The sequence below is a fragment of the Embiotoca jacksoni genome, unplaced genomic scaffold, assembly GCF_022577435.1.
Source record: "Embiotoca jacksoni isolate LCO1_2020_lvr unplaced genomic scaffold, fEmbJac1.0.p SCAF_2, whole genome shotgun sequence".
Classification (NCBI taxonomy): domain Eukaryota; kingdom Metazoa; phylum Chordata; class Actinopteri; family Embiotocidae; genus Embiotoca; species Embiotoca jacksoni.
The window spans coordinates 8,096,583-8,168,072 of record NW_027185340.1 but is presented as its reverse complement, the minus strand read 5'-3'; the positions used below and the strand labels follow the sequence as shown (position 1 = coordinate 8,168,072).

General features: G+C 42.8%; 3 protein-coding genes and 3 non-coding genes across 6 annotated transcripts; 3 read left to right on the top strand and 3 right to left on the bottom strand.

Moving 5' to 3' along the window:
• Positions 1 to 732: 732 nt before the first annotated feature.
• Positions 733 to 7,680, bottom strand: nifk (nucleolar protein interacting with the FHA domain of MKI67). Its single transcript, XM_069154356.1, has 6 exons — positions 7,446 to 7,680; positions 6,100 to 6,228; positions 5,655 to 5,763; positions 2,908 to 3,119; positions 2,737 to 2,799; positions 733 to 2,117 (listed from the first exon to the last, which is right to left on the bottom strand). The coding sequence occupies exons 1-6, from the start codon at positions 7,566 to 7,568 to the stop codon at positions 1,851 to 1,853; spliced, it is 903 nt and encodes a 300-aa protein (XP_069010457.1). The 5' UTR covers positions 7,569 to 7,680; the 3' UTR covers positions 733 to 1,850.
• Positions 2,554 to 2,685, bottom strand: LOC138201766 (small nucleolar RNA ACA64). Its single transcript, XR_011178564.1, has one exon. It is a non-coding gene; the product is annotated as a small nucleolar RNA ACA64 (small nucleolar RNA).
• Positions 5,861 to 5,992, bottom strand: LOC138201765 (small nucleolar RNA ACA64). Its single transcript, XR_011178563.1, has one exon. It is a non-coding gene; the product is annotated as a small nucleolar RNA ACA64 (small nucleolar RNA).
• A 494-nt stretch (positions 7,681 to 8,174) lies between the features above and the next one.
• On the top strand, positions 8,175 to 8,293 carry LOC138201770 (5S ribosomal RNA). Its single transcript, XR_011178568.1, has one exon. It is a non-coding gene; the product is annotated as a 5S ribosomal RNA (ribosomal RNA).
• A 33,526-nt stretch (positions 8,294 to 41,819) lies between these two features.
• Positions 41,820 to 43,879, top strand: olig2 (oligodendrocyte lineage transcription factor 2). The gene is made up of 2 exons (XM_069154355.1): positions 41,820 to 41,910; positions 42,298 to 43,879. The coding sequence occupies exon 2, from the start codon at positions 42,320 to 42,322 to the stop codon at positions 43,139 to 43,141; it is 822 nt and encodes a 273-aa protein (XP_069010456.1). The 5' UTR covers positions 41,820 to 41,910; positions 42,298 to 42,319; the 3' UTR covers positions 43,142 to 43,879.
• Positions 43,880 to 61,727: 17,848 nt separating this feature from the next.
• On the top strand, positions 61,728 to 63,310 carry olig1 (oligodendrocyte transcription factor 1). Its single transcript, XM_069154354.1, has one exon. The coding sequence runs from the start codon at positions 62,043 to 62,045 to the stop codon at positions 62,817 to 62,819; it is 777 nt and encodes a 258-aa protein (XP_069010455.1). The 5' UTR covers positions 61,728 to 62,042; the 3' UTR covers positions 62,820 to 63,310.
• Positions 63,311 to 71,490: the final 8,180 nt, after the last annotated feature.

The window sequence follows — 71,490 nt, the reverse complement described above, 5'->3', positions numbered from 1 at the left end:
AAATATTTCTGCAATTACGGATGAGAGGTTCTAGGGACCCCAAACACCAGTGAAGAAGGAAAGCAAATAATAATAATAATAATAATACATTATTTGAATAGCACCTTTTTTTTTTTTTTTTTTACAAGAAATGCAGGTCAAAGTTCAAATGAAGATTTTGACACAATGGACAACATAAGCAACATGTTTGTCTTTCTCTAATGTCTTACTAAAAGTTAATGTGTAGTTGAGGTCACATTTCTGATATCTATAACGATATCTCACGTGGTTTAATTTAAAAAAAAAAAAAATTGAAATGATTAAATATGTCAACAAAAAAGTCCAGAAAAATTAAAACAGATTAATGTATCAGGACTTTATTTTGTTCTTCTTATGTGTCTCAGTAATCATGTGACGACCCCTCACATTTCTCTACTGCCTGTGTGTATGAAGTAGTTTAAACAGACTCCCTCTGCAGCAGCTACATTAACATGCTGCTGACACACTGACGCTTCACTATTAATAATCTAATGATGTCATAAAGGAAAATATATCAAAAAAATGTACTTCTACTACATTCTGCTGCTAATACGTCTGTACTTGAGTTCATTTTCAGTTGTGATTAAGTATTTTTTTTTTTTACTTTACCGTATTGGAAGTTTAACTTCAGTAAAGGATGTGAATACTTTCTTCGTCACAGGGTCAAATTATATTTTATGCAAATTAACTAGAGTCGAGTCATATTTTCCTTAATTAATGTTGAGACTCTTTATTTTGAATTCTTATTGGTTTTTTTTTATAGCTTTCAGCACTCTACATACAGACCTGGGTAGAAAAAGCATGATTTAACAAGACTCCGCCTCCATCATCTATGGAGTTATCCTGAACTGGGTCACCGAGTGGGTGGGGGTCCCCATGACCCTGGGGAGGAAGACCAAGTACAGAAAGGTCCAAACCCAGAACCTGTGTTCCAGACGACATACAATGACAAATAAGTGCTCTTCCATGTTAGGACTCAGTAGTGTAGTTTCAAATCTGCACTGACAGGACACGACCTCATCATGTGAACACACCACCCACCAAAATATCTGCAGCTTTAAATTACTTTATTAATATTTATTATTTATATTAAAAGCAGTTTTTTTTTGTAATTTTTTTTTTTTTTTTTTTTATAGCTTCTGTTTAACACACACACACACACACACACACAATAAACACACGGATTCTTTTGTCCAGCAGCAGCAGTTGAAAAAACAAACAACAACCAACGTTTGTGTGGTGTTCAGGAACAGCTGCTGCTTCCTCAGAGGCCTTAATTTGAAAATTCTTCCCGCCCTCTTCCTGCTACGGAGCCAAGATGGCGACCGTTTAGGGTGGAAAGTGTCCAGTGTTTCACACTTTTTTTTAATTTCTTTTTTTGGGGGGGAGAGGGGGGTCTTTTGAGTGCACTTGACAGGTTGGCAGGTTGACTTTTTGAGTGATCCACTTTCTTAATCTTCCTAATAAAACACATGCAGTGTATTAAAAAATAACTGATCCAGAATACACTGTCACATTTATTTTTTTTTTTTGTTAAGATCATACTTTACATAGTATAAATTTAACCAACAACAGTCTCCTCTAGCAACACTGAGAAGGGAGAAAGACGTCCAGGTCCACCTGTACCTGCCCATCACTGAGGCCCGCCGTGATGATTTCAGCCTCCATCCGTGTCGCCACCGACATTATCATTATTATTATTATTATTACTACACGAGAGCTTCTTTCTAAGTCGCACAGTTTTATTTTCCTGGACGCGGTTCAACGACCCCGATGTGTGTATCTTCTGCTCTGACGGCCCAAAGTCCACAACACAAACACTCGGGAGAGTTTCACTGCTGCTCCTCCGCGTCCTCGTCGGAGGCTTCCTCGCTCTCCTCCTCGTCCTTCTCCTCCTCGTCCTTCTCCTCCTCGTCCTTCTCCTCCTCGTCTTCCTCCTCCTCGTTCTCACTCTCCTCCTCCTCGTCATCATCCTCTTCGTCTTTCTCTACGGCCGGCATCTTCACGACGATCTCGTCATCTGCGTCGTCGTCGTCGTCGACGACGACCATGGACTTCCTCCTCTCCAGGAGAGACGGGGTGCAGACTGGAGTGGCGTCCTGGAGAGGAGGAAGAAGAAGAAGAAGAAGAAGAATGAGGAGGAGGAGGAGAAGGAGAAGAAGAACGAGGAGGAGGAGGAGGAGGAGAAGGAGAAGAAGAAGAAAAAGAAGGAGGAGGAGGAGAAGGAGAAGAAGAAGAAGAAGGAGGAGGAGGAGGAGAAGGAGAAGAAGAAGGAGGAGGAGAAGGAGAAGAAGAAGGAGGAGGAGAAGGAGAAGAAGAAGAAGAAGAAGAAGAAGAAGAAGAAGAAGAAGGAGGAGGAGGAGAAGGAGAAGAAGAAGAAGGAGGAGAAGAAGAAGAAGAAGAAGAAGAAGGAGAAGAAGGAGGAGGAGGAGAAGAAGAATGAGGAGGAGGAGGAGAAGAAGAAGAAGAAGAGCTTGTTAGCGCTTGTTCCTGGTATTTTGTTTTGTTTGTAAAAAAGTTTGCAGTTTTCTCTTTGAATGTGGGTACATGGGTTTTATCACGCGGCCACCGGGAGACACGCGCGATAAGCTTTAATGCACCGCGCTGCTGTCGGCACGGTTATCTGAGCGCAGACCACGGAGACGCATGCGCTCATTTTCAGTCTGTGCCAGAGCTAAAACATAAAAAAACAACAACAACAACGTGTGTCGGCCTTACGTCGCTGCACGTCGACGCGTTCACGCCATCGGAGGACTTTTTCTTCGGAGGCACCTGGGAAGCCTGGAAAAAACAAAAAGAGACCGTAACCGTTACTCAATGAACCTCCACGCGTCTTTAGTTTCCTCTTTACTTCTTTAAGCTCCTGGATTTGACGCCACAAACACGTACAAATCCGGGGAAGTCGTAGTCGATGCCGTGGGCCGCCAGCCTCTTGCGCAGCTTGGCCTCTTTGCGCAGCAGCTTCTCGGTCATCTTGGCGAGCTGCTCCTCCGTGTGCTTCTTGTTGTAGCGCTCCACGGCGGGAAAGGACGGCTTCTTGAACTCCCGCTGGGAGCCGACGAACAGCTTCTCGTGAACCTTCTCGGGGGGAACCAGGTGACCTGGGGCGCACACACACACACACACAAAAAAAAAAATCCCATTTATTTCAAGTTATAAATTGCGTGTTTATTGTGAGAATTTCTGTAAAGAGATCGCAAACAAAACCAGCTAATAATAATTCTATAAATCAAGATAAGCCACATTTTTATTGTATTATTAATATCTCTTTCATACTCATGGCAACCTCTTCTGTCTCTTAACTCTCCTCCTTTGGTTCTGATTGGCTGAGGAGTGTCACATGCCATACACAGTGGGGCAAAAAAGTATTTAGTCAGCCACCAATTGTTCCAAGTTCTCCCACTTAAAAAGATGAGAGACGCCTGTAATTTTCATCATAGGTACACTTCAACTATGAGAGACAGAATGGGGGGAAAGAATCCAGGAAATCATATTGTAGGATTTTTAATGAATTAATTGGTAAATTCCTTGGTAAAATAAGTATTTGGTCACCTACAAACAAGCAAGATTTCTGGCTCTCACAGACCTGTAACTTCTTCTTTAAGAGGCTCCTCTGTTCTCCACTCGTTACCTGTATTAATGGCACCTGTTTGAACTTATCAGTATAAAAGACACTTGTCCACAACCTCAAACATTCACACTCCAAACTCCACTATGGCCAAGACCAAAGAGCTGTCAAAGGACACCAGAAACAAAATTGTAGACCTGCACCAGGCTGGGAAGACTGAATCTGCGATAGGTAAGCAGCTTGGTGTGAAGAAATCAACTGTGGGAGCAATTATTAGAAAATGGAAGACATACAAGACCACTGATAACGGGGGGACCTCGTGAATGACCTGCAGAGAGCTGGGACCAAAGTAACAAAGGCATCAGTAACACACTACGCCGCCAGGGTCTCAAATCCTGCAGTGCCAGACGTGTCCCCCTGCTTAAGCCAGTACATGTCCAGGCCCGTCTGAAGTTTACTAGAGAGCATTTGGATGATCCAGAAGAGGATTGGGAGAATGTCATATGGTCAGATGAAACCAAAATAGAACTTTTTGGTAAAAACTCAACTCGTCGTGTTTGGAGGAGAAAGAATGCCGAGTTGCATCCAAAGAACACCATACCTACTGTGAAGCATGGGGGTGGAAACATCATGCTTTGGGGCTGTTTTTCTGCAAGGGGACCAGGACGACTGATCCGTGTAAAGGAAAGAATGAATGGGGCCATGTATCGTGAGATTTTGAGTGAAAACCTCCTTCCATCAGCAAGGGCATTGAAGATGAAACGTGGCTGGGTCTTTCAGCGTGACAATGATCCCAAACACACCGCCCGGGCAACGAAGGAGTGGCTTCGTAAGAAGCATTTCAAGGTCCTGGAGTGGCCTAGCCAGTCTCCAGATCTCAACCCCATAGAAAATCTGTGGAGGGAGTTGAAAGTCCGTGTTGCCCAGCGACAGCCCCAAAACATCACTGCTCTAGAGGAGATCTGCATGGAGGAATGGGCCAAAATACCAGCAACAGTGTGTGAAAAGCTTGTGAAGACTTCCAGAAAACGTTTGACCTCTGTCATTGCCAACAAAGGGTATATAACAAAGTATTGAGATGAACTTTTGTTATTGACCAAATGCTTATTTTCCACCATAATTTGCAAATATATTCTTTAAAAATCAGACAATGTGATTTTCAGGATTTTTTTTTTCTCATTTTGTCTCATAGTTTAGGTATACCTATGATGAAAATTACAGGCCTCTCTCATCTTTTTAAGTGGGAGAACTTGCACAATTGGTGGCTGACGAAATACTTTTTTGCCCCACTGTATAAAGCCGAAAGGGGAGGAGCCTCACGTTTAGTCCTCGGCTTTCAATAGCATTTCTGTTTCTCTTAGTTAAAGGCACACTACGTAAGATTTGTAGTTTAAAACATCCCCAAATCAATAGAAATGAACACCGTGTGAAAGCAATGAAAATTTCTTCATCAATGTTCACATTTTTTCAAAACAAAAAAAAAAAACTAAAAGTGAACTATCCGTCAGACAACGCGTCAGCAGTTTCAACGCGTCAACGACGTCGATTATCGTCCTGTAATAACGACGACCGACTGACGGGACAGAAAGTCTGACATTCGCACAGCCTGTGGAAAACTTTGGACTCTCTATCACCTCCGAACGTATAAAGTGGGACCTCAAATGTTTCATATTGGACCTTTAAGAGTCCTGCTTTTAGGTTTTAGTTTAATCGACTGACTTTAGTTTCGTAGAAGTCTGAATCCGACGGCCTGTTTGCACTGTTCAGGTCTTCTCCCTCTTTAGTTTTGGTTTAGTCTGGTCTCCCATCTCTTTTATTTGTTGGTGTTTTAGGAGTATATTTTCTGCAATTACAAGTTTTTTTTTTTTTTTTTTGTGGAATCGTATATACGTTACGTGTCAGATTAAGGGACAGCGGCCTCGATTGTCAGCGTCGTAGTCGTCTGCCCACCGATCTCCTCCTCAGCACGCGCGGCGAGGAGCTCCCACACGCCGACTTCATCACCGTTCACCACCGATGAAACCATTTCTGTCGGCAACGAACAGACCTGCAGGTGAACGGTACTCACATTTGATGAGCCTCTCTCCCATGAGGTAATTGTTCATCGTCTCTGCGACGATCGTGGCGACGTCGTCGCATTCAAACTCGACGAACGCGTAGCCTTTGCTTCCACCGGTCTGTTGAGAGAATAAAAGGCAGAAATGAAGCGAATCTCGCGCGCGAATCAGTTTCCACCTCTCGGCTCGTCTTCGTTTTGGTTTTTCCTGCACACGTTCGTGTCGGCGCATGGGTTTCATCAGTCTGCTGAGCAGGTAGAGCAGGTGATAAGCTTAATGCACCAGGGTGCTTTAGGCTCAGATATCTGACCTCAGACCAGTGTCGGGTTTGAGATCATTTTCAGTCTGAGCCAAAAGACGAATTATCACACAGCAAATTACAGAAAAATCAGTCTTTGGCTCGCATTTTATTCTCGTTGAAACAAGACTGACGTTCCAGTCACGTTTCCTCGTTACCTTCTTGCTCCTAGACAGACGCAGCCGCTGCACCTTCCCGAACTGTCCGAAGTAAGTCTTGAGCTGAGGCTCGAAGAGTCCCAGAGGCAGGTGGCCGACGTAAACCACTCCGGGAGTCAGACGGGTCACCTGAGGAAGAAAAATAACAAGTCAGAGGACGGCGATTACATGACGGGACCGTGAGTGAGTCTGTAAATCAGGACACCTTAGGAGGGCATTTACTCTTAGAATCTGGGGTTACAGTGAGTAACCAAGAGTTTCGATTCGATAAAAAGGGGCCTTCTGTTGCAGTAAAAAGAAAAATCCTTCTTATTACGTCGGCATATCATTACATCTGTGTTTAATTCCAAAATAACTGGTTTTTTTTTAATCAGAAATAATGACTAGGCATGGTTATATATGCATTATATTATTATTATGTGTTCCACATTTTAGGACTGATCTGGGAAAATCTGCTTTTAACTTAAATGCACCTGAACTCCTGGACCAAAATACAGAATCTCCTTCAAATCAATCGACTTACCCCGTTCACGCATTTCAAGCTTGATTTGAAATCTCCAAACCTGCAACTTGTAATTATTTTATGTAACTGTAGTTTTACTCCGTTATATCTACTCAAACTACGTAATTTATATTTAAATGCCTCTCACTTCTTGTTGATTTTAAATCATCTTACAGGTTAATCTTCCATCATCTGACAGTTAAATGGTTTAACTAGGTCAACTGTGGTCACAATCTCATCTGTCAGCTCGTCTCATTTGCTGTAATCACTGCCGTTGTTTATATTTGTTCTTTGCTCTGTAAATGACTGCATGTCGTTGTAAGTGAGGAATCACCCTCAATGATTTCTCAGAGCATAAATAAATGTTGACTGAATATAAGACTGTATTAATTCCAGAGGGTCCATTTTGTCGTCACAGCGGCACAGAAACAGAAGAGAGAAAAAAAAATAAGAAAAAATTACAAATACGTGTAACAATAAAATAAGATTCATAAAATAAAAAAGTAAGACCAATGACTAAATGACACAAAGAATAAATAAAAAAAAATGTGCAAATTTCCTTTTTACTTACTATTCATTAGATTGATTTTTTTTTTTTTTTAAGTTATGGAAACTATATTTACTCCCCTTATAGTGAAGGTACCTGTACTATAGTTTGGCTTCACAGACGGGCCTACAGGTTGGACTGATGACCATCAGCTCCTTTATGGCCTCCCTATCAAAACATTTGCGGCCATTTAACATTTAATACTCGACATCGCTTATTTATTTTGTACATTTTCAAACAATTAGCCGTTGAACGTGGGAGTAAATAGACGGATAATCGCGTCGTGTCGCGACAAACCTTGCTGGGTTTTTTCTTCTTCGCCTCCTGGACCTTCTTCTTAAACTCGGTCTCCTGAGCGGGGTTCAACGCCAGCAGCTCTTTCGCCGGCTTCGACGCACTTCCGGCTTTACTCTCAGTCATTTCTATAGATTAATGTACCGCGACATAAATCAGAAAATATATAAAAACGAGGGCCCCCGTCGACCAAGCTCTCAACCACACCGTTTACTGCGCACGTTGAATCTCCGTCCGGTTTGCCCACGTGGTGACAAACCAACGAGGCCCGGGAGGGGGGGAAGTGGTTATCGACAGTGACGTATTTTCCACAGCGCCACCTACAGGCGAGGAGGGGGAGGTGAAAGTAAGCAACGAGAGGACAGCTGTACGTTTTCCGTCTTTTCAAGGCTTAAAAAGACAGTTTTGAGTGTGTGTGAAAACTCAAACTGGATTTAATACAAACATGCACGTTTTCTTTCCCACATTTTGATGCGATTTTGATAAAATAATGAATATAGTACGAATAAAAAAAAAAAAATAAATAAAAAAAAAAAAAGTTTTTATATATATATAAAGTTGTTGTTTTTTTAGCAAAAGTAAAATGTGGGACATCGTCTCAGTATGTGGGACTAGGCATAGATAATAATATATAATAATAAATATACAGTATCTCGAGGTACAGAAAAAAAAAAAAAAAACATTGTTGGTGTTTTAGCGTCTTTAAAAATGTCATTACAGCCCTAGTCTTTCGCTTACGGCCATACCACTCTGAACACGCCCGATCTCGTCTGATCTCGGAAGCTAAGCAGGGTCGGGCCTGGTTAGTACTTGGATGGGAGACCGCCTGGGAATACCAGGTGCTGTAAGCATTTTATTTCGTCAGCAGGGGGCGCTGCTGAATCTTTCCAAGAGGAAGAGCTTTGACAAAACACGGCTGCCAACAAGTACGGTAGGAAGATTGTATTTATTTATTTATTTATTTTTTTTTAATAATTGTGTCCTATCAGGACCCTACCGCCAAGTCACACATAATTCATAAAACAAAACAGGGCCGAATGAATAGAAGCTATAGAAGTTTGAACACACTGGAGTGGAGGGATTTTTATTTCTTTTATTTTTATCTGAATCTTTTATTTTTTTACAAACAAATCTGATGGCAAATGACTAGCTGGAAATCATAATGGGAACACAGCATGAAGTCTGACCTCATGCTTCAGATTTTCTTCCTGCCGAGCTTCTGCTCCAGTCCGGTAGGTGGCGGTAATGCACCTTGAAGTTTCTCTGTAGAAAAAGAAGATTCAAACAGGAGAAGTATAAATGCCTCGATGCTCCTACTGGTAGGCTAAGGATGCTGACTGGGATCAAAAATAGTAGACAATTATGGACATAAGCTGGGTGTTTTCAAACGATGCGACAGCAGATCGTGTGTTATGAATACATATATATATTTTTTTTTTAACTTAATACTTTTACTGGATAGGATCTACTGGAACTTTGCTGACTCCTCCACACGGTAATGATCGTATGGTGAAATGGTTTATATCAATCAACTCTGAAGAATCTTAGCTTCGTTTAACCGAACACATTTTAAAATCCCGGCCAGCATAATGTTGAATGGTGATTCAAGTTTTTCATTTAAATGTTGAAAAAGTGCTATTCTTGACTAAAAAAAGAATGCATTCGAGTACAAACTCCCTGCAACAAACCCTTCCTTCATGAAGATCATACTACTCAGTTGTTTTTTTTTGTTGAATTTCTTTTTGTGGTTTACAAAGCGCTTTACAAGTTTTACTTCCCATTCGCCTCATTTCAGCCAACAAAGGTGTCACCTCGCAATCAGAAGCAGCTTCAGTGTTGAGACCCTGCCATGTGGACATGTAACCATCACGGGGATTTTATTTTTGAGGGCTTTCGTACAGCCTCATTAGATTGTAAACATTTTCAGGTTGTGCATCTTTTTTCTTTTTTTTTTTTCCAGCTCTTTGTTGTTATTTATTAATCAAGTTTTGCAACGGCCTCACTTTTCCGATCCAGAAGCTACGTTCCACTTTCATATCCAGTTCTTGGGTCGGATTCAAGCATGTTCTTGCTCGACTCTTATCGCCATGTCTTGCGTAGTTCATTGTGGCGTCTCCTCTCCCGCCGGATAAAGCTCAACATTTTCCTCATCCCATAACTTGCCAAGTTTCCGACCTTGTGATGTGGGATGATTTGAGCGATCTCGGGGTGAATTCACATCAATATGTTTTTTTAAAACGTTGGTGGGAGGCTCGTTCTGACCCGAACACGCTATCCGCTCTGTTCCCATGAGCCGTGCCCGTTGGAGGCCCCCCGCCCCGCCCCGCTGTCCTCAAGCCCTCTCCAGCAGACCAGCGGCTCTAAGACAAACAAGACCTATGGGTCCAGTCAATTTGTCTGGACAAATGCAGGGATTTGGGGCCACCGAGAGCTATGTGGGGACGAGTGCTAATTGTTTGTGTGCCAAGTAACTCCCCTCAATGCCCTGGTCTCTCTCGAGTCACTCTATTCACCCCGGCCTTTGTCTACGTTTGTCTTGAACCTGAACCGTCGAACCAGGGAAGTGGAATTCAAGTTATTTCATTACCCTCATTTGCAAATAAATTCTGTCTTTCCGCAGATCTGTCCGTCGTCCAGGTGTCAAAATGTACATATATATTATATACATATATATATATATATTTTTCTTCTGAATGTACGGTTTCTTCACCGTATCTCACCTCTGTGAAAGAAGGGGTCACGGTAGGAGGATGGATGGGGAGCGGGAGGGTGGGGGCGCCCCCACCTCCACCCCTCGGTCAACAATAAGCTGAGGTCGCACAAGTGGCTGAGACAATCTGAGAAAATGGCTGGAGCCAGGCGTCACCTCGGGGTCGACCCTGTCCCCCTGTCCGCCTGCCCCCTCCTCCCACCCCTCCCATCCCCCCCCGGCCCTCTGCCGGTCCAGTCCGTCCCCCTCTGTGCTCCCCCGGCATGCTGATCAGGGGATTAGGGCCCCCGAGGCAGCGTCGAGTCAAGAGCACGCCGGAGAAAGGGAAAGGCATGCAGGGAGCATGAGGTTTTCACACGCACCCACACCCACACAAGAAGGCGAGCAGACATGTATGATGAGGACCACACGCTTTGGCTGCACCACCGGCAGCTGGTCAGTAGAGGGAACCACAGGGCTGCAATGCATGCAATGTTTGAACAGAGAATTACAAAAAATCAATAGCTACGTTTTTTTTTTTTTTTTTTTTTACAATATCAATTTAAGTAAATAAAAGAAGAGACTTAGATATAATATCTTGGCACTTCTCATTTGACCTCATTCTCTCTTTAAGGGAAAATCACTTTCACATTTTGTGAATGTTGCTTATTAATTTCCTGAACCTGAAAGATCAGATAATGATATTGTCTGTATTTAATGCAATATATTGAACGAAGTAATTTATGCTTATTATTTAATCTAATTAGTCTTTTTAACCATGTTTACATAAGAAGTTACTAATTTTTAGTCGAGGTATGCAAATCAGGCCAAAGCTGACCCGAAACATGCTGCAGGACGGGGTCGAGTGGTAAATATGAGGAATTTACTGCAACATTTTCTGTTGGATAAAACAAAATAGATCCAAACCCAAAGGCCTGTCTTTGTTCTGAGTGAAAACAAAGTCTTGTCAAACGCAAGAAGCTTTAATGTGAATTAATTTCCATTGAAATAAGTGATGTTGTTAATGTTGATTTTGTTTTGTTGGTTTGATATAGATGTTTTGGCTTTAAAGTTCATACAGCGCAGTTGTTGCTGGGGGAGATTTTCAAACTCCAAACTGCAGTCAGTCAGCAAGTCTTCTCTCCAGAACAGCATCCTTTGTTGCACTTCTAAATGGACCGTCATGCGTTTTATTCCATCACCCATCCCTGACTTTTGCATCTTTCTTTTCCTGGTACGATTGAACAAAGACAGGCATTGACCACTGTATTTCTGTTGCAGAATATTTTCTTTTTGTCTCTTGGTGTCTGATGGCGCAAAACAACCTCCAAAAAATGTGGGGGATCTGCAACAACGTTTTGTTCTTGAAGGGGAATTGCTGTATTTGTACAGTTTTACAAGGCAAACCTCGCAGGTTTAAGGCGGGTAAAGGTGATGACTAAATTGTAGGAGTGTCCTCATGAAGGTGCATTTTTTTTTTTAGGAGTAGAAAACACCCCTTAAAAGTTACAAGCAAAGACGCAAGACAGTGGTGGGAAAACTACTCAAATGCTGCACTTTTAGTACAATTTCCAGATGGTGCAGCGCGGTCAGATACTTTATAACGGCATTAGAATAACATGTAATTAGCCTGCACACACTGCTGTGTTTCGGTCCGACCATTTTGTTCCCGGCTTTTCTACTTGAAGTGAAAACTGTTGGCACGGTGCACTGAATGGCTGGATTCCAAAATGTTTTTCCTCCCTGTACATTCACCCACCATTTGGACCCCATTATGACATTAACACTATTTGTCTGAGTGGCAGAAACACAGATCGGGAGGTGTATACAGCAGAAGGAAGAGCTCTGTTTTGTTTTTTAGCCCAAAATGAACTGGTTCACATCTGTGCAGCAGGTATAAAGTATAAAAGCATCCTGTAATTTTGTTTTCCTCTCAACACATTCACGCCAACAAGTTAGGACTTCTTCACTGACATAACATCAACCCGAACCCAAACTTAGATCTCGTTTTACATGCATATTGCTGCCACACCAGAAAAAGTGTATATTTGTGTGTGTATAGTGAAGTTATAGCCAAATATTTTGACGACATACAAATACAATAATGTTTATTTCTATTTATCGTTATAACATGCAAAATTATTATTATTATGATGACATAAAATGCTTTTTATTATAACTTGATGTTTGCCGTTATAACATGAAACGCTTCACATGACAATGTAACTTATGAGGTGAAAGCCGTGATTGAATCAAGAGTGCCCTCATTTTCGAAAAAAAAAAAAAGTTCTTTGTAAAAATATTTTTGAATATGAGGCTGAAACTTTAATTCATCCATGCGAATACGAGAGCTCACGTGAAGCACATAGTTGGGTACACGCAAAATGTCCTCAATTTATTAGCACTTATGAAAAATCTAGCTTTTGAAAATCGTTTTCATTGGCAGAAAATGTCCTCCCTTGGTCCTCAGAGTGATACTAGTACGGCTCTTCCCCCCCCCCCCCCCTCCACACACACACACACACACACACACACAAACAACACATGCACACGCACACATGTTAAATTTCTACACATTTTTAACAGGGTCATTAGAAACGGTCCCTCCCACAAATTGCAGCCATTGAAGCCTCTTGTGTTGCGTGTGTTGGGTTCGGCCCACTGATCAAAAGGCAGGTGGTCAGCAGGGCTCAAACTGCTCTGCGGTAATGTGAAGCAAAGAAAATGTGGCCTCTTCCTGAAGAAATCCATCCCCCCCCCCCCCCCCCCCCCACACACACACACACACACACACACAAACCGTGACCCTACCTTTTGACCACCCTCACCCTCTGAAACACACACACACACACACACACACATTCACTGGACACCTTGTTAGAATCAGGAAGGGGCTGCTAGCTCTTCTAGTGCTTGGTCATGGTGGGGTGTGTGTGTGTGGGGGGGGGGCTTCTGTTGTGCGAGTTAAAAGGGAAACAGCAGGACAATAACACGTGAAACAGAGTCTGCACACCCCATGGCGCTGGGAGGCCAAGTCCACGGCCGCAGTAATCAGAATAAAAAACAAGGAGACTTTTCTGTAGATCTAGGTGTGATACACGTGTCCACTGAATTTCGTGCATGTAAGTGAAACTCGGTGCCGGGGCTGCAGTTTAGGGGGCGCTAGTGAGCCACTCACGAAACCACTGCAATACGTCAATTTTCGCCACGACTGGCGCGTGTTCCAAGATTCATGAGTTTTTGAGTGTGGTAAAGCCGCCAAAAAGGCGCTTAAACTTAAATGACGAGAAAAATAATAATAGGGTAGAGTAATTGCTTGAATTTCAAGAGGGCTTTCGCACCATTCGGGGCTCGGGCCCTAATTAACAAAACAACTAAACTCATTCATTAGAAAATAAGGCTCAAAAAGATGTGTTTTTAGGGGGGGGGGGCCGTGTCGGTTTGATTGACAGGCCTGTGGTGCTGTCAGGTTATAGCTATCGGTGGGCGGGACGTAGTGTTTGTCAGGTTTCCAATCAGATCAGTCAGATCTCCCCCCAGCTCTTCCAAATATGGTCACTTCCTGCTCCAAACCACGCCGAACTAGCGAGACGGCGCCGGCCGATATCCGATCTCGAGGCTTTATAACGATACAAGATAATAGATTTCACGTTGTGGATTTTATAAGTGGGATAGATATGTCAGCGGGGGTCCCGGACCTTTGTTAATGAGATCAGCTGCAGTCGGGAAGGAACAGTTCTTGTGAAGTGAGGTTTTAGTCCAGATAAATATCAGACTCTTGCCGGAGGGAACGATTGAAGAAGTCTATATTCGGGTCACTGAATATCTGACGCTACAAAAACGATTTAACCTGCGGCGGTACCTCATTTTAACAGTTTTAAACCTCACTCTCGCCTCCAAATTATGTTGCAAATTTTACAGCATACCCACCCAAACGGGAGAAAATAAGAGAGAGCATTTAGATGAAGTCGAATGTGGACAGAACCACACTGACACATCATTTTTTCCATTTAAGGTGGACCTGGAGGTCCAGTTGTTTGCTCAGCACTGTGTGTGTGTGTGTGTGTGGGGGGGGGCGCGCTTGCTTGTACGGTTGCTTTTAGGAGTTGCAGGTTGGGCACGCACTGCACAATATGGGCTTTAATTCAGACCAACAGCCTCTCTGTCAAAAAAAAAAAAAGAAGGCGTCGGAGCAATTAGCCCCGACGGAGACGAAGAGAAAGAAGGAACGAAGGAAAGGGAATTGTGAATTTGACACATTAAATGGTGGACGTCATTAGCATGGGAGGTGTGGGGGGGGGGGGAGGGTGTATTCACTGGATCCTTGAATGCATATTGCTTCGCTACCACGGCCAAATACCCCCACCTCTTCTTCTTCTTCTCCTCAGTCTGTCCATCATCCCCATGGCCACCTTTCACTTGTAATCACCCTGTTTGGCCTCCCCCCCCCCTTTTTTTTCTTTTTCCCCCCCATTCAGTTTCTTACAGCTTTTCTGTCCCCCTTCGTGGGTTTTTTTTTTTTTTTTTTTTTTTTTTTATGCCGTCACGCTGCCAGGAATAGACTCCCTGGAATTCCTAAATCAAAACAAATTAAGCGGGATAATTAGACGCAGGAACAAATGAAATGTCAGAGACAAGTCGGTCGGGTTCGACAACCGGCAACAGCGTGAGCTTATCTTTCCGGCGTCGCCATGTACATTTCGTACCGCTTTTAAAAAAAAAAAAGAAAGGGCGGATCAAACACCGCGTACTTCGCTTCGGCGGCTTCCTGCAGCGTTTCCGGGGACGCATTAAAAACTCATTTTGACTTGAATCAGTCTTTCGTTGCTTCTGTTGGAAGCTGACTTTCACTCAGCTTGTTGTCTCTGCTATATGAGCCTGGAAAAGAGCAAAGTAGCCGGGGCCCAGTGTGGTGCCTTTTTCCTCCATTGTGCGGAGATCACCTCATGCCAGCTTTCCCCTGTCACATTAGCGCTCATCAAACGCAGTGAGCAACACACAACTCGCGCAGAAGGGGAAGTTCGTCCCCCTTTTTTTTTCTCAGGATGTTTTTTTTTGTATTTTGTGGCACAGTTTTGCAGGTCATCCTGTCCGATTCAAGAATGATTTCGAAGAAGGCTGAATTAACAAACATTTTAATGTTCAAGTCTGCATCGGAATGAATGACTTTTTACAGACTCAGCCATTTTGTTCAGTTTTATATTTGATATCTTATGATGGTGCATCTGACACCGAGAGCATCAACCTTATTTCTCAAATGCTGTTTAGATGCTGGACGTCCTTGTTTAAATGAAATTTAAAAAGAAATTGATAGCCAAAGTTATACCTAATGAATGTCCGAACTAAATTTCATGGCAATCCATCCGATATCTGTCGATACCTGAAACCGCAAATATGAACCATCACGGCGACGCTGGAGTTAAAGGCGAAAAGTTAGACGCTCACCAAAGTCATTGGATTCTTCTTCTCAAAACCAACAATGTCCAATGAAATCCTCACACAACTCAACTTCTTTGGGTAATGCTATTTGAAAATGTATAGTACGGTACATAACTCTTATTGTCCTGATTTATAAAGTGTATAAATGTAAATATTGTGTCGTTATAATACTTGTGCAGCACACAAGTGTTTTTTCACAGCACATAAGTCTCTGTGGCTTTATAATAAGTGAGATTTTTTTGTTTTGTTTATTAATTGTAATGCAAACAGTGCATTTTTGAATAGATATTCTCATAATAGTCGAATATAGATAAAAAAAAAAAATTTGTTTTACTCAAATAACTGCCCACCACAACAGAAAAAAAAACCCTGTCATATTTCAGCTCTTTGTCTCAAAAACATTGCCTGACCTTTAAACTCAGTCTGGCTCCATGTTGGTCTCAAATATATCGTTTAGATTTTGTGTTGAATTCTTTTTTTTCAAATTTTACTCAAACAGGGGGAAACAGCGCATTAGTTGGGGACTATTTTGAGCTGCGGATTGATACGACAGCACGACGGTGTGTGTGATTGGGAGTCTACATAAACTTCAGACTGTGTGTTCGTAGTAACGAAGAAACGCGTCACCGAATGCAACGGTTTGTCTCAACAGTGGGGCTCGATGGCACGGACAAATACGATATATCAGGATTTTGATATGCAGTTTGTTCTTTATTATGAGGATCCATTTATTGTTGAAAATAAGATAAATACATATTGTCAGCATTTAAAGTGGCCAAATCCTTTTCCAGTTCTTTTTTTTTTTTTTGACTCTCTTGTCCTCTGGAAATCCAGTGTGGCCCCCCGGTCTCCTTTTTCCCTACTTGGCCTCCCTCTCGCTCTCCCCTCCTTCCCTCCTCCTCCTCCTCCTCCTCTCCTGTTAGGGCTGTGCAGCCCGAGCTGTCAGAGCAGCAACAATCCCAGTCCATTAGTATGGTAATGAGGCTGCGGGCCGACAGGTGGCCTGGTAGACAGCTCAATTAAAGCGCTCATTAAAGAGGAAAGTTAACGAAGCTGCAGCCCGGTGCCAGTACGGCTTTAACACACAATGTGATGTCACAAGCAACAAATTGCTGGTGAGTAGGGAAGTGTGTCAGTCTGCCCGTGTACACAGTGTGTGTGTGTGTGTGTGTGTGTGTGAGAGTGCACGTTTCCTGGTCTGAGTCCCTGTGTGCACTTGTATGAATGCGGTTGAGTAAATCCTGACATGAGTGTGTAATGCACAGAGATTGAAATAACAGGTCAGATGAAGTTAGATGGACGTTGCTAATAAGGCAACGCGGCTCCGCGTTCAGATGAGATGAGAGACGGGGAGGAGATGGGACGGAGGAAAGAAGCAAGTCACTCAAACTTGGCCTTTTTACCGTCCCATCAGGCCGCCAGCAGCCAAGTTCTCCGCATCATTAACTGGACCGGAACATAGCGCTGCTCTAATTACCATCTAAAAATACCACCAAAAAAAAAAAGACACAAGTAAATACATTTTATTGAAAAAGAATCCTCCACATACCCCGATCGTCGATGTAAAACGTGCTAACATGCTTTTCGCTGTACTTTTAGACTCATCCTGCAAATCCACATTATAGTCCAGATAGGGAGGAGGTCTGGGTGGAGGAATGGATCAAGAAAACACCGGACTTCAACACGGCAAACTAGCGTTTCTGCCTGTTCAATAACCTCAAACATTATTATTAATATTGCTCATTATTAAAAAAAAAAAAAAAGGATTGTAAACTTAAAGGAGTAATTATTGAAAGCCAAACCATAATCTTTCTCCAGGCCTATCTGCATTATAAACACAGTATATCAGTATTCCATTTTTCATTTCATTAACGTTATTTTGAAAGCTAAGCACTTTTTATTCTGTTGGAATAAAAGAGACTATAAAGCAACCAGAAATCAATACTTAAAAAAATAAAGGTAAATGTTAATGAAAATAATTCATCATATTGTTAAATTATTTGACAGTGACATTTAATTTAATTTAAAAAGCCTATATGTCGGAATTGCAGTCTTAGACTTTAGATGTATTTATTTATTGTTTATTTATACAACTCCAGTTACAGTAAACATTTGAAATATGTGCGTAACATTGAATACAAACATCATACCGACACAAATCGAATCTGAAGATGCGTTAAGAAGTTCTGTAACGACATAAAAATGCCGCTGTAAGCAAACGAAAAGCTTGAACTTCTTGTTGCGTTCTCTGTTTAGGAATAAATTACATTGTTACAGCATGTGATTAAGCTATTTTTCTCAGTTTTCATTTGGATTTGTTTCGTCTGGTGGGGATGGCAGCGGGGGGCATTCGGCGCATCGCGTTTTAATAGTCGCTCATTGTTTATTATGTATGAGAATAAAGATGTAACACGACATGGTAATCAGTTTGTAACCCGGACCAATTTAGTCTGTAATCCGGGGGGCGTGCTCTCTCAAGTGTGAAAATGGGGCCGTGTGTGTCTTGCTTCTCGCTCCCTCTTTCTCCCCTCTCGCGTTTTTCGATCTCCGTGTCTATGACACGGAGGATCATGGGAGTTAATGGGGTAGGACTCCGGTCAACAAACGGGGTTATGTATGGGCACAAACAAGAACACAGGGAGAAAACAGACCCGCCAGATTCGCTCAAAGCTGTCTGAAAGATGTCTGCCCTTATGAATATGCTAATCCCAGTTTAGCATGAACAACAACAAAAAAAATGCTCATTAATTAATCAGCAACAATGGCCTCCTTTTAATGACACCCTAGCTGCCGTTGGAGACCGAGACTGGTGAATGTGTGCTAGGCGGTCTGATATAAAACAATTTTAATCCCAACCGTTTATGAATTATTTTATACTCGGTGTTATAAACACGGGCGGATGCAGTTTTCATGAGGAAAAACAAAACGTTTAGTAGCGCGATAGAATGTGAAAATCGAACGTAAACACCAACAGACGTATTCAAAAGACCGGAGAGTTCAGTGGGACGGAGATGAGGCCTGGAGACGGACACACAATCAGAGGTGTGTTTTGTCTGAATAAGCTGTTTCGCTGCGTTGGTTATTAACCTACATTTAACAGATCTCCTCGGCTCAGAGATGATGGGATCCAAACTCAACGCATACAATTTCACAACAAAACCCTCGAAACCGTTAACGGTTACACAGCTTACATACAGACGACATACGTTAGAAGTCGACGTGTTATTGATTGAACAGTTACAGCCAATCGCATCCACTCCTTTCATCCTCTTCACAAGCAGATACCCAAGTTTATATTCAACGAAATCTGAAACCAACGGTAATCTTTGACGACGTGTCTATCACAGCAAAAAAAAAAAAAAAAAAAAAAAAAAAAAGATAAAATGTAATATTTGGAGGTGAGAACTTTGGCAAAATGTTTTGCAACCAAACAATAATGTTCAAGACGAACAAATTAATTAATTAATGCAAATTGCTGCAAAGCAGAGGAGCATGGGCCCTGTGTTGTCCGTTAACCCGGCAATAGACTACAGCTACCCACAGCAACAAAATAAATGCCACCCATGAAACCTGACGAGAATATTGTTCATTTTTGCTGACTAAAATGAATAAAAAAAGACTGAAAGTTTTATCAAAATTTAAGACTGAAAGTTTCATCAAAATTTAAGACTGAAACTTAATCAACATCAGATGCCAAAATTAACATAAGTGGAAGGAACATTTGCAAATGTGCTCAGTCTGTTGAAATACAGCTGCTCAGACTACATAGGGTGAGTAAAATGTGTCCTCCTGTCAAAAAAAATACAAATTGCTTGCTAAAATAAGATTAAACTTTAGAATTAAGCTACACAAAACTATATGATCATTGATGGAACTACTAAAGAAACTTAATGCAACTTTAGAAATTCAAAATAAAGGCTTGTTTGAGTTCACTAAAATTAGTTCAGTTAAAACCTTCAAATGAGTCCTCAATTCTCCACCAGTTAAGATTGCTTAGAGCAAAGTTTAGACAGTGAGACTTACTCATGCTGAACATAGAAACAACATAAAGATCGTTAAACAAAAGTGACAAGACAGAATAAAGAAATAACTTTTTTTTCTACTTGATTAGATGTTTTAGGTGTTCAATATGAGGTCGGTTCTTCTTCAATAGCTTCTAGCCTCTTACAGAAGAAATTGGAGCCACTAATGACAATATTTAATAGCTTGTTTTGGTCCCTTTAATAATCAAAAGGTTGGCAAGGGTGTTCACTTTGCACGGAAAGCCTTTAATAAAGAAATTGAATCACGTCGACGTTCTCTTCACACCAGATATTTCTCAGAATTCATCGTGTTTGCACCGAGTTAAAGAAAAAAAAAATTAGGAATAAATCAAGGGGCATTTTGGGGACTATTTGATCACAGCCTTTCTTTTCCTCTGGTCCTGTCTGGCCCTGCCAACTTCATACCACCTTCTCTGGTCTTTAAATCTGCCCTGCGACCCTTCAGCAGCGTTGGATCTCTGAGGTCCAAGCAGTCAGCAGTCAGCAGGCAGAAGCCTGCTGCTCTATTATGTTGCTAATTGGTGGCATGAGTGAGATGGCTACAATATCAAAAGGCAGGAAGCAAAAGCTGGAGGGACTGGAGGGCGTGGGGGGGTGAGGAGATGGAGAGAACCGGAGGAAGGAAAGGGAAACTGAGAGACAGTGGAGAGAAAGGCAGAGATTTGTCCTCATTAGAGGAGGGCGTGTCCATTTTCAATGTTCGAGGCAAATTAAGTTGACAGGAGGAAGACAAGTTTTGTGCATGTGTGTGTGTGTGTGTGTGTGTGTGTGTGTGTGTGTGTACGGACGTGTCCGTCCCAGGGGGTTCTGGCAAGACGTTGTTGAGTACGAGGTGGACAATGGCGTTACCAGGTGTGGTTGCACGAGGCTTCCCGGTAAGTTGCTTTTTATAACGTCGACTCTGATGGTGGGAAACCGACTCCGAATATTCAAGTGTGGGAATTTAAAAGTAAAGCTGAGATGGAAGTTAAAGCAGAAATAGAAACCAAATAAAAACGAGGGAGAAGAATTTGACAAAGGAAGAGAGGTGCAAGTTTGTCACGTCAGTGTGCTGAACCTCAAGACTTCGTTTTTCCCGGTTCGATTGGCATCAGTCATATCTGTTCCTTTTGTCATGAGGAGCCTGTGAAAACACCTGTATCACACATATTTCACACATATATGACGAGCGGTTTGAGCTTTAGATTTCACACGCTTGTACCTGGAGCCTTTCTTCAACATCCCTAATGTTATCAGAAAAAACATCCGGGAATTACACAAGTCAGCCACAGTCACCGTGTTGTGTTTCTGCACAGAGGCTTCAGCCGTGGCCGAAGGTGTTCTCATGAACGTGATATATCTCAAGAACGCCCTGTGGGAATTTCGCAAACTTTGGCACAAATATTTAATTAGTCCCGAAGACAAGGTGATTCGATTTTGGGAGTCGACGGTCGAGGTCGCCGAGATCTCACATCCATTTGATTCTTTTGAACTCCATACCTCAGAAAAAGGCATTGAGAAAACTTTTCTTGGACTCAAGGATTTAAGAGTTAAGCGCTACGTACTATTAGAAGAGCCTGGGCAAAACTGACTGCAGCTCGACTGGTCGGTGGAGGCGCACAACCACGAGGCTGTTCTCTTGGAAGCTTCCGAACTTCATGCGTGTCAAAATCATTTTGCTGCTGTTGTCGGTGAGAACATTTTCTAAAGAGAAAAGAAAACTGCTTTCGAACTTCAGCATTTTGTTCCTGCTGAGGATGAAGAAAGGAAGGTCCGAAACCTCTTTTAACCCTTAATGGCAAAACAGATCCAAACTCATTGCCTCAACAATTTTACATATATTTTAATAGAATATATATAAAAAATATATATATATATTTCGAATGAGCAGTAGCAGTCAATTTTCTTAATACTGGCCGTGATCTATATTCTGATAAGACACTCCGTTAAACTGTATGAAAACATACAGATAATTATGACCTGACTCCGAGGCTCTCTTTGGCTTCATGGAGCTTTATGATGAGTTTCAGCTTATTGTTACGCCGTCTGGCCGGCAACTTTACTCTTACTGCTCTCATGGTACCATTTGTTTTACTGAAAAAGCTGCAAAAACCCTCCACTCTAAACTACCCGCCCAGCACAGAACAGCAGGCAGACACAGCCAGAGACTTTTTCATTATTTCTCGATTATATGTTTTCGTAATATTAAACACAATCTAAAAAAAATAAGTGGTATAAAAAGTAGAATATTTGAAATAGGGTCCTTGTATAAAGTAGCAAGACCCGGAAATACTCAAAAGTACAAGTTGCTCAGAGTTGTAATTGAGGACAGGGCTTGGGTAAATGTATTACGATCGGCAGATGTTAAATGAAGTGAATCGTGGAAAAACGATGGACATATTTAGGCAGTGCAGTTAAAGTATTGGTTGCAGTTTGTGCTCAGATATCCATCGTGTCAACCAAACAAAAAAAAAAGGCAAAACCTTTGAGCCAGCTTCCACAAATTGCTCAAACAAAATCCAACTTCGATTGCTAAAAAGAAAATCTGTTTCAACCCATGAAATCGTCACATTTTTACCAGCATGTTCACTTTAAAGTTTGAGCTCATAGTTTAATAACAATCAAAACAAGTGACGCATCATGTGATTTCCATTCTTTGTGTTGTTGGAAACACGAAGCGAACGCCACCGTGTCCAACGTCCCCTCGAGCCTCGCTCTCCTTCGCCCCCGAGGGCATCTTCCGCAGGCTCATGCGTCCTGATCGCCCGCCTCCTCCCTCCTCCTTCCTCCCCCGTCACTTCCACTGACCCCCTCTGTTGTGGAGGGAGAGAGCAACATTACATCTTAATCTCACCCGCTTGATGGAGAATGCAGGTCCCTGAAAGGCAGCATTTTCTGCTTACATGAACACATTGGGGGTGGATCAACCATATGCCGATTGACATGGCTGCGGCTGAATGGCCGACGTGGATTGTAACAGTGGCCCTCGGACAAAAAGCCCCCCGTGGGCTCCCACACCTCCACCAGAACTGAACAGACGTTCAGGCTGCTGCTGACACAAGGCCAGACCCCCCGTCCCCCTGTCCCCCCCCGTTCCCCCCACCCCACCAACACCAACACCGACACACACACACACACACACACACACACACACACACACACACACACACACACACACACACAGACACTTAATCCTGTCTCTGGCGTTTATGCTGATGATATGAAGTTGCGAAATAATAAGTGACCCGTCATAATATGCGGTTCAGTCGAGCTCACAGTTCATATTGTTGTAGTGAACTGCATTGATTTATTGATTTCGCTCACGCAACTGTGGAGCAGATTTTTTTGTCCTGCATTGACAACAACTTTTACATACTTTAAAAACCAACTACTCCCATGATTACCGTAAAATCATTTTAAGTCTAAGTTTACTTTTGATGATGTCATGAATGTCGGCACACTTTCTTTCCTTTTTTTTTTTTTTTTTTAAGTAATATTATCGAAACAATTGCCATCATCTGACACAACGCACTTTTTAGGGGAAATACAGAATTATTGTGGCATGAAATTATTTAATTTTAAGACTTATTTTAAATTTCGTGCATAAATAATGTGTTTCTACCAAAGCACAAAATAAGAAATAATATTAAGTACCTTCCAATTAATGTATTTTTTTATATTTTGTATTATACATATTATAGTCTTTACATGTTCCCAAATGTACATAGACTGGTTTTACACATCCAGAAATCTTTTCAACCAAATTTTTTTTGGGCTGTCTTTTGTAAATAGCATTCAACCATTGGGAATGAGAGCCCGTTTTCTGCTGCTGTCAGACACTCTTCATTGCATCCATGAAAAATTGGGCAAAGAATTTCCAGTTTAAAAAAAAAAAAAAAGTTAAATCTATTTTTGGGTTGTTTTTCCTCTGGATCATAAACTTCTCGTGTATCACTTACAAAGTACTTTACAAGGAAAGAAAAAGCAAATACAAAACTACAAAATAAAATCTGAAAACGGTGAAGAAACCTTCAAGAAAAAAAAAAAAGTTGAGATTTGCAATGCAGCTTGTTTATAGAACGATAACTTGGGGAAATAGCATCTAGAAAAACAGACGAGCACACGTGCAATTTAAATTGTAATCGGATGGCGTTGCGCTCCCATCTCTGTCACCAACTAACAAAACCAGTCGTGGTCTTTTCTGCACCGGTGATCCCACATGAGAGCGCGAGACGACGAGCTTTAGTGAGAATGTGCCCCTGATTGGAGAGGCAAGCTGTCCCCGCCACTCCACCGACTGTACCGCTGGAGAGGCCAGTGCGTTCACCATATGGGACAGGGATGGTCAATAGGATTACGTCCTGCACCTCTCCTTCTCCCCTCTTCTCTTCACCGCACATAATCAGCCCAGGGGATGAAGTCCTGGCCCGCCGAGCTCTCGGCTGAAGTATCCCAGAGCCCCCCCTCCCCCCTCCCCATACATGGGGAAGGGAGAGTGGGGCAGTGGGGGTCTCGTTGGGCAGAGAGAAAGAGTATAGGGGGGCAGGGGGTGTGTGGGTAGGGGTGGGAGGGTATGAGGGGGGCACCAGATGGATTAACATATTCAACGGAGGCAGAGATCAAGCCTTTATAGAGTGAGGACAGAGGGAGGCTTTCTCTCACACATACAGAGTCTGAGAGAAAACAGAAATGAGTGTAAGCTGGATTTGTTTTCATTGTCATGGAAAAACAGCGATGGACCAAGTGATAACTCAACTAACTCAAATGTAGCCCGTTTCTTTCTCACTAATGCAGTCTGGGTGTGCACAGAGACGGGTGGCGGAAAGTTACTAAAATACGCCAACTCAAAGTACTCGAGCATGATAACTGACTAAATAAAGTATTAAATAAGATACTTAAGAACTCTAATCTGATTTCACTTCATTTTTTTTTGTCTGATTTTGTCAACATGTTGGCTGGTTTCTCTTCGGGAGTGATGTTTATTTTTTTATTTTACCAGCATTATTTTAACACAAGAAGTGGTTGTGCAAGGTGCTAGGAGCCTTTCATATTCTTGATATAAAGGGAAGAAAAATTATAATTTGAAGTCGTGCTAAAACTGTGAGCCTGTTGGATGATAACTACATGAATTCAATCTTGCTGCTATGTATGAATTTGTTTATTGTTGTTGCAGCGTTCAGCCAGTAAAATGTGAAAAAAGTCCTGCTTTTCAGTAATATCGGAAAATTTAAAAGCACAATGCATTATTTTGACCATTCGCAGGAACATGTGAAAGCTCGTGACATTATTATATGCTAGTACCTTTCAAAAGCATCTGCTCAGAAATGCTCTAGCAGCATTAGGTTTCCACACAAATATGTGAAATTTAAGGAAATACCATGATTTGGGTTTAGAAGACTAAAAGGTCTTGTGTAATTTAAATGAAACGAGTTAAAAAAAAAATAAAAAAAAAAAGTTGTTGTGATGCCTCTCTTGTTATCCCCCTTGCTGTCCTGTAGTCCACCTTTATATACCAGCTCCACTAATTGATGTCCACCTGTGGTTGGGTGGGAGATCCTCCCTATTGGCCGCTTCTCTCCCTGCCAGCACTCATGATTGGTCCTTGAAACAAAGCAGACCTTTTGCAGGTGCAGCAGATCAGTGATTACGAGCAGCTTCAGTGAGATCAGAACAGAGTGGCCAATAACGTGCCTGATACCATTGTAGATTATAAAAAACAAACAAACATGCAAACAAAACACTACATGCTAATACCACACAATGCAAACAATTTGAATGACTCGGTAAGGCAAACAATATACAGCAAAAATAGAGTACAAACAATCTACACTGCAAAAAATGGCTCACTTTCTGCCTGATGCCGCAAATATTTTTTTCTTAATTAATGGCTATAAAATAACCCTAAATATTCATGTTAGTACATGGAATTTACTAATATCATCCATTTTTAGGCAGTTAAATACAATATGAACATATTAAAACACTATAGGCCCATTTATTCAAAACAACCCCAAGCCCACAGACGGGGCTTCATACCAGCTTCATATCTCATCATTTTTTGAAGGCCACAGAAATCTTTGCGCAGGCAGTGTCCGGGGGCCCGCGGACCGCAGATTGAATAACCCTGTCCTGTATACTTTGTAGATCTAAACGTAAAAAGTTACATTTTAAAATAAAAACGAATAAGTTTAGCGTCTACATTTATGCTTTAGTATCCAGTAATAGTGAAGTCGAGGAATGTTTTTCGGTGTTTAAGTAAGTTTGGTGTTTGCTGATTTTGCTTGAGCAAAAGGATGTCAGCACTTATTCCACCCCGGACACCCCTTCCCCTCGCTCCGACACACACACACACACACACACACACACACACACACACACACACGCTGTGAGCGAACCCGTGGCCCCGTCTCAGCATGGCCACCAGATTAGAACCACTGTTTTTTTCCGCCGGCTTGCCGTTCTCATGACATGTGAATGGCCAGCGAGATAGTGGACCGACATTATCCTACGCATTCATCTGCACATCAAAGATGAGCCCAACGGCCGGAGGAATGCCACCCTGAAAGAGAGCAAAAGACCCCGCAGCTAACGTTGGATTAGAGATCCAACAGCAGAGAGCAGTGAGTGTGTTGAGTTCACGAGTGACTGTTGGTATCTGATCAAGCTCAAGTTCTCTTTTTTTTTTTTTTTTTTTTTTTTTTTATTCCGCTGGCCTGCAGCCAGTCTCTCTCTCTCTCTTACTGTCGTGGTGAAGCATTGGAGCTTATCCTCGTCAGACAAAAGGCAGACTGACGAGCGAGCGTCGCATTGAATCTCTCTTTGTGCTCATCAAACTTCGAATCACTTTACTTTTGTTTCAGTTTAACTGAACACACAGCACGAGGCACTGATATCAACCACGTGGACAAAAAAACAACAACCAAAAAAACCCCGTTACGCATTTCAAAAACCGGGGCGTTAGTGTTCTGCTCGGAGGGCGTCGGTCAGGTCCGACCCTGACGTCGTGAACGCTGTTTTCAAGTCTTGTGTGTAGCGTTCCCCGCCGAAGGAAGTTTGGCACTTAAGTGGGAGGAGGAAGAGGGGGTGGGGGGGAAGAGGGAGGGTAACAAAGTGGCCTCCACCAGAAGTGCACAAAAGTATGAGGGAGGTCTGAACGGACCATTTCAGCTGTATCAAATTTAGGTCTTGTGACGTCGTCCAGCGGAACAGGTGTATCGAGTGTGAAAAACAAAACGAGTTGCAGGTGACAGACAGTTAACTTCTCTAATGGTGATTTAACAGCTCCAGGAAAAAAATATATATTTCTCTCCGCCACGTCGTGCTGCCTTTCAAAGAATCTTGCGGAGAAGAAAAACGTAAGAGACCTCCGAGGAAGACAATGTGGAGGGAGCTGCGGGAAGCCGCGGGGTCGAACACGTGAATCCAGGCAGAGATAAAGGAGCTCGCTCATCGACGATATTAAATTTTGGTTGAGCAGCATCGTGCAGGAACTCGGTGCGATTTGTCGGGTTCGGCTGTCGGACACTCGGCAAAAACCACAGCGAGCTTCGAGGGGTTGTGTGGAGAGAGAGGAAAAAAGAAGAAGAAGAGTAGAACGAGAGAAAGAGTGTCGTATCGACGTTAGAGAAGGAGGCAGAATGAAAACAATGCAGGAGAAAGAGGGCGAAACCTGGAGCCTTCGCCGCTGCGTGTTGTGATTGATGAGGTCACCGAGAGGGCTTCTCCAAAATGCGGAGAGTGTCTTCGGAGGGTCAGTCAGAGGTTGGGTGGAGGTCAAAGTGCAACCAAAGGGGAGATGCAGAATCTGAAAGTCTCGCGGCAAAATCTATAAAATTTCAGGTGGCTGTTGTATGCAGGTGCGATGACAGCGGAGAAAGCGTAATGGTGAAATGTATCGTCGGTTCTGTCGGACAGATTAGGCCGCGCAGATTTCGTTGTCAAGGCGACGGCGCACGTGATGTCTTCTGCGCCTTCAGGTGCTGTCAGATTGAATAGAAAAGCGAAACCTGCTTTGTTGTGTTTAGTTTTACTAATGATTCCCGCTGCGAGACAGAAAATAGCATCGTATTTGAGCTTTTCAGAAACGGCGATGTCAAATATTTACTACGATTGAATGCATAAACTTTCAGAGGGAAGAGCAAACAACATGCGGGACTCGAGTGCATGAGTGAAAGTATACAACAAAAAAACTCAGGCTGAAAAGATATATATATATGAGAGACATATACATATACATATATATATAAAGTAACATTTCCTTTGCCCCAGTGTTAGCCTACATGCTACTGCCAACACGCATCCAGTACACAAAAAGCCTCTCACCGGAGTTGTCGCGCCGTGTTGCTGGGTGGGAGGGCCGGCGGTGGAGTAGCTGCGTGTGAAGCCGACCATTTTGAACCGTGTTGGAGCCACTTGGTAAACACACACTATAATTACTGCTTATTAAAGGCTGTAGGGGCCCATTAGTGGAACTGGCCCGGCCTCTCTACTGCCGGCCTCCTCATTATAGAAGCCGGCACAGCAGCACAGTCTGCCTCATTACCACCTGCCTGTTAAAGTCACACACACACACACACACACACACACACACACACACACACACACACACACACACACACACACACACACACACGTGTAAACATACACATAGGCAGTTGTGGGCACGCATGAGGACACCGCAGGTGCTGCCAGATTGAAGTCATGTGTTAACTTAGTAACTGTTGGAAGGTGGGAGATGGCGTGTGTGTGTGTGTGTGTGTGTGCATAAACTGACATCATACATAACATCATACAACATTGTTTATGACTGTTTTCTTCTTGTAGGAAGGGATTCTCATTTTTCACACTGAATCTAGTTGAAATTATTCACTTTAAATGCATATTGCCACACTGGCATCAACTTTGTTGCAGGTAACAGAAACTTGTTTTTAGGTGTTACAATTTGTTATGCTTTTTTAAAAAAAAAAATTTATTACGCACACCAAAATTTATTTGTAGAGTGCAAATAAAAGTGGACGTAGCTTCCGGGTCGAAGAAATGACGCCAGTACGGAAATTCCTTAAACCACCAAAGGGCCACTAGGGTTTAGCCCAAAAAAGGGGGCTCTGGTTCCATAGACTTTCATTCAAGTTCTCTCGTGAAATACAAAGTCAATACATTTTTTTCCCCACAAGTCATAATTGTGTCATTCACTAAAAGTCACTCCTTCTTATCAGTCTTCTGACAGTCCATCTGAAAATAATCCCGTCATTAATTAGATATAAAAGACACAAAAAGCAGTGTGATTGAAGGGCCTATGTGTTTGATTGACAGGTCTGTGGTGCGGGGTTAAGTGCCCTGTCTCTCACCAGTAACGACCTTTTTCTTACATTTGGCTAGAATGAGGCACACGAACTCCACGGCGGTGTTTTAATTACAGTCGCCGTAGTCAAGTTGCCGCGCACGCGGAGACGGTGCAACGAAACAAAGTGGCACGTTAAGTGTAGAAATGTTTTGCATCGACTTTGCACTTTACGTGCTTTAAATCACCTTTTAACAGGAGCAACAATAAGATTAGTGCCGTGAGTCTCGGCTGCGACGGGCACACATGTATTATACGTGCACGCAAAACAAAATCTCTCTCTTAATTGCCCCCCCCCCCCAACCCCTCCTCCCCAGAGTGCCCCGTTTTGACCCAGTCTCCATAAAAAACAACAAAAAAAACAAAAAACAATAATGTCACATTCCAGACCATGCCACCCTACGTTGCTCACTGTGTCGCAAACAAAAGCCTCCTCTCTTGTCAGCAGGCACTGAACTGGGCGCAGCTGCCGCTGTCGTTTCTTCACTCCGCTGGCAAGGCCCCGACCTTCTTAACAACTCTGATTTACTGGGGAATACAGACACTATTTTCTTCCCCAACAGACCCTCTCCCGGTCCCGCTCTGCCCTCCCCCGTGCCCCCCTGTTAGGGTTGCAAATTTCTTTAGCCGTGTCTGTTTGACTCTGCCACGGCGAAGCTGCCAGCACGCTCTCCCTTCTCTTTGATTCCGCCTGCCCTCCCTCATTCTTTCACTCTCGGGTCCTCCGTCGAGCTTACAGCAGTCGAGTTGAACGGCACCATGGCAGCACTGGCAGTTTTCGTACTTGTATCTGTCTCAGCTGCACACTCTCTGAGGGGTTTTTCGGAGGGCAGATGGCTTCAAGAAAGGAAAGGAAAGCTAAAGTGTAGAAGAAAAAAAAGGTAATTAAAACAATGAGTTGGAGGGACTGTGTGGAGATTACTAATCACTACAGGAAAGGGAGGCCTTCGCAACTACCAAAGATGACCTGAAACGACCTTTATGCCTTTTTCTCAAACTGGTTTATATGAATATTTTTCCCATCTGCTGCCTCTGGGTAAAGTCTGGTTAAGTTTACGTTACAATCAAATACATTAATAATTTTAGCATCTGCCTTAATTTTCTTCTCTTAATAAGTTGATTTGGCCTCTTTGTTTACAATCTGTGTGCACAGACTGTATTTAAAAGTGGACGTAGATTCTGGGTCTGAAAAATTAGGCCTTTGAGGAACTACCATAGCCAGAGAAAGATATACAGATTCAAAAAAATTCAAAGAACACCAGATATATTCAGGTTAACTTGATTCATTTTGTGGTCTTAACCACATATCATGATACTTTGGTTTATTTTCTTGATGCTAAAGAACATAGTTTTATAATGGACCGATGCTTTTAAGACTTATTTTGACAAGAATGACCAAAACATGTTCAAATTGGTGTTAATGAATTGACAAAAGATAGATATACTAAATACTATAATATGTGGCATTTAGAGATACAATCACAACCAACCCGGATGCAGATTTTTTTTTTTTTTTTTTTACCATAAATGGGTTGTTATAATCTTTAAGAAATGGACTGCAGAAGTCCCCGAAATGTGCCTAGAAACAAGGCAGGAGAACCAAGAAACATACCAACATGTCCGCCTTGGACTCTGACCCCCCGAGTTAAGAATAATCAGCTTGAAGCACCTGTTGGGTCTCACATTTAATTAGGAAAGAAAAGAGTTAGTTCTCTTCACCTGCGACTGAACAACAGGTCCCTCCACACAAGAAGGCCTCGAATTCTTCCCCACGAGGGTGTCCGTTCTAGAGGTGGCTGATAAAGGAGCGTGTGTGGCATTGAAACATGTAAGCATATGTGTGTTTGTGTGCGTCCACTCCAGAGTGCTCCAAACTTTGAGGACAGCCCCTCCAGAAAACACAGGCCCCCCGGCTCTCCACGACTCAAAAGGACGAGCTCCATTCACCGCCTGGCAACGGCGCTGAGAAATGGAGAAGAGATGGGCAGCGCGGAATGGGCGAGCAGTAAATTATCAGCTTTTTTTTGGAGGGGAAGACACGATATTTATTTATAGCATTCAGCCGGGGCACTCGGGGAGGGTTTTGGACGGAGTGGGGGTGGGGGGGTGGGTGCGGCGTCTTTCGCGAAAGAAAAAAAAAATAAAAAAAGGGGGCATCTTAGGTGGTCAGCATTGACCTGCGCTCACCCCTTGTATCCTGTCTCATTCTCCCACCCTTCACACTCGTCTTGTACCCGGAGCACCCGAGACCTCCCTGGCAATTAGGGAACGAGTCACACCCACTCCCTGCCCCCCCAAAGGCAGTAAATTTTCCTCCTTCTCCTGGCCTTATGACACACACACACACACACACACACACACACACACACACACTCTCACACATCCCTCAGAATTCGAGGCTTTCGGGACGCCATTCAGCCCGATCCCTGCTCGCTTTATCCCCCCCCCACACTCTACATTTTATCACCACCCCCTTGTGTTGTTTTGCTGTCTCAATCCATCAATCTTCCCATTAGCCCTCCATATTACGGAAACCGCGGGGGGAACGCCCCCTTTACACCGGCCCTTCAAATCCGTCTTCCTCCCTGCACCTCCCTCGGCACTCCTCCGCTCGCTGCCGACTCCCTCCGGCCTCCCTCGTTAGTCCTACCTGTTGCTCTCAAACGGTTTCGTTCTCTCCTGCGTCTCGTCGCCTTTTACCTCCATCGCTGGGGGTTCAGCATCGAGACGGTGCTAAAAGCGAGGGCAGAGAAGATGGAAATGGGCAGGGAAGGGGGGGGGGGAAAGATTTGGGGATGCTGAGGGTGGATGCTGGTGGGGGTAGCAAGCACTTTGGGTGGTATGTTTCCTGCGAGGGTGGGACACAATGCCGCCAGTGTTCAGGCAGGCCCACAGGAGCTTGTTTTACAACAGGGGAGGGGCGGCCATCAATGGCCAGATGATGTGAACCACCCTGAGCCGATTCACGGTGACAAACAGCCCCCTCCAAGCGGACCCCCACCTCATCCTCCTCCTCCTCCTCCTCCTTCTCCTCCTCCTCCTCTTTTCTGCTTTCTCCCACCGCCTCCCTCCTTCCCTGCATACATTCTGTCCTGTTGGACCAAAACCAGGGCAGCAGAGGAGCATGCAACAGCACCGCAGCTCAATGGACTGGAAGTGAGGGGACACACGCCCACACACACACACACACACAAACACACACACACACACACACACACACACACACACACACACACACACACACACACATGCACACCAAATTTCTCACATACATAATGGGCATACATGCTTAGACTCGCGCGCTCGCGCACACAGGAACAAACCCTTTCTGTCCTTCTTCCCTTAATGACGCCTCGAGCATCTTGCAGCAACGTGAATCGGTGTTGGTTTAATTAAACCAGCGTGGCCCTTATTTGTGTTCCTCTCGTCGTTCCCCCCCTTCCAAAAAAGGCAAAATGGCTTGATGACGGCATAATTGCTGAAGAATTGAAGGACAGCTAGTATGTGGAGCTGAGAAGTGAGCCCAACGCCCCCCACCTCCCATGCGTGCCTTTCAATTAGCTTTCTGCTGACTGTGCAATAACGGTTTGTTCCATATTATGTTTGAAGGTTCTTCCAAAAACATTTGTGTTCAGGCAACTAAAACTGTTTTGTCTTTTTTGGGCCTGATCACCTTAAAAGAACCCGTTTACAGTGTGTCCACCTTCACAACCTTCCCGAGGCCACATTAAGACCGAGATTAGTCAAGTCAGATTCATCTATATCGCACATTTAAACCCAACAGAGGTGAACCAAAGTGCTGCTCCACTGTAACACCTGACTGGCTCCCAACGAAGGAAACGCTGCCCTCTAACTAATTTAAATGATGCCAGTGTGCAGCAGGTAAGTTGATCCTGGCTGCATGATATGATGAAGCAATAAGCCAGAGTGGTGGTGGAGTAAGGGTATATGTTCCTGGTAGGTTACTTTTGAAAGTAAAAACTTCAACTGTTTTGTGATTTAGAAAAGTTTTAAAAACCTTTTGTGTAGCTTTTTAAAAAAAATTTTTTTTTTTTAACATCTGATAAGCCAACAGACGGGAGGATCTGTGATCGTAAACTGGACTTCCCCGACACAACACACCATCCCAGACGCAGCCACCGAGAGGTTTTCGTGGTGATGCAACCAGTTTCCCAACAATTATGTTAATAATGGATTTTCATGAACTTTCAGGTTCACTCAGTTTTGAGTTCGGGTCACCAAGTAGACCTCCTCATAACCAAAAAAAACAAAAAAAAAACAACACCTGATGCGACTTCCAGACTCGAAACTTTTTATTTTTATTTTTTTACTTCTTGGAGTGCATGTCTGTGTGTGTGTGTATGTATGTGTGTGTATGTATGTGTGTGTGTGTGTTGGGGGTGTGTGTGTGTGTGGAGGGGGGGGGGAGTGACAGCTGGTTAGCAGTGAGGTGGTAATAAAGTAGTCCGCCCCCTTGTTAGGGATGATGAGGCTGTGCGTGTGATGGGATCAGGAGGCTGGTTTAGCGAGAGTAAAGGAATGCAACCCGGCCTCTCACTCCCTCCATATGACGCTAATTGCAGCCGAGCGGGGATGGCCTGGGCTGCTTGTGTACGCCATTGTTATTCCTCAGCCTATTGTCTCCCGCCCCTCTGACAATCGCCATCTGAATGAGAGCCTGTTAAGCCCGGCAGATCCCCATCATTAGACCCCTTTACAGCCATTGTGATGCGGCGCTGAGGATACTGTAGGGCTACAAGTGACGTACAGGCCCCTGCCTCCATAACCAGACATGTTCTCTCTCTGTTTAAGGCTGTTCAGACATGCAGATGTTCCACCTATGAGCATTTTTTTTTTAATTTTTTTAAATCTGATCTCCACAGCGGGTTAAATTTTCATTGAATCCAGACTCTTATTTTAATCAACCTTTTATAGCTCTCTGTTCTCCCCAAAAGACGCTACAACTCAGCTGAGGACTTTTCTGTTAGTGTTTCAGTTACATAAAAAAAAAAAAACCTCTCGTCTTATTGGTGACTGAAGTCTTTGATTTAGTTATTTCAAAATAAAGGTGTTTAACTTTTAAAGCAGTCCAACGATGTTACAAATTGACTTTCAACCAAATTGAAAAAAAAACAACTCGCACCACAAGCAGATTACTGTGCGTCAATAATAGTGTGATGTGAGTTTAACAGTTTTATTTTGTACACGGGGGCACATACAGTAGATAAAAGCAAAAAGAATGAATACACGTATATAAAATACGATAAATGACAAAAAAAAACAAAAACCACAAGGTTAATAAAGTAATATTTAAAAAGAAATGTGTTAAGAGACAAGGATATCAAAGAAAATACAAAGTGCATTACAATAGAATAAAAACATAGTAAAAGCATAGTTTGGAATACCATAAAGCAAATACTATCAGTAGATATTAATTTTAAGATTAAAGCTCATTGCATGTGACCGAGCAGAGTTTTAACCTTCTGGAAACAGGCTAACAATTCATCTCCACATGTAGACCAGATGGTGGCGCTAAAAGCTATTTTTTTTTTTTTTGTTGCGTACCAGACAAAAATGGGAGGAAGAAGAGAAGAACTTGCCTCCTTCATACTATTTTAGTGGTTCGGTTCAGACGCTGAGCTTTCAGAGCGACCTGAAGGAGCCATGTGGGGATGAACTGAAATTTCATCTTTTTACATTCACATTAGGGTTGATGTAATCTAAGTTTGACTTACACCCAGTGGTCAGTTTATTAAACCCGCCTTTCATGTGAGTCCTGCAGTAAATCTTCCTTTCGTGACGGTTATAATGTCCAGTTATTATTCAAACTGAGAGGAGAATATTCGGCTTTATGGTCGTTTTGGAGGGATACAGTTTGTGGTGCTGTTTGCAGAATGGCTTTAAACAGAGAGGGATTCCCGGTGATGAATAAATAGGATGGACAAAATAATAGAAACATGAGTTAGTATTAAATCTGGCTTATGTCACTTTGTCTGCCGCATCTTCCATCTGTCCAGTCTGCACTGTTTGCTTTGTCGTCAACACTAATGTCTGAAAATCAACAGTAAAAACAGCATTATTTCATTCGAACTGGTGCATCATGGTTTCCACATATATGATCAGCACAAATTGTCTTTAAAACTCTCCAAACTTCATTAAGAAACCTTCAACAGTCTAATAAGTCCCCCCCACCCCCTTGACAGTTGACAGTATCATTCCAGTGAACGTGACACTTTTTACAAATTTTTTTTATTCCGCAGCAGTTCGGTGTCGGACGTATACTGCAGACAGCTGGCCTCGCTTTTGGGCCGAGCGCGGCTCGGTCTCGTCTCCGTTTCCCCCCCCCTAAAACAAGCATCTGGAGGGCCCCGGGCATGTGAATGCAAGTGTGAATATATTCATCCCCATGCTGCTTTGTTAAATCTCTGGGCGTAAAGCTGTTGTACCCCCGTGCCCTCCTGGGTGACCCCGGAGGATCAGAGACCAGGTTGTCGAAACATTTGTAACATTTGGCCAAAGCAAATCTCAGGCTGCCTGTTGAATTGGAGCTCAGACCAAAGAGGAGGAAAAAGAAGAAGAAGAAGAAGAAGAAGAAAAAAAAAAAAAAAAAAAAATCCCTCCGGAGCCCTCAAAACACTCCCTCCGCCGGACCCCCCTCTTGTTCCTTATCCCTCACGCACACACACTCACACACACCCGAGCACGGAGGCTCAACCCCTCACAACCTCCAGCAAATCCCCTTTATCTTTTCCCAGCCAGATGGGGCCGCTGGAATAATAGCCGGAGCCCAATGAGTTCCATTCAATTTGTCATGCCGTCTAAAGGAGCTTGTAAGCTTCCCATTTGCAGTTATGTTATAGTAACCATGGGAGGCTCTGCAGTGTTAGGACTTAATTACCTCCTAATAGCTGTTGTAGAGATAAAGCCCTCGGCTAGCGTCAGCCAACGCTGTCCGGCTCCAGGAGACACACACGGGCCTGAAGAGTCTCAGCGGCCAAGAACCGCACGGTTCACCGTGAGTTCGGTTTGCCGCCACCTGTTGGTGACCTCTCACCCCCCCACCCATCCACCCACCCCCTCCTCCCCAACGTGTTCACATCAGACTTTTGGTGTGAGATACGCTGGAGGAACTATAATGTAACTGTTCTGAAGTCGGTTTTCTGACGTCCCTTTCGTCATATCTGGTGAATTCATTTCTTGTCAGACCTCTAACAGCACGCAGGACTCTGGGGAGGGTGATGAAATATCGATCACACGTTGCACGGACATTCATGACCGTCTGATGATGAGTGATCCTCTTGACGTTTTGTGTTGCGCCAACAGCAGGTTGAAATTTGTGGTTCTGGACAACTGTTGCATAGACCTGTTGGTAAAGACACTCACTCATTATGAATTCAATAAATTTGGTGATTTACTGGTGGTCAAATTTTTTTTATTTTTTTTTATTTGACCAATAGTTTGCTTTGAAACCAAGTAACGGACATCCCCATCAGCTCTCTGCTGTAATTTGTGTTCAGTGTTCATATTTACTGTGTTTAATTTACTGCCAGTAAAGTAATAATATGAGGTGACTTTGGAGAATGACCCCATAATGACTGAAAACACGGCATGACTTTGAATTTCACGAGAGAAGTTGAAATAAAGTCTATTGGAGGGGGGGGGGGCTTTTGTGTAACCAGCTCCTAGTGGCCGTCAGTGGTATTGTACGTTCAAGGCGCTTCTGGATTGGTCTGATTTTTAAAACCTGGAAGCTTTGTCCACTTTTATAAACAGTTCGTGGTTTAAATATTCCTTAGGTTTACACTTTCTTTGTAAAGAAATGCTACTTTTACAAAGACAGTTGTAATCGAAATTTTTCAGACAGAAGAAGCTTGTGGTTGCTTGAACACTATCCATTGATAAAGATATTTTTTTTCCCCGCTTACTTTCCTCAACTTGTTTTAAATGGTTTAAAACTCAACAATATGTGGTAACAAGTTGAAGTAAGCATGCATTTGACATTTCTTTGGCTCTTAAAGAGGTTCTTCTGTGTCACATTACAACAAAGGGAAACGCACATCTTTCCTTTTGACGTTTGTTTAACTTAAGAACCATAATGCTTAGATGAATTTGTAGTTGAACTATTATGGAAATTTATCAGAATATAAATGTAGAAATAAGTATACAAAGTGAATAGTATGTCCACTATCCTGCTCATCGTCATTATCATCATTATGCAAGGAAGAGATTCATTCAGATTTGATCATTTCTAGCATTTTTCAGCACAATTTAAAACGGTAGTTTCTGTTGAAAGAAATTTCCCAACAGCTGCCTCATAGTTTGCATGCAAACATCTGGTAGTGTATCATCACCTCGTGTACAATCAGCTGTAATGGGCGTAGATACCGTACAGGTGTGTCACCATCTCTTTCATTTATGGACCACTTTGCATTAGTAAGAACTTATTTTAACAGCCAGCTTTATGTGAGAACATCCTTTTTTTTTTTTTCTTCTTTTTTTCTGCATTACAGCTGCAAGAATAATCTCCTTCTTTTTTTTTTTTCTTTTTTAAATCATTACATTATAAGACCACTGATACTGTAAAAACATTGTCTTTTGTGTGCTCGAAACCCCACATGTGTGACGTCTTTCTTGCTGCTCTCGGGTAAAAAAAACAAATTTGTGAATGAAACTTGAATGAGCAGAACAGACAGATTCAATTTTTTTTAGGGACCTTCGTTGTGCTAAAGAATGCACATTTCATGAACAGGTGTCGTTCATCAGGCTGAACTACGCTTGTTATGACAACTTAGCGCTATTCAAGACTAAATCTGATTTCGAGCATCTTAGATGAAAGATAACGACCAACCTGAAAGAAGCTAAAAGTGACGCAACCTGCATGAAACGGCAGCATCAGCTGACAAGATGTTTGTGCGTCTTAGATGAAAAACAATATTTTCAAGCATACTTCTTCTGATTATTGTAATTAGTGCGTTGCTCTGGAGGCTCTCACTGATTTATTGATTTTGGTGACTGCAGGCTTTTTACGGATTTTCCCAAGTTATATTTTCAGGGATTTGAACCGACGGCGCTGATATTTCTGTTTTAACAATATATTTTTTTTGGGGTGGGGGGAATTCTCAGTGGGTTCTTTGTGTCGTTTCCAGATTTTGAACTTGAAATCTGAAGCCCCTAAGTTATTTTGAATTTGTTTACCTTTTGAAATAGGAACACACAAATAGTATCGTCCACAATTTACAAGCTTATTCGGGCATTTAAAAAAAAAAAATTTTTATTGATGAAATATGTTTTGGGGGAAACAATTGTTTTTCTGTTTTGTTCAAAAGGTCACAAAAAAAAAAAATCTTCAGATCTGCATCTCACCAGCCACAGATGAATCTGATGATGTCAATGAAGCCGGATCACGTGATGACCTACTTCTTTTTTTCTTTTTCTTTTTTTTTTTCGATTTTCACTCGACCTTCTTCACTGGTACTTAACTCTGCACCAAATGTACAGTAAGATGCTAATGAAGGCGAGCAGCGTGCGAATCCAAGTGGGAGACACAGTTGCATACACACTCACACACAGTAACAGCGGCGGTGGCGGGCGGCATCTCACGTTCCTCACTACAGACTTCAACAAAAGCGAGAATTTTGCTTCATTTCGTTCCAAGATTTTGCAGAGAAAGGGGATGGAGGGAGGGGGTGGGGGGGGGAGAGCCAGGACGTTATTCATGTCTTTCAGTTGATTTGGCTCGGGCCGGTCAGCTCCCCAGACAGAAAGAGAAACTTTCTCTCATGTTTTTCCACTCTCCTTCTCTTTTCTGCTTCTGTTTTTTTTTTTTTTTGGTTTTGTTCCCATTCTTTTTTTTTATTTTGGAGACAGATTAGCAGGATTAAGTATGGCTCACATATGCTCCTCCTCACTATTGGTATTCACCACTGCACCGGGGCCTACTGCCACCCAGACTGATGGACAGGGAGAGAGAGGGAGAGAGCGAAACACCGAGGTGACGGTGGTGTAGGAGTGGAGCTCATGAGAGTCAGAGTTGGAAGTAAACGGTAATAACACTCCTTTCCTGTGTACTTTTGATTTAGGTTCTGATTTAGCTCTTTATTTCCCGGTTTTGGCTTTCAATCACTCGAAACGTTAACGCCGCACACTCTGGCGCCGAGGTAGAGTTCATAGTTTCAGGAAGTCTGTTTCCTGTTTCACTATGACGCTGGCCCTGTGCAAAAATCCCACTTTTGCATGGGATGACAATGTGTCACACACACACACACACACACACACACACACACACACACACACACACACACACACACACACACACACACACACACACAAAGCCACACAGACTTTGTAATGTTTGTTGTTCAAAATCCCCCCTTCCCTCCCTCCCTTATTATGATTTTTTTTTTTTTTTTTAGTTAACATTACTACAAACTGGATGGTGGAAATACACTTTGTGGCTAAACATGTGCAAGCATATGAAACAGAACAGTGTTTGTTCAGCTGATCACTTTGAACAGTCTGATGATGTTTTGAATTTGAATCTTCTTTTTTTTTCCTTCACTCTTTTAGGCACTCAAAATTAACTGTGTTTTACTCCATAAAGCAAAGGTTGTTTTGAAAAATTATACACCTTGCAAGTCCTTGAGGATATTTCTAAATCTGACTACACTTGTAATGATTTGATAGGGTCATAACGGAAACTAACATGTGTCACCATGCATTTTTATTCAAAGAGTACAACATTTCCTGATACCACTCTTTGCTACGTTAATCGTTTGGACCTTAAACTCTTTCTTTTTAAATCAGTGATTCCACAGATTTGAGGGTCCTGGCTAATTCCTGGACGGTGACGGCAAGTTCATTGTGGTATCTGACTTTCAAAAATAGGGATGCATAAGATGTGAAAAATTAAAAAAAAAAAAAAAAAAAACCTGCCAAAGGAAAACCTGTGTCTCACTGTGAACCCTGCAGGGCAGCACCGAGACTGTGGGAATGTCTAATGAAGCAAGCGGTGGCACAGATACAAACCTCCTAATTTCAAATGCCACTTCAACCGCCTTCATTACCATAATCTTATTTAACGGGAATAAACACGCGACACAACAAGCACACGCAGCAGTGTGCGTGTGTGTGTGTGTGCGTGCGTGCGTGCGTGTGTGTGTGTAGTCTAAGTGTGGTTGTAACTGCACTCTCGGTAACGACCTTGGTTTCGTGTCGCGCACCTGGAGGACCGATATGACACCCGAGATGTTTCTGACTTGGCTGTCAGGTGACTGTTAAATCCAATATGACCTGCGCACCAAAACATAGATCCGGTCAGCTGTTTGAAACCCGACGTTCCCAAATCAGTGCGCAAAGCGTAGTAAACGGTGGGTAACCATGGCAACGGCAGAAAGTCAATTCAAGGGGGAACTAGGGTGGAACTATTTGCACAAAGAATAATAAATAGTAACTGGCATAAATAGGTGAAATAAATAAATAAATAATACAATGTTTTTTTTGCCTTTCTGACAAAGCCTATAAGTTAACTTTTTAATAGGCCTTTCTGTTCAGTGGATATTGGTTGTTGTTGTTTTTTTTTCCCGTTTTTTAAATTTTTTAAATTTAGTTTTGTTTTTGTTATTTGTTAATTTTTTTTTTAAATAATAATAATAATAATAATAATTACAAAAAAAAGACGTAAATTTGAAAATTCAATAACAGCAAACTCGGTAATCGTTCTAAATAGGCTAACTATGAAAAACCCTCCTTGAATTAATCTTATGGAGATAAACGTGTAGAATAATACGAAGTCTGTTAAAGAAAAAAAATAAATCCCACAGGGTGCAGTTTATTGAAGCAATTAACCAGAACAGGATATTCCCACTTCACGGCTTGTGAAAACATCAACTTGTAGAGGCAATTAGCGCCGATTGCGTCTGACTGCACAATGCTCGTCATATTTCGGGACAATGCCGCTGTCAGTTTCAGTCATGTCCGAGGGCAAATCACCGGTTCGGGCCCTTATGTCAGTCAAGAGGGCCGTCTGAGCGCCGGCAGCAGGCCGCCGCACTGCTATCGCTCGCTGCAGACTAATTGAAATAGCGCGGATCATAACCGTTAAAGACAATTTAGCACACTTCATTAATTGACGTTAAAGATGCTCTTCGACGGCAGCTGCTGGTCGACAGCGGGTAGAAACGGAAAACACCGTATTAACTGAGACACTGCAAGCAGGAAACGTATTGCGCTGCTTATTATTACTGTTCATTTGAAGGGGCGATGATTTCACGGTCGGATACGTTACAACAACAACAACAACAAAAACAAAAAAAGAGCGAGATGAGAAACGAATTTTTGATAAAGAAAAAAAAAGAAACGTCTGAAATAGGCCTATTGTGTAGATAACGTTTTTTTTTTAGAATAATTTATTTGGAAAACAAATCTTTAGACACGATTTTTAACAAAACGATTTATTGTTTTTATTTTTTCACACTTTCGGAACGAAATTAATTCATTATTCGGCTACTTCATCGAAATAGATTTTATGTTTCCAAATCCTGATACACGACACTTTCAAAAAGGCGAAAGACGTGGCGTCTTTCTGCGAGTTATTATCGTAAATCAGTCCACACGCGGGCAAAAACATTTCCACAAGAAGGGCCCATATGTAGCAAGGAGTGCGTCTGATTTCACTTAATAGTAATGCTGTGTGTCGGTAATTACATCGGGCTTGGAGGAACCCTCCGTCACCCTCCTCCCACCTCTACCTCCCTCCCTCCCTCCCTCCGGCGCTGATTGGTCCCAGGGAGGCAGCCCGGACAGAAACTGCGTTGTCCTGGTGACCCGGCCTCTGCGCGCTCCAGCCCTGCTATAAAACCCCGCTGCCGCACGCAGGCGTGCCAAATGGGCTGTCAGATGTGATTTGGAGTAACAAGTGGATTTGACACTTCGGGGTTTTTTTTTTTATTATCATCATCGTGCTTGAAAAAAAAACTCTCGGTAAGTGTTTTTTTTTTTTTTTTTTTAAATTTATTTATTTATTTGTTCATTTATTTTTTTAGATTAGGGTCTAAGTAGACTAATTTTTGTGACTTTTCTCCTAATAAAAAAGTATTTTAAGCCAGAACCCAGAACGAAGAATGTAGATCATTACAGTCGACTTGATAGAAAAGATAACCTCCTTTTTTTTTTTTTTTTTTTTATGGGATTTTACCAGGCCAGTGGAACAAGATAGGTTAAATCAAAGTTGCAAAGACTGCTCCTGTTTTTTATACACCTATGTTTACACAAACTTCTTATTTTCAGAAATGCAGTGGGTATCATGACAATGCGATGTGGATTTCAGGGTTCGGTGAATTAAGTCAGAAGTTTTCCTTTTCTTTTCAGAGCAGCGTGCAGGACCAGCACCATGGACTCAGATACGAGCCGCGTGTCGAGCAGACCGTCTTCTCCCGAGGTGGACGACATCTTCATGGCCACGCTAAAGAAGTCCGTGCACGGCTTCTCCGGCGCCGTGTCCTCCACGCAGAGCGACTCTCCGTCAGACTTGGCCGGCCTGCGTGGCCTCTCCGCCGCCGACGAGGAGGCTCTCGCGCTCCGGATGGCGTCCAAGAAAGACCGTAAACTGATGTCAGAGGGCGAGCTGCAGACGGTCCGCCTCAAAATCAACAGCCGCGAGAGGAAAAGGATGCACGATCTCAACGTGGCCATGGACGGGCTGCGGGAGGTCATGCCCTACGCTCACGGACCGTCGGTGCGCAAACTCTCCAAAATCGCCACGCTGCTGCTGGCGAGAAACTACATCCTGATGTTGAGCAACTCTCTGGATGAGATGAAGCGGCTGGTCAGCGAGATCTACGGCAGCAGCGGGCACCACTCCGGCTTCCACCCGTCAGCCTGTGGGACTATGACACACGCGGGGCCCGTGCCGGGACACCCGGTGGCTTCCCACGCCCCGCACCCGGCCGTGCACCACCCGCTCCTCCCGCCGGTAGCCGTCTCCACCGCCTCTCTGTCCGCGCCCGGTATCTCCGCCGTCACTTCAGTCAGACCCCATCACGGACTTCTCAAAGCGCCCACAGTCGGCGCGGGGCCTCTGGGCAGCAGTTTCCAGCACTGGGGCGTTGGCACCGGGATGCCTTGTCCGTGCAGCATGTGCCAAGTCCCGCCCCCGCATGTGTCCAGCATGAGCACCGTCGTCATGCCGAGGCTGGCCAGCGACTCCAAGTGACTCTGAACTAAATGGAACTTTTTTTTCTGGGGGTTCTCACAGACTGTCTCCCCACATGATCACACTTTTATTTATCTCTGTTGCTGAATCCGTTGCGTCGACGGAACCAGTAAAGACCAACACATTGATTTTCCTTACTGGGACTTTTGGGGGTTTTGCAACTAACTTAGTGTCTTATGGTAATTAACCTCTATTGTAACAGGTGTTTCTTCATAGAGCCCCTAAAGCACAACACAACTCCTTTACTGGAAATGTTTGATGGCCCAGACCTCTGCGTGTCTCTAAGTTATTTACGGATCAAATTGAATCTTTTCCTTTCTGTGGGCCTGCAGGGGGGAAAGTTTCCAACTTGAATCAAATCACGAATCTAGAGTGTAAATATGTAGATGGATTATTCTGTTTAATAGTCGGAGATATTATATATTCGAGTCTTGCTAATGTGCGGGAAGACTCCCCCACCCCTCACATGTTGCACCTGCTATTTTATCCGCCTCGTTCAATGCTTCTCTCCTTATTTTTCTCCCCAGTAGGTTGTCATTCTTTCACTGCCCGACGCAAACAATGACCACTTCTTTATTTTTTTAATAAAAAAAAAAAAACTGGAAAATGATATTTATTTACTTATTTTGGTCGGGGACTTCAAATGCAAATCTCTGGTTATGTTGGGGCTTGAAATGTAAAATAAAGACGAGTAATTGAAATGGAGAAAAGTCTTTGGTGATGGTTTTCTTTTTTTGAATCTTTAAACCGTGTAAAGGAGATGTTCAAAAAAAGAGAGATTCAAAGCTGCACTGATGCACATCAACAGGCTCGAATATTACTGAACACTAAATTATTACAGACAGCACTTGCTGAATAACTTAAAACGTTACATATTGAGTGACAAATTAATGTTTTATGCTTTAAAAAAAATAAATACTAACCTGAAAAGTAAGGTATAGCATTTATTATTGACCTAATTATATCCTTTAAAAAAAAAATATATATATATAATCTGTTTTCTTCAATATAAGAAGAACACAATGTCAATCGAGCTGAATAGCGTCATCCATTGAAATAACTTTGCTTGATTCTTGGTTTTAGGAACCAATTTTATTATATATAGTTTTAAAAAAATACGTCATAGAAAATCCCTCCGACGATGTCTGCAGCTCAGTATTTAACATGAAAGAAAAAAAAAGAAACAAACAGACAAAAAAGACACGAAGTCAACAACAATATAAAAAAAAAAAAAAAAAAAAAAAATGTAAGTAGGCTATTTGAGAATGCTTTGACTTTTATTCATTTAAATATTAACCTAATTTTGAGTCCAACATAAAACACACCTTATTTACAACTGATAAAACTAGGACCTTACAAGAGTTCAGCTGGAGGAGAATTTAGGTTTAAATTAGATTTAATAGATGTTATAAACACGCTTTATGTATAATGTTAATATTTGGTAAGGGACTTGTCCTCGTGATATAAACGTTCAAAACTCGTCTCTTGGACGACGTCCATAAAACAGCAAAGTCATTGTTTGTGAAGGTTTATGTACGAAGTGGACAATGATCTTTATTTCAAGTGAACCAAAAGACAGAAAACTCGATGCCTTTCTGATTTCTAACCAGTATGAGGAGAGGGGGCGGAGGGTGGAGAGGGGGGGGGGGGGGGGGAGGAGGAGGAGGAGACAAACTGCTTTTTTTTTTTTCCGACTCGTCACCTTTCTGTGTAAACAGCCGCTGAAGTCGGGCGCGCAGAGAAAGTGTGCAGGCAGGAAGAAGCCAGTGATGAGGAGAGGCGAGGAGAGGCCGCTACACTTTAGGAAAACGAAGCAGCTGCAGAGCAGATTGTGCATGCTGTTGCAATATTTTCCAAAGGCTTTTGAAGCTGGAACGATATGAACTAAATCTCTGAATATTCATGCCATGCATTTGTTTATTCATCTCATTACTGGAATTGAATTATTCAGAGTCCTTCAGCGTTTTGTAGGACGTTTCGAAGAGGAGGGGGTCATTCCGTGCAAAGCAGCAGAAATCCAGTTTATTTACAGGTGAACTCGAAGAAAATAAGTCCTCTGAAGGTCTCGGGCATGCGGACACTCAGAAAAATAGAACGATTCGTTTTGCTCTTCAGCCTTCTGATACAGTTGTGTGCATTTCCACGTTCACATTTATTTGATTACAGCTTTCACTTCAGCATTAGATATTATTGTCGCTTACTTCTTTCTCTCCTGCAGACAGGTCCATGTTCACACGGAACGGCTCCACAAAAAGAGGCAGCTTCAAAAAGGTTGTTTTCAAGGAAGAACTTACTTCAATTATGTCAACAACAAAAAAAATACTCTTTAGATTTCACATTCACGGGCAGAAAAGGGAGACATGTAAGTTTAACAAATGCTTTATGGGACCTTCAGCTGACGTTGATGAAAGTATTATTGAACAGGTGCATTTGAAGTATGAAGCAGAACCTTTAACAGATTCGCACACACACTTGTTTCTCCATCCTCACGGTGCTTTTCCGTGACATAATGCATTCCCTTGCCCTTTACAACTAAATGACTGACCTCAGCTAAGTCCTAACCCGTCAAGAAGCCGACTCAATTTTTGACCCCACTGCTCGTGACACACGTCTCCAAAGATTGTGTGTATTTAGCTTTAAGTCCACACCATGCAGGATATAAACACACACACACACACACACACACACGCACACAAACAAACACACACACGCGATTCTGCCCAAACCTTTACTTTGCTTACTTCTTTTTAAACTCTGTCATCTTTCGGATGTGTAATAATCTGCCCGTCCAGAATTTCTGCCTGGTTTATACTCACAGAGGATGTGTTTGTTGAGGGACCGCACACAGGTTGACACATGCCCGTGTGTACGCTGTTAACTACACACTCGCACAAGTTCTGAGGGAAAAAAAAAAAGGTGGAATCAGGCAAAATAAGAGTGTGAGGGGACTCTTAGAGATTCATCGGGACTTCAAACCTCAATCAGTCTGTTTGTCATCATCCCAGTCGTTGACGTGCTGTCTCTCTCACGACAGACATTTGAACTTGTCATATCAAAAGCTCAGGTGTTCGTCCCGGTGAGATGTGACGGTGTGACGGTAAACCGTTGTGCATCCTCTGATACCAGGAGAGATTTAAACCGAAGCAGCTGAACATCATTCAATCGTGTTTTTTAATTTTTTTTTTTTATTATTTATTGTGTCTCTGCGAAGATAACCTACAACACTCGTCACGGTTTTCAGATTTCATCACATCTGTTTTGTAAACTGGTAAAATGTTCCAATGAATCTGCTCTAAAAACTCATTTCTATATTAATGTCTTACATGTCTTTTATTTTTAACTTTAGGAACAAACACTGAATTACAAAATTAGAAGTTTCAGCTCAGGTAGATGATATCTCAACGGAAGTTTTCTCAAACAGAACAGCTGCCTGGCAGCATGTTGTCATTTTCCTGTGGTGCCGGTGGAAATGTTGACAGCATTTGTCATTTTCAGAGATTTCCAGCAGAAACATCAGGAGACATATCATTATCATCATCAAAAAGCAGAAAACAGAAGAATCCACTGTGGAAGGTGCTCCAATGTTTATCACCGTACTGAAGCCAAGTGCATAAATCAGTGCAGTGCAATCAGCAAATTAGTTTTTATCCCAACTTGAAAGTTTTATTTCCATAGTTTTTGGTCATCGTTGTGAACCTCTGCAACATGTCCGATTAATGTCAGTAAAAACAGCTCTGGAAAATGTGTCCAAAAAAACTTAGTTGAAGAGCAGCTAATAAACAAAATAACATCTATAACAGAGTGACGCCGCACAGATTGAAGATTAACATAGAAATACCCTCACTCCATTAAATAATGGAGAAAGCCTCGTAGTTGAGTTGTACACGTGCTTCACCCTCACCGTCGACATCATCTTATCTCCGATTCTGGCTGAGATAAAAGTAACGAAACATTTTAACGGCACGTAAAGCTCAGGCTGTGGGATTATTTGTCTCGGAAACATCTGCTTTCCTGCCGCCCAGGCTCCATTTGTCAGTGCAAAACGCAGTTAAAATGGATTACGTAGTATTCAATTTCAAAAATAATTAGACCCCGCCTCCACCTCTCCCCCCTGACTCGGTTGCTCTCCTGACTCTTCTCTTAAAAACTCAGATATGGTTGGCACAGAAAATTCCATGTAAGGAAGTCGTGATCACACAACAAACTACATCCTCACGCTGCTACAGAGGGAGATGAATTAAAGGGGAGGCGTCTCGGTGAGGTTTCGTTTCACTACTTCCAGCTCTCGTTGTCACGCGACATGCGTGTTTCCTCATCATATTTCCTCCTTTGGAGTTTGGATGATGCTGCGTGCTGCTTCCAAAAAGCAAGAATGAGAGGCAGATCTTTCATATTTCGGGCCCGTGTATGTGGGATAAGTCTGAAACTTTTTGCTGAAGCTTATGGCCAGGGCTGCCTCAGGTGACCTTGAGTCAGACCTTAGTTATGCTGTGATAGGCCGAGGCTGTTGAGGGACCCTCCATGATGCTCCTCGCTCTCTTTCACTGCCTATGCATGTGTCCAACACCGTTACATCTCAGTTTTGTTTATTGCTTGTTGTCTCTCTCTGCATTTGCGCTAGTTTTGTGCTTTTTTTTTTTTTTTTTCCTCTTTCTTGCTGGCCCTGGGGCTGCATGTCTCTGGTCTGTGATTACTGGCCCCCCCACCAACAGTTTGTTGTGTCTCTATGCTGTTCTTTTCTCTCTCCGCTCTCCCTGTTCTGTCGGAGGTTTCTTCCTGTTAAAGGGGAGTTGTTTTTTCCTCGAAGCTGTTGCTCACATGATGGATACTTAGGTTTCTCTCTATAATGTTGTAAAGTTCTGTTGTGAAGACTTTACAGTTTTAAGTGCCTTGAAATAACTTGTGCCGTGATTTAACGCTTTATAAATCAAACTGAATTTTTTAAAGCACTCAAACAGCTGAGAAGAAGATGTAGCGAATCAGAGGACATTTTTTAAAACGCATTTTGTTTTTTAGAAATATATATTTAATTATCAGGGCATTTCAAAGACGTGTGTTCTGATGTTGCTGAAGTTATTTCATTAAGTTGAAGCTCCAACATCTGACGTTCAGAAGAGAATCTTTCCAGACAAACATGTCGCTAAAGTTAAAAGAGACACTGAGTGAGAAGCATCTTTTCAGCTCCGCCTGAATACTCTGGCCAATAGCAGCTGGGCTTCACATCCCTGTGACTGGATTTGAATAAACAGCTCCTTATCCACTGTTGGTGGCAGGCTGACTTATCTACCGGCGCTGCGAGTCTGAGCTTGATTCTGTGACAGTTTAAATATTCATAACGTCGGACAGAAGGGGAGCCATCAGTCCGACACTGTTGTAACTGGATTTAAACCTTCTCGAAAACACCGCACAGATGTAACACCCTTTCAGTTCCGAGCGCATCGTGTTGTGTTAGCTGAAAGGATTAAACAGTGGTGGGATGCATCAAAGGTGGCGCAATAGCAGAAAGAGAAACAGAGTCCATGATGGAAGAAAAAAAAAAAAAGGAGGAATACGAGAGAGGAGATAAACAAACAGAGGAGCTGTCAGAGACAAAGGCAGGATTTAACTCTTACAAGGGAATAGATGGAGCTCTAAGGTGAAGATGAGCCCTCGGAGGTCACTCTTTCCCATGGGGACCAATGTTTAGTCCGACGGCCTCATCTGCTCACCCTCCACCGACACTGATGGACTCCAGCACACAAAGAAACACTGACTGTATGGGATGGATGAGCAACGAGTGGTTTCTAACCTAATAATGGAGCGATTTCTTTCTTGTTCCTCAGAATAATTTAAAGATTTCATGTCGAAGTAAGGCAGTTAAAAGGCACAGAAAAGCCTCAGTTAGAGCGTCCTTAGCTACAAGAGTCTCAAGTGCTTTTCCAATGTCGTGCGATAGTCAAATGTCTTCCACAGTAGGTGAGAGTTGTGGTAATAACCCTCAGATCAACATCAAAGTCGGGATGACAACTTGTCATGATGTTTACATCCTCTGACAAATTTAAAAGTCTCTGATTCCATGGTTACGTTTTCCTGTAATATTACACACGTCACTCCCAACAAACAAGCTCCTTTCTAATCAGCTGAACCAGTTTTAAACCTGGATTTAGACGGCAGGGATCGGAGCGTTGCAGACACAACAGAAGAAATCCCTGATACGTCCCAACTTTTGTTTTTACTTGGAAACTGAGATGAAGGATTTTGCCGACTTGTGACATAAATGCTGGAAAAACAAAAAAAAATCTCTGGGTGCATGCTATCAGCAGAACTCAGCCTTTCAAGATGATACAATTCGATAAATAAGTTTCTACACCGAGCATTAGTGGAATAATTGAACAATATTTTTTAATTTCATACCTTTTCTAAATAACATTTTAGCACCTCTTGATCAAAACAACAGAACAGCTGAGAGTAAGACACCCGACATCTCCAGTGATTAGTACAAACATGACGGCAACGCAGTTTATAGAGGAGTCTGGAAGCTCCTAACTTATAAACATGAGAATCTTTATTATCATACGCAGGCTCAATGCTGACTGAATTGATGGCATCTCAGTCGTGTTGATGGGACTTAGACCAGGTGAGAAAGTGACGCGTGCCTCCAATGAGGAATTGTGAAAAGTTTGGAGAGGGAACAAAACATCTGACCGTACGGAGGAAGCCACTCACGTTTGAGACACATCTGGTGTTTGCGGTTCACGTCCCGGTTCCTAACTTTGTTCACATTGACGAGTCAATTCAGAGACACTGTGGTGGAAATGTCTCCGACAAGTTGGCCTGAGCGTACAGACACACAGGTGACCATCATGTGAGACCACTGTGATTTGTATCCAGTATTTACTGCCTCTATTAGCAGCCGGTTCTCAGCCTGTCTTTAACAAATCAAAAATCGGTGAAGTTCAGTCAAGAAGATTATGTTTGTGTCTCATTTGTCCTCAGTTTTCTCTCTCTCTCTCTCAATTCTGGTGTGAATCATCGAATTGTTGGCTTCCTCACCATTGTATGTAAGGAATGGCCTTGTGGTGTAAAGTTGGGTTTCCTGTGCTACGCACTGCCTCACCCCCCATTATATATGATATATGATGACGTCACAACGGGTTCAAGTCGCCAAAGACTCTCACATCCCTCGCGTTTCTCTTCTCGTCCTTGCACATGACGATATAAAGTTTGAAATGATTCGTTCAAATCGATCCTCTCCTGATTGAAATAGATGTTCGAGCGAAGCAGGAGACCTTTGAGTCGAGAGAGGTTTCGGTGTCCTGAACCCATTTCGACGAGGACAAACTTGCACATACCAGGAGCAAAAATTTAAAAGTGCTGGAACTCAGAAACATTCAGAAATATATCTGGAGATTTAAGTAACACAGAGCTAAGTACTTACCCCCCCCCCCCACTCCCCCCGAGTGGTTGCTTGTGTGTATGAATCTGTGTGATAATCTATGAAGAGCAGCAGATGAACTCTTCGATTGGGGCGGATCAATGTGTTTAGTAAAAAAAAACAAAAAACACAGAGGGACAAAGACAGAAGGGACAGAGAGAGAGTGAGAGAGTAAAGGAAAACGAAAGAAACAAAGCGAGAGAGCAGAAGATCCATTGAGTGTGTTTTTTGTGGCTGAAGAATCGTCCCCAGTGGCTTTGAAAGGAGGGATAATCCTGTCAAGTAAGCAGACCTTTGGATATTCATGACTGGCCGAGCGGCTCGGCGGACTGAAGGAGGACGCAGTCAGGATGGGATTAGACATCAAAGTGAGCGTGAGGAGCGCATGGACCGGGACATGAATCAAACCGTCGCAGAAACACAGAGGTCTCCGAGGGGTGTGATGGGGGGCCAGCGGGGAGACCAGTTGTCTGGTGGGGTGGACAGCAACGTTGAATGACTCCGAGATGAGGGCCTCCCAAAATGCCATTCAGGAGAGCGATACGGCATGGTGTGCCTGCACCTGCCCTCCAATCTGAGCGACGTATACACATCCAGGAGCATCAAATCCGGGGTCAAATTAGTTGTCATTACCGCCGTCCGTCTGTTTGTTGAGCAGCTGAAAAGAAAAGTGCATCTGAAATAAATAATTAGGTGATTAGACACTTCAGTTTCACACTTCTTTATACTCATTATTATTATTTTTTTTTTCATGGTTCCAGTGAAAGGAGATCTTCAATCCATAAAGAAATAGTCTCACATAGCCAGACACTTATATCGTTCTGCTACAGGGTCTGTTTCTATTTCTTTGAGCCGGTCACAATTGCCTTCAGCGTCAAGGGGAACTTGCTTTAGTGGAACATGTGGGGAGGTGAGACCGGGAATCAAAATGGCTAAAATCCTCGCGAAAGACTGAAAAGAACCGAGCAGATCTACCTTATTGCCACTTTCATCATGTCGTTTTGCTGCCCTGAGTTTGTTGTTGTTTCCCGTTGCAATGGAGATTTTGAAACAGGAACACAGAGATGGAAGGAAGGGACGGCAACTAGCAGCGACGTCACCCGTTGATTTGTGAAGGGCCGGATTTTGCCAGGTGCCATCTTTGGAGCAGGAAGTGACCATATTTGGATGAGCTGGGGGAGGAGCCAGCCAGCGGTGGATCTGACTGATCTGATTGGAAACTCGGCGATACTACGTCCCGCCCACCGATAGCTGTAACCTGACTGCACCACAGGCCTGTCAATCAAACAGACACGGCAACCAAAAACACGTCTTTTTGAGGCTTATTTTCTATTTAGTGATAGATTATTTTCAGAAAACAATAAGAAGGAGTGAGTGTTTTTTGAGCCAACCCCTAGCTGTCCTCGCTGGTATTGCAGTTTAAGGCACTTCCGCATTTTTCGGACCAGGAGGCTACGTCCACTTTTAGATACAATCTATGGTCCGCACATAATCCACCCTCCTGCCCGCGGATTGCTTTTCCCGGACCGTGCAGCTGTGCGCCACAACTTCTCTTGACAACGCGTACCAAATTTGTTGACAATTCTCACAAAATATTTTCATAAATGGATGTTAAAAATATACAAACAAATCATAGAAAAAAAAAAAAGTAGGCACCGTGCACAAAGGATTAAAGATGCCGGCACCACTAGTGGAGATGCATCCTCACTCGGTGAAAGTGAACCATCATCTGCTGCATCCACTTGTGTCTTTTTATTGACTTTGTACAAAACCCCTCCACCTCCAAAATGTGCATTGTGTTCGGTCTGTCTCATATTTTACTACTCTGATACCGTCATATCCTGTGACTTTGACCGTGTGTGCGTGTGTGTGCGTGTGTGTGTGTGTGTGTGTGTGTGTGTGTGTGTGTGTTAGGGCACTATGAGGTACCCTGTGAATTACATCCCATATGGTTTGGTGGTTTGGTGACCATGTCACACTTGTGTCTGTTCCTTGGCATCGGCCCTGCCAGCTCTGACTGCTGCTGGCAGCTGGGACGTTTGGACAAAGAGACTCACCCTGACAGGATTTAGTGAAACTAAAGTGCTGCTGGGAAAAAAAAAACCACACACACACACACACACACACACACACACACACACACACACACACACACACACACACACACACACACACACACTGGGTGTTCTGCAGTTGGCTGGAAGGGGTTGAACCTAATCTGAGACTTTTCTCACAGCAAAAAAGAAATTCAAGAAAGTCATAATATCTTATCCGGGGGTGATCTTATTTGTTTTCCCAAAAGTCAAACACTGAGTGGGGTACTGAGTTTGTTTTAAGGTGACTGTAGTCGTGAGTCTGAGAAAGGTATTCATCTATTTTCAAATCTTTTTTTTTCTTTTTTTACCTTAAACTTTGATATTTTGTTGTAGTTTCTGGATTTTCGTTTTAAGAAAACTCATCAAGTCATTTTACAGTATCTCACCCCGTTAACGCATTTTTGTTTCGCTTGAAACGGGCAAACTAAAGGAATATTTTGTGTTATTTTTCCAACGTTTGCCTCGCTGGGAAATAACTTTCTTTGGTTTGAATGTTTTTGTAATTATCTCTTGACACACCGCAGTCGCAACACTGCGCGATGTTTTAATAACTACGACCCTAATTTGTCAAGTTACTGAAGCCTGCTATCATGTTGCGCTGTAACATATGTCAGCTCTCCGAGTTGTTGCTTCCCCCGGGGTCCACCGTCTCATAAATCAAATTAGCCCCACAGAACGGCTGTCATCTTATTCACAAGTAAACCGAGTACAAAATAAACTAAAATATGACATATATTTAACCATTTAACTAGCAAAAGAACAACGTCACGTTTCAGTCGCCGGCTTTTCTCACTCTGGCTGACTCAGCGGGAGGCCAAGCCCTGATTTTTGGGCAACATCTGTGATAAACCTGCTGCAGTTTGATCAGAGTGCAGGCTGAATAGAAAAAAAAAGGAAAAGCGGGCTGCTTCAGCGTGATCTCTCAGGTCGTGGAGGGGATTTTAATGTGCTGAGAGTGTGTGAGGAGCAGCAGCACAGTAGGAGGTGAATGAGCTGAGGAGGAGGAGGTTGTGAGGCACAGAGGAGAGATTCTGGGCCGTCTCAATGGGGACGGGGGTGGAGGGGGGGGGTGACTGTGTGTGTGTGTGTGTGTGTGTGTGTGTGTGTGTGTGTGTGCGTGTGATACAGCGTGTAGGCTGACAGATGTGTCCATCAATGCCTGAAAGAATCATCTTACATCCACTGCATCCATCTGCCAGGGCCCGGCGCGGCAAGATTTTGTAAAAATCAGAACAAAGTGTTGAAACGTTTTCCTCCATGAATAAATCATTTTAACCTTTTAAATTCTGCCACGTCTGGTGTCTTTAGTATTTTTTTTTTTTTTTATAATTCAGCCATTATATACATCACAGAATTTCCTAGAGATGGTTGAATTTTAAGTCACTCAAAGAAAATAACAGAACATTTTAGGTGAGACTCGGACATTTAGGAAGTTAAAAGAGAAACTAAAATCTGTCTGGTGGATGGAAGAAAACACAAAACTGACAACCCCTAAAACCAGAACAGCTTCTCTTTGAACGAAGCTCCCATTGATCCTAAGATCAATCCGCTCATTCCTCCGTGTTCCTGTCTTTGCAGGTCACGGCGTAGCAAACCGAAGTCATCAAACAGACTGAGCATCGCCTTTTTCCTGCTGGATTCCTTGGGCACAGCCCGGTCAGCTGGGAGATGTGATCCCTGCACCGTGTCCGGGTTGCTGGCCTCGTGGTGTCCCAGCTGGCCGAGCGCGTCCAAAGGGAGGCGTCCAGAGAGCGTCCCGATCCGGCCGTGTCCACGTGAGTCCCGATAAACACTTTTTTTTTTTTTTTTTTTTACCTCTCACATTAGTTTTCTCCGCAGGTTCGTTTCAAAACTAGCAAGATAACAAGATAACTAGGAGATAACATGGAAAAAAAAAAAAAAAGTTCGTGGTCAACCTTTTAATCACCTGATTCATTATTCGAGTTAAATCTATACAATGTTTGAAGTCAATCACCGACGTTTCAACGCAGCATCCAGCATTTGTTGCCTCTGCTTTTGCTGGGCGACACATTCAGAAGTCTAATTTCTAGGACGTGTCTCCTCATCCATCATACTGCTATGAGCTTTCAACTCTTAACAGTGACTTTGGTCTCGCTGCACCGCCCTCCATACAGACGGGGATAACCTCTGTAAACCCACCCTTGGCCTTGTACCGCAATTAAAACCTGAAAAGAAACAGCTCAACCCGCCCCTCACAACATTTGGACTTTAACAGCGGCGCCCCGGCCCTCCATCACTTGGTGAGAAGAAGAAGAAGAAGGAGAAGAAGAAGAAGAAGAGGCTGTGTGTTTGGCTTTGGATAAGGATTCCTGTGGAACTTTAGTATCTGCGAATCCATCATTGTCATGGTTAAATGGGATCGGGGAGGTGGGGGGTGTTAACTAACACTCTCCTATTAGCAGACACCCTACACATCCCCGGTGTCATTGTTTCAGAGAGGAACATCTGCCAGAACAATAGACGATCGCTGAATCAGGTTATGTTTTAGGGGTCATTTTTAAAACGCCACACTGAAAAGTTTTAAAGTACTTTGGTTTGCGGGTGGCAAACACTTCGCCGTAAACTTGGAACAAAAACACACACGACTGTCCGAAAGAGTTCGAGTGAACAGCACATCAAAATGTTGCGGGAACGGAGCTGACCGATGCAAAAACAATAAAAAGAAAGAAAGAAGCAAAGTGGGAAATGAGCGTAAGTGTCAGAGGAGCAGTTAGCAGCGTGAAATATGAATGTGGCAAAAGTCCATCTGTATTTAAACAAGCGTGACCAACTGAGCGTGTGCAGCCATTGAAAGCCGAGCATTTAGGCTCTCTTTCACAAAGGGCCCAAAGGGCTAAAACCTTACACCCCTCCCACCGTCATTATCCCCGCCACACTATGATCAGCACCAAATGCCGACTATCCCAGGCCAGCGCTCACAAAGCATGCTGGGAAGGACAAAAGCAGACCTTCAGCCGATTGGTTCCACCTTATTAACAGCTTGTAATCTTCTCATGTCTTTGGCGAGGCCTCACAGAGCAGGAGTTAGGGCCAATAGAAGAGTGTGTCCTCCGTCTCTGCTTTGAAGCAGAGGAAGCCTTTTTTTCCCCTCTGAAAAAAAGTTCTACTCCGTGATATTTCCATTGTTTGCCGCTGCACCTGTTTGTCCGCGGGGACGCGTGGAAGAAAAAAGATCAGTCACTGGCAACTGTTAATTTCTCATTAGAGTCTCTTTGCGCATTGTAAACAGACGACAGTTTGGGATGTAAAAAGCCTGCAGCAGGTGCACCGCCTCGCCGCTCTTTCAAAAACAGACATGAACTTTTCTTACAGACAAAATTGGAAGCAGATATGGAAGGAAATGGGCAGAATTGTTTGTCAAACGTCACAACATACCGTTTCTACTGACTCGGGCCTGTTGGTCGCTCACGTTATAACTTAGCCAGGAATTGTGTGTGTTGAAGAAATCCTCTCTATTCCGGCATGAAGCCGAGATGGCGACCGTTGAGGGTTAACAGTTTTGAGGGAATCATTTTGATGCTTAACGGTTGCACTGCATGTTTCCATACTTTACAGTGTGAACGCACTTATGCACTAAAAATTCTAAGAGTTAGTACGTAAGTGCACCATTTGGAACACACACAGCATTTGATTTATATCATTTCAATCGGTCCTTTTTTAAATTGGAACTGGGCCATGCAGACAGACGACATGAACAGACTTCCAAACCGCACTATTTTAGTTTTACTTTTAGTACGGACTGCGGCCACCTGTAAAAAAACAAAACGTGTATTGTTGCTTGTAGTATGTAAACAATTGGGACAAACTACTTCATCATAAAAATGTGTCTTGATCAGGGAATCCAGAAACTTGGCAGATCCTGCTAGTTTCATCCACCAAGTTAATTTTTTTAAATTTTGTCATAAAAAGAAGAATTATTTTTCGTTTGTTCGTTTGGATTAACACATTACGTACATTAAAATCACGCCACACAACTCCAACACGATGTTTATTACCCAAAATGTTACCCAAATGTTTTCTCTGAAATTTTCATTACAGCTTTTTCACATTTCAAAACTCTCTTTGTTTTACGTTTGTTTCGATCTTTCTTTTCTGTTCTTTAATTTCGTATCTTTCTTTTACATTCTTTCGTCTTTTACATTGTTTCATCTTTCTTCTCCGTTCTTTCATCTTTGTTTACACGAGACACGAACACACATCAGTATAATATTTGAGACACACACACACACACATAAATACAGTCTTGTTTAGAGAACTTCAGATGATAACTAACAGCTGACTGTTAACTCAACACTGAGCAAACACATCATCACAGCAACAAGTGACATAAAAGAGCTCAATCAGACACCTGATCTAAATGAACCCCATTAAGTCAAGTCTGCGTCCGGAGCTGTAGGAACCGGCTTGTGTCTTGACTTCATTTGTAAATCTGTCTCTTATTCATCATCATGCCAATTTGTACTCAGTTAACGAGCTAATAGATTGTTTTGCGTGTGTTTGAGTAAGGATGTATCCATGCTGACCTTTAAGAAAATGACAAACTTAGACTAAATTATATTTTACTTTTTGATATTCTCCTCAACATAACATATTTATTGGTTATTATTTGCAGCATTAAAAAAAAAAAAAAAATCATATTAAAGAAATCAATAGCTCAAAACTGCGGCTAAATATTTTTTGGATCCAAGCACCAACTCTGTTGGAACCCTCTTGTATTCATTTTTATTATTTACATTGAACTGCCGTTTGCAGTGCAAACAAGCTGTAGTTCAATGATTTATGGCTTGTTTTGTTGTTTACTTTGTATTTATTTTGAGTTAATTATCAGACTTCTTTTTATTTTCCCCAATTTAGCTTCAGCTCTGATCACCAGAATCAAATGTTATCAAAGCTGCAAAAACCTTTGTAACTTAAACCTTCATAAGTGGAAACTTTAAGACTTTCAGATCTGCTTTAAAACTGTTTCAATTGATTTGAATCATAAAAAAAACAAAAAAAACAGGTCAAATTCAGTCAAAATCTATAAAAAAAAAAAAAACAATGAAAATGTAAACAATAAGGTTTATGGCTTCAGAATCATGAAATGAATCAAGAAATCACAAGAAAAGGAAGAAAATATTTGTATTTTCTTTATTTCAGTCTTTTTGTTCTTAACTTTCAAAATGTTTTATCCTCTTTTCCTTATGTGTGCTTTCTTACAAAAGCCCCGTGGCTGAAAATGACCAAATCAGGAAGTATTTCATAACCTCCTTTTTTTTTTTCTTTTTTTTTTTTTTCCAGTGGTGTCACTTTGGGTGTATTTTTCATCCTGTATCGGAGGATAAATTGACCCAGGAGTTTGGCCGAGGTGTCTTCCTGTCTGTCAGCCGCAGGAAATGGCCTCACACAGAGGAGGCATTTAGCCCCCAGGTGCAGACCCCCCATTGGACGGCCTTGCCCAGATGGATAGTACTCCTTCCACCATAAAGACACTAGTCTTCCCCCTGCCCTGAAGCCACCGGTGCTCCTGCCCTGGTCCAGCCTCATCAAAAGGAGCCTGGAAGCTGGGAGGCGGATATGCTGGGCTGCAGCCCCAAATCAAGCTCACTTTTCTTTTCCTTGTAAGTGGTGGAGAAAAAGTGTGGGGGGGGGGGATGGTGCAGTATTCTGGTAGACACCAGCTTCTTTCTTTCTCCTCTTTTCTGACTTCTGTATGTGTGGCTCCTTGCAGGTGTCCTCTTTTCTTTTTTTCTTTTCTATTGACACAGAAACGATCCCAAAATACAGTCGCGACCAACGCGGCTCGTTTTCTTTCATTACTCCGTTTATTGCCTCTCATTGTTCGACGGGCACTAGAAATCAAATTGAGCTCGCAGGCACGCACACAAACACACACACACGCACATTCATCCTGGCTGCCTGCACTCTGTTCTCCTGCAGGTGCGAGGGCCATCCGCCTGGCCCTTTTCATGAAGCCCTCTCTTTCCTGTCCGTCTGCAGCCGTCCATTCAGCTTCAATCACAGCACCAGCCGGACGCCACCGGACCACTGGCGGGGAAGGGAAGCGCCTCCGCACACATCTTTCACTTCTTGAGCGACAAGAGAAGAGAAGTCTGGGAAGAGAGAAAGGGTCTTCCTCCTCTGCATCTCCTTCTGCTTTCATCGTAAACAACTTGCTTTCTGTTTGTGACGGTGCTGTCCTTCTCCTCTTCCCCCTGCCTTCCTTTTCTCCCCCTCAGATGGGCTTTTACAAGGAGGAGGAGGAGGAGGAGGGAGTGCAGAAGGAGGGCGGCCAGGCTCACTGTGCCACCGAGTGATGCTGGGGTCTTTTTGTGGCTCATGAATGGCACATTTGAGGTTTCCAGCCTTGCTCGGTGCCCCAAGCCAGCTTCACCTGTGGGTTGGAGTCAATTGGCCTCTTGTCTGGCTGTCTGGAACGGTGCCCAGCTCCCCCCGCCGGCCAATTTGGTTAGCATAGCCGAGAACTGAACAACAATAACCTCCACCTCAAAACCCATCAATTAACTTCCCACACACAATGATGTATCCATTCACCGTCTGCCAAAACTGTTCTCCGACACGATTAATGCCGGCGCTAATAGTGCTAATACCTGCTCTCTGTCACTTAACAAAGCGCTGCTGACTCTTAATGGCTTCCAGGTTGTTAAATGGCTGTCGTCGTGCATTCCATTAAGCTCATAATGTTGTGTTTTCACACAAAGTAAAAGGCAAAAACTATATTGTCCTTGCTGTCAGGTTGTTGCCGGGGGGTTCTTTGATGCTGCGTTTATACACAACGGTGCTCTGAGCTAAATGCCAGCATCAGCATACGACCACGCTCATAATGAAAATGCCAATGTGCTGAAGTTTAGCAGCTCACGTTCACCATCTTATTCCAGTGTTTAACACTCCGGCTTCTTAGCCGCCGCTTTCATTTTCCCGGTGCCTCGTATCTTCTACCTCTCACAGACAAACTACCTGAATTTCACAAGTGCGGAAACATAACATGTGACTACACACACATGTGATTGTGCACGTGAAACATGTATTTTGGAACATTTTCATGGTGTAACGCGCCCATGTGAAAACCTTTCCACATATTTTCCCCATGTCATCAAGATGTGGTATATATGTGTCATACATGTGATCACGTGGAAAAGATGGGAAACTTGTGTGAAAAATGTAAGGGACTGTTAAAATGTATGAATTCAGTACTGTGAGATACAAGCAAGTAACCCATGTAATTTTGGATGACGTGTGCCACTTTAAATACCACATGACATTATAGACAGCTAACATGTCCAATATAATTGTATTATATGTAATTTTTCTCAGGAAATTAGATTTATCCTCTGTGAACCATGAATGTTTAAAGTCTGAGCAAAGTGTTGAAATTAACACCACAGGTCAAACTAGTCAGAAGGACATCAGAGTGAAAGTTGCCTCGTCGCGCAAACAATTTGAGTCATGCACAATATCCGAGTTTACTGTTATTTGTGATGCAATAACCCACACTGCACTACTGAGACTCCTAAAAGTCAACACGAGGTGCAGAAAATGGCTCATCCCTCTCTTTGCTTGGAAAATGGCTTCTTTGTTTTTTACCCACAAATGTCTGTGTAAACATATGAACTCAGCCTGTTTGCACAGAGGCCGAGAAATTATCGTTTTAATGCCGTCGCATTATTTCGTCGTCTCGAGAAAACAAAGCTCGTTTGCTCACTTTAACGGGTTAATTGATCTCGTCATCGCTGAGAAACAAAAGGCAGATTTTCTCACTTTGCTTGAGAGTTGCGAGCTTGTCCCACATGGAGGTGACTGATCTGAATATTATCTCTAACAGAAAGACTGAATGGAAAGTTCTGCCCTGTGTTAGACCCAAACGGCAACGGACTGTGACGTCATCCATCGGGTCGTGAGCTGCTGTTCTGACGCCTCGAGTTCGGCGATCTGACTCGATCTGACTGGTACACCGAGGACACTGCATCCGCTCACCTATAGCGGATATCTCATTGCACCACGGGCCTGTCAATCAAACAGACACGCTCCGAAACATACCGCTTTTTCAGGTATAAAAATCTAATTAATTTTGGGATTGTTTTCAGATGGACCGCCAGAAAACTAATACGAAGTAGCGACTTTAGCGAATGACACCATTATGACTTGTGGAAAAATTTTGCTGACTTTGTTTTTAATGAGAGAAATTGAATGGGAGTCTTTGGAGTTGGAGCCTTTTGGGAGCTGACCCTTAGTGGTCCTCGGTGGTATTGCAGTTTAAGGCACTTCTGCATCGGCCTCATTTATATGGTTCGACCTTGATTGACGTGCAATCTGATTGATTAATAAAGGGTCTGATCTCTGATAAACATTACAAACCATAAGAGGAGTATTCCTGTCATAATGGGTCGATTATATTGAGATAACGAAGTCGTATTCTCGAGATAATGAAAAAATTAACTCAAAATAACCACATAAAAAAAAACAAAAAACAGCGAGCCTTGTCGTTCTCGGCTTCTGTCTGTTTGTTTTTCAAATACTGTGTATATAAACCTTTATATTGACACTTCATTGAAGAGAGTGTCTTTCACAGGAACATCCCATGACTGTTGCTATATGTAAAATACATAAAAAATATGGTAAAAGCCACAAAAATGAGAGTTTGTAATTCCTCACGTTCAGTCTGAGCTCAGTGAAACCACTTCTAATACTGATTCTTCTGACACACGCTAATAATACAAAACTACCAAAAACTTTCAAAAGAAAAGAGTTCGAAACAACATCAACTATCCATTGTGCATTTGAATCGAGTGTTTGAGTTGTGCTTATAGACCGGGTGCCTCTTTAAACAGAGATCCTGATCTCAATCAGATTAGTTACGAGATTAACTAAATAATCCACTGAATTGAGCTTTTACTGCTGTGTTGCTACCTCCCAGTCGTTGCTTATTCAAGTGTCAAAAGTCAGACGTGCACATGTGTGTTACTACCGAGCCCATCGTGCGTCGGGGAGGAGTTGAGCTGAGGTGGGGGTAATGTGACGGGAGCATTTAGCTCACTTCTCCCCCGTGTGAGCTGGCAGTCTCGCCTCACGCAGCTGTGGAAATGAACTACTTTATAGGAAGCTCTCATTTACTCACCACTTGTGGATCCAGAGACCTCTGAAGCCAAAAGTGAAGCCGTCATTTGTGCTGGATGGCAGATTGCAGATTTCGGAAAGCCAAGGGGAGACCGACAGTTGGAGGGAATGAAGATTTGTTTCTGTGGACCTGGTTTTTAAAGCTTAAGTAAAGTATTTTTGCTTTGGACTGCAAGTTGCTCTCTCGAGCTTCATCCTCAGCTGAAGACCGCACTGAGCCACAACTTGTGACGACCAGCACTCCTCCGAGGACACTATGAATGTGCTGTCGAACCCCGTAATCAGGGCTCAGGAGCCGTCTTTACCTCTCTGCGGCCCCGGGTCTGTCCAGGACTTACCCCACTGCCCTCCAGGGTTCAACCTGAGCTCCCGCCTGAATCCCGCACCCATGATTGGCCTCCAGGGCGGCCAAAGATCAACCAAACCTCAGAGGGAGCTGAGCCCTGAGGAGCAGCAGGAGCTCAGGAGGAAGATCAACAGCAGGGAGAGGAAGCGGATGCAGGATTTGAACATTGCCATGGACGCTCTGAGGGAGGTCATGGTGCCTTACGCCTCCTCGCCTTCCTCTGCGTCCTCTCAGTCCCACCAGCCTGGAGCTCCTCCTGGCCGGAGGCTCTCCAAGATCTCCACCCTGGTCCTGGCCAGGAACTATATCCTCCTCCTGGGTTCATCTCTGCAGGAGATGCGGCGGCTGCTGGGGGAGGTCAGTGTCGGGATGGGCGTGAACCCGGGACCGGTCCCCCGGCTGCTGCTCACCGGAGGCTGGCCCCTCATCTCTGGCCCCGGTCAGCTCCTCCTCACCCAGGAATCCCTCCTCTCCTCAGCGGCCTCCTCCTCCTCCTCCTCGTCCTCCACTTTGTCGTCCTCTGCAGCAGCTAAATGTCCCCTTCTGTCTCCGGGTCCCATGGAGGCCTCGCTGGGCACGGTGCAGTGGAGCTCTGCGGGGGCCTCCGGAGGGCCCCTGTGCCCCTGTGGTGTCTGTAGGCTGCCCAGATTCAGCCACTCCACTCCAGCTCCCAGATTCCCAAAGTGACACCTCGAAGACGAAGAGGAGTCCCGAAGAACAGACTTGATGACTGTTACATGTATGCAACCTTTTTTATATGAATTATTTTTCTAACCTTTTAACACAGTTATAATATTTGACTACACTACTTATGTTTATATTATTCTGTACTTGGTTATCTCTCAATCTAATAATTCCTTTTTTGGTTGAGATGCATCTTAGCATGTTTCTGATGTCATTAAGGAACAATTAAACCGATTCTGGTGGAGATTCGTGCATATTAAGTGTAAACTGTAGTGACTGCGTGCACGTGGCAGCAGAGACCGAAGCACATTGGCGGACAATTTGAAAAACCTGTGCAGAGGACAAGATCAACTCAAACACTCAATTAACATGTGCAATTTACACTCAAGTTGTTTTGAAGTCTTTTGTTTTCAAGATTTTTCATAATTTTGTTAAAAGAGCCCCTAAAAGAGGCTGAATAAAGGGCTCTTGTGAAATAAAGGCTGTGGAACCTATTTTATGATTTCCGTATTTATGGTTTCATCTGTGTGCTTGTCAGTGCTTTGAAGTGGGCGGGGCTTCTCACCACTGTCAATCAAAACTGATCAAATCACACACATGTATCTTTTTAACAACATCCTGGTTTGAATGTTTATAATTTGTTGATTTGCTGCCAGTTTGTGTACGAGAGAGGATTGTAGAAAATGTCACGTGAAAACAGTCAGTATGCATTTTTAAGAACAAGTCATTTTTGTGTAAAAAAACAAAACCATTCTTTTGTATCATCCCACAATGCTCACAGGAAATACAACAAATGCAGCTGCAATCTACTGAACAAAAAACATCACAGAAAACAAGACAAACAAAAATATCTATTGTGAAGTCTGAAAACTCTCTTTATAGAAAATACCTTTGTGTGTAAGATGTCCCTCTGTCAGTATCGCTGGGACGTTTCGACTCTCGTTAGCGTGCCGAGATTGTTGTCATGGCAACCGCTTGTCCTTCTTCAATGGGACCTCGTGCTAAGCTGCACTTCATCTCTTAATGTTCCTGTAATCTTAGAGGAAAGCATAATGAAGTAATGATCTTCCCCTCATTTGCTTTCAAAAATTTCTCCTCACAACTTTCAGCTGTGAGTTTTTCAGCATTTAGCCGCCAATCCCGCGAGGCCTTCAGGTCCCTCGTAGAAAACGAATGAGAGCAAACTTTGTCCTCGGGCCCACAACCGAGTTCATTCGATTATTTCTGATACACTTCAGACGCCGACAGGACGTTGAGCCAAAAAAGCGTCGTCCGCCCTCTCCACCCCCCCACACTCCAAAAATGGTGAAACAGCCCTCATCTCTTCCCCCTATTCACCGCTCCAACAAGCAAAAGATCAAAACCCACCCGTGTAATTACGGCTCCACAGAAAGCAGGCCTTTTGATTATTAGCCCCCTCTCGCTCCTCCGTCCTCAAAATTCTTGATGTTTCTCTGTGTTGAGGAGCCGGGACGGGTGATTTGGTGCTACTCATTACACTCACTCCACAATATGTTCAAACGCCCAGAAAATGTGTCGCGCTGAATGGGGGGGGGGTTTCACTCACTGCAAACTGGCCGCCCCTCTGGAAGAAAGCAGGCAGCCTCATTCTGGCAGAGAATAAGAGGCACCAGTCGGGAGGATATTCTCCGCCGCAACCTGGCCCTTAGCACGGCCTGCATGAATAATAATAATGAAAATAATCATAATCATAATGCTGATAAAATGCTCCAAATAATTGCTACCCCCGGAATAAGAGGATTACGGAGGGTAGATATGTGAATGGTGGCGAGTGAAAGGAAAGAGGAATCTGTTAGCATCAGGGAGGACAAAGGGGGAGCTGGATGCCATTAAGTGAGATTAAGCTAAATAAGGCTTGATTTTCTTGCAAGGAAAAATGAGGAAGGAGAAGAGGGTGAGAGTGAAGGAGGAGAGGCCTGGGGAGGGGAGGGAGAGCCCGATTCATAGATCAAAGTAAGATGGCCAAACTTCACGTCTTTCATTTACATATAGCTGCTTTATGTCTCCGGAGGGATTAGCTACCTTGCTATTTTCTCCGGGTTGCTCTCCACTCTGCTACCTTTGCCCACCATCCATTACCTCCTGCTCTCAGGATGGTTCGGCCCTTCTCTCTCTCTCTCTCTCTCTCTCTCTCTCTCTTTTTTTTTTTTTTTTTTTTTTTTGTAGGTCGGGCTCCTTAATTCCCCCCCTCTCCTTTCATTCTCTGCTCTTTCTCTCTGTTTCTCCAAGAGGCTCTCACTTTCTTGTGTTTGGTGGTTTCATTGTTGCAGCGTCGCAGGGGTCTGGTCAGTCTTTGTGTTAGCACTTTAACTCATCTCCATTTCATCACTGTTGTTCAATAGGGCGAGGAGAGCGCGCAAAACAATGCGCACACACACACACACGCACACGCACACACGCACGCGCACGCACACGCACACACGCGCACACGCACGCATGCAACAACACAACAAAGACTTATCTCGAGGTGATTCTTACTGTTGTTAATGGCACGGCGCATTTTAAACTCTCTCATTGTTTTCTAGAAGTATTATTTCTTTTTTTTCCTCATTTAATCAGATAAAAAAGAAGTTACATTGAAATGTTAAACCTTTTTTTTTTCAGAGTTTTGGCCTGCAGGGCATGTATAAGAACATTGTTATAACCAATAAACATAATAAGACATAAAACAAGACGTAGACACTGTAAACAGCATCGATGTAAAGTTTTTCTTAAAATAAACAAAATATATTAGAAGCTTTTCCAAATCCTTTCCACACACACACCTACACTCGACCCATACGTAAACTTAATACAACAGTAGAGTAACTAGTAGTGTGTTAATATATTCATATAGAAACAAATTCTTCTTTTAATTACAGGGAGGTGACAAATGAAGGATGAGGATTATTTACAGAGGCAAAACTTTTTCCATGTTCAGGGTGGGCGGCAGGCTTGCAAAGTGCAGGACTTCGACACCAGAGTGTGAAGTTTAAAATGGACTCTTTTCAGTGTTTAAGGTAACAAAAGAACTTTGGATTCGATTGAAAAAAAGATGACGACTCAGTTAAATGTCTTGTGCTTCATTTCACTGCTGACTTTTTCAGCATTAAACAAAGACCGTGATCTTTCCCGCATGTTAACAAAGTTCAACCCATAAGCAGAACATTTTTTTTAATTAATGTTGCTATGAGTGGAAAGTGGATTGCAACACATTTTTGCAGAAAACATCCTTCGTGACATGTCAGAAATGGTCATTTCCTCATTAATGGGAGAGGCCTCCGGTGTCTATCAACACATACGATGAGTTTCAAATGACGTACTTTCATTAGTACACTAACAAACAGTGCTCTTCCATGTTAGGACTCTTACTTGTGCAGTGCAGGAGTTTTTGACCTTCTGCACTGACCGTGAATAACCTCATCTTGTGAACTCATCACCCGCCAACATACCCGCAGCTTTTATTATTTTACCCAGAAATGAACGTGTTTTCGCGCCTTCTGTTTAACACACTCAATAAACACACTGATTCTTCTGTCCAGCAGCAACAGTGAAAAATAAACACTTCTCAGACGCCTTCATTTGAAAATTCTTGACCTCGCTGGGCCCGCCCCCTTCCTCTACGCAGCCAAGATTGGCGACCGTTTAGTGTGGAAAGTGTTCCTGTGTTTCTACACTTCTTTTTTTTTTTTTTTTGGACCGTTTTGAGTGCGTCATCCTGGTGCTCGCCGTGCGCCGCATGTTTCTGTAGTCGACAGTGCGAACGCACCGATGCACTTTAAATAGTGAGTGTTAGTGCACAAGCAATAGTTGCAATTAAAATTCTCTAAGAGACAATACTGCTGTGATAAGTGGACAGGAATTATGTTTATACTAGATATTAAAGGTTCACCATTATATGAATATGGTTTAAATGAACCAAATATTGAATATCATTAATCACAGTAGTAATCCTGACACGGTCCAGGATTTAACAGAAGGATGTGTTCTCCTCTGGTTGGTGACATAAAGCCTTCTGTTCTCTCAGAGAAACATGATGGACTCTGGGAAGACAACATGTTGTACGGTGGCATTCGTTGGTTCCACCTCAACTATTCTATTACTACTTGGACACTTTGTTGTGTACTTTTTTGTTTTACTCACACAACAAAGACTGAAAGTGATCTACAACATTGTATTTTGCTCTCAGAGGTAAGTCCTTACATAAACATGTCAGGAGAAGAAAGATTTCTACCAAACACTAAATCATCAACTTTACAGACGGAGCTTTGTTCTAACACTTAATGCCAAAGTACCTTCGCCACCTTTTCGGTCTTACAGATACTCGCAAACAGCCTGCGTGACTAAAGTGCAAAAGCTGCCGCACATTCGACTTGAAAATCTCTGTCGTATATATCCGTAATCATTTGGGATTTCAGCTGCCACTTTCTACTCCCAACATGTGTCTCTAAATGTGGGGAACACACATCGTCTTCCACTGTCCCCTCTCCTGCAGCCTCTCATCTCAGAGTGTTGTTTGCCTCCGGCCTTTGTCGTACTGTTTCATAGCACTTAACCAGTCAACGTGGGGAGTCCTTGGCTTAGGAAGTCCTGAGCCATAAATTTCATCTCCACAATGAGAGGAGCACAGGGGCTGGTCAGGACCCCCATTTACTTTCGAACCCAGCTTTTATTCATCCTCTGCCTAAATAACATCAGGCCCTCCTGCGCTGTCCCACCCTGAAATTCCCGATCCCCTCTGTCACCCCTTCTTTCTCAGACACGGCCGATACAACGGGGTTACTGCCGAGTTTGCCGGCCCGCTCATTAAGCATCGTGTTCTCTCCCACCCATTCCAGCCCTCTGTCCCATTCACGCCGCAGCCCTCATTACAACTTTACAGGCCACCATCAGCCGTCACCTCATTACCCCAATCGACCGGCTAAAAGACGGGCAGAGATGGTGTGTGGTCACGGGACGGCTATTGTCTTTACAAAATCTGAAATTATCTCTAAAGTTCCACAAATTATTGAGCGATATAAAGCCATTAATAGGGTTTAAAAGCCTGGACTGTGGATTGGTTAGATTTTACTGAACTGAAATTGCGGGTGAAATAAGCGATGAACCCTAAATTTAGCTCTGATTTCCCTCCACCATCACCGCTGCATCTGTGTAACATGCAAATCAGATAAATGTGACATAAAAATGAATAAGATGAAGAGGGAATGTGTCGGAGACAATGATAACAAGAGGAAACATTCAAAGAAGAGAGAAACTGAAATTAGAAACTTGCCCTTTGTTTGAGTTCCTTTTTGGACCCGAGGAACACCCGCATTTCTTGTGGATTTTCAGACATCATAGTAGGACACAGTGATGACTCCATATCCCCATAAATTGGCATTGCAACACCAAAAATTGTCACTTAACTTACCCCAGTTGCAGTATAGCATGTGGCAGTCCTCTCAAACACACACATTTTTGAGCAGTAACAAAATCAGGTTGTGTGTCTTTTAGCAGATACAATTTTGAACCCCCAAAACTACCATTTTAATTCAAGCACTCGTTGATATTGCATTTCATGGTGTCAGTGGAGTCTGAAATGAAACACTTGCACTGTGAATTATTTTCTCGGATTACCATTCACGTTGCTAGGCGGACTTGGGCCTTCCCAGAAGGAAGGTTACTGAATATTTGAGACGATCAATCCTTCAGTCCACCACTACCTCATAGTAGCAAATATCAAGTCAAAGACCCGAAGCAAACTTTGACCTATAAATTTATTTTCTCCAGTTTCAGGAACTATATCATGTCTCCAAGCTAGTTTTTTATTTATTTTTTTTTTTTTGGGGGGGGGGGGGGGGGGGGGGGGGGGTGTTGCTGAGGGATTACTGTCTCTCGATTATAAAAGTGCAGCTCGGCATGGAAATAATGTAGTTCATATTGTGATGAAAGACTTCTTAGTAAAACTTCTGATAATGTCAAAAAAGGGCAAAACATTTGGGGTATAAGAAATCAAATATCCAGTTTTTTTACCGGGACACATGGAGTTTGGGACTCTACACATGTTAAAACATGTTACTAAGATGTATAGTACCATGGCTCAGTGGATGTATGTTGACTCATATGTATGACTTTATTGTAGTCTAGATATGTTATCATTATATTTTACATGCTGTCAGTCACTGTCGTCGTGTTTGTGGCATCAGAGCTGAACTCCAAAACCTCCATCTGTTGCACGTGCTTAATGTTTCACAGCACTTCACATACTGCAGATAACAGATTACTTCTGTGCTGCTGGATACGTTTTCAAACTGAGAAAAAAAAGAGACTACAAAAAGTAATTTACTTTAAAAGAACTATTTAATTGTAATTCAGCAAGTTTGGTCAGACTGGTTTTCCGTTTCAGTTTATTTTGTTTGTAAATTAAAGGGAACATTCATTTCCCCTGTCAGCAATCATGTTTCTGGCTTGATTTTGCTCGATTTTGACGGCGTACGAAATTTAAACGAGCCGAAAGGACACCTGAAGAGTTGTAAACAAATTTAAAAAATCGTGAAAGTGTCTTTGTAAACTGGATTGCGCTTACGTGGTTTCACGCATGCAGTTTGAAAATAGTTTAAAACATGTAAAAAGTTGGCGCTTTAAAAGTGTGTGTGTGTGTGTGTGTATGTGTGTGTATGTGTGTGTGTGTGTGAGTGTCATTGTGGTAATGAACCCCTGGCCCTCAGTTTGCCCTCTGAACCCTCGGTGGCCTTGGAAGCAGGAATTCCAGTTAACACATCACAGATCAGTTTTCTTTTCTTCTCGTTTTGTGTTTCTGTCGCTTCTTGCCAACAACCGTGGGCCGGGTGAGGACGAGGCTTGACAGCCACCGGCCCGCTCCCTCCTCTGTTTTCCTGTCCCTCTTTCTTCCCTTCCTTTCTCTCGCTCCTCTGTTTGGGCTTCTCTTTTGCCTCCTTTTCTGCTTAATTGAGTTGTTTGGCAGGCGGGCTTGTCAGACAGCGCCGTCTATGTGGGGAGTCTGAGGGGCGAGGGGGTGGGGGGCACCCGCCATTGTGCTCCCAGAGACGGGTTAGTTTTTCACTGTTACTACTGCATGAGTGAACATGGCCCAGATTAGGACCGGGGGGGTGGGGGGGTGGGGTGGGGTTGGAGGGAGGAGGTGGAATTCAATATATGAAATATCAAGAAGGTCTTTTTTTCTAATATCTGATTATTTAAAATAAAATTGTATTTCTGATTTAATATCTCGTGTTACTCTTTTTTTTTTTTTTTTTTTTTTTTTTAACCAAATTACAAATTAAATGACTGTACTTATAAATAAATACATCACATTAGTGTCAGAGGTTTTATTCTGAAATGTTATGAAAATGACCATTTCAATTTGAACTAAAATGAAATTCATTTGAAGTTGTAATTTGTTTGTCTCCGTTATTGAGATATGGGCATATGAAGTGTCTCCTCAGTTTTAAGTGCTCAGCAAACCCATAAATATCTTCTCCATACGAGAGGCTAAAGTGGTGTGAAGAATGCAAACAGTGACTGTGTGTGGAGTCATCAATCATGAGGACGGAGCGAGGAGAGAGCGGCGCAGAGGAGGATCCTCTTTTCATTTCTTTACATTGACGAGTCAGTCGAGGGATCCGGCGAGCAGCTTCAACAGGAAAGTGAACCGTCGAGGATTTAAAAAGGAAAATACCTCTGGAGTGGTGCGTACAATTTTTTCACACCGCATGCTGTTATGTTTTGGATTCTTTTTTTCTTCCAAGCACCTATTTTTCGAAATTACTAACCTCATTTCCAGGAAAAGTTGGGACACTTTGTATCAACATATTATTTTATTGATTTCCATCCAAAAAACAGAAAGAGACCATTCAGTCACGAAGCAATGCACAAAAGAAAAATACATTCACTTCATGAGGCACATGTGACCGAGCAATAAATGATAGGGGTTATTTTTGAACATTTAATATTAAACTTAGTCGCTCAACGCCAACCCAACCCATTTCTACAATTCATAACTAAATAAATAAGATAGTAGACTGTTTCGGAGTGAAACCAACCTGTGGCCCCTCTTTGTGTAAATAAAATAAAATAAATAAAAATAAAAATAGAAGAGGAGTTTTTTAAATTCATACGTTTACATGGATTGTACTGCTGTGGAGGTAAATATACGGATATATAAGCACATCAATAAAGAAAGAAGGAAAGAAAGAAAAATCTATGAATAAAAGAAGAATTAGCTCAACAAGTTTACAAGGCATGTAAGCAAAAGTATATGTGTACAAAAACACTTCAATCTCATTATGCACACATCGATAACTACTCACACAAAGACCCAAACACACCTCACTATATGAGTGCCGCCAAAGCAGCCTTTTTAATTTGCCTCAAAATTATTAAAGTATCTTAAGAAGGGTGGGACACTTTGTAAAATGCAATAAAAGCACAAATCTGTGATTTCTTAGTTCTCCTGAACCTTGATTTGAGTGACAAAAATACAAACCACAGATTTCCAAAGTTTTTACAACTTAATTATATTTTTGTAAATATTAACCACATTTGGAGCATGCAAATCTATTCCGAGACTTCTTCAGCTCCTTACCCTTCCCATAAGGCTGCACCAGGCCACCCCGCGGAGGAAACTCACTTCGGTCGCTTGGATCTGTGATCTCATTCTTTCGATCAGTACCCG

Bases quoted from the DNA above. Each gene is read 5' to 3' on its own strand.
- nifk (XM_069154356.1), bottom strand. From the start codon at position 7,568: ATGACTGAGAGTAAAGCCGGAAGTGCGTCGAAGCCGGCGAAAGAGCTG. The intron at 5,764-6,099 runs GTAACGAGGAAA...TTCTCTCAACAG, and splicing joins GTCTGTCTAGGAGCAAGAAG to ACCGGTGGAAGCAAAGGCTA. The intron at 2,800-2,907 runs GTACGTGTTTGT...TGTTTTTTCCAG, and splicing joins ACTACGACTTCCCCGGATTT to GCTTCCCAGGTGCCTCCGAA.
- olig2 (XM_069154355.1), top strand. From the start codon at position 42,320: ATGGACTCAGATACGAGCCGCGTGTCGAGCAGACCGTCTTCTCCCGAG.
- olig1 (XM_069154354.1), top strand. From the start codon at position 62,043: ATGAATGTGCTGTCGAACCCCGTAATCAGGGCTCAGGAGCCGTCTTTA.